We start from the raw sequence: 72,089 nt of genomic DNA, 5'->3' as shown, positions 1-72,089 counted from the left end.
TTTTTGTCGCGACATACAGTGGCCCATTCGGTGGGTCCCCGCTGTCAGGTGGAGGAATAATTATTTTGCACGTAATAAGGAGGCACTTCCTTGCTGCAGCCGTGGACCAGCTGTCAACCTCTCCACGTACAGTCCATGTCCGATGGAGGCCGTTCCTTGACCACGTAGACCACGTCGCGCCAAGAGCACCAGGGCGGTGGACGACGGCGAGGCCTAGGAAGGGGACGACGCGGAGCCGGGGAAGATGCGGCAGTGGATGCCCACGCGTAGAGGAGTATGAGGGTTCACTGGTTCGCTGCGGTGTGAGGCTGTCGTCTGATACGTCTCCAACGTATCTACTTTTACAAACACTTTGGCCATGTTTTGGACTCTAACTTGCATGATTTGAATGGAACTAACCCGGACTGACGCTGTTTTCAGCAGAATTACCATGGTGTTATTTATGTGCAGGAACAAACGTTCTTGGAATGACCTGAAACTTCACGGAGCAACTTTTCAAAAAATATGAAAAATACCTGCAAAAGATGAAGGCTAGGGGGCCCAATACCTATCCACGAGGGTGGGGGGCGCGCCCCCTACCTCGTGGGCCCCCTGTTGCGTCTCCGACTCCAACTCCACCTCCATATATTGAGTTTCGATTAGAAAAAAATCAAAGAGAAGAAATCATCGTGTTTTACGATATGGGGCCGCCGCCAAGCCCTAAAACCTCTCGGGAGGGCTGACCTGGAGTCCGTTCGGGGCTCCAGAGAGGGGAATCCGTCGCCATCGTCATCATCAACCATCCTCCATCACCAATTTCATGATGCTCACCGCCGTGCGTGAGTAATTCCATCGAAGGCTTGCTGGACGGTGATGGGTTGGATGGGATCTATCATGTAATCGAGTTAGTTTCGTTAGGGTTTGATCCCAATTGTCCAATATGTTCTGAGATTGATGTTGCTATGACTTTGCTATGCTTAATGCTTGTCACTAGGGCCCGAGTGCCATGATTTCAGATCTGAACCTATTATGTTTTCATCAATATATGAGTGTTCTTGATCCTATCTTGCAAGTCTATAGTCACCTATTATGTGTTATGATCCGTTAACCCCGAAGTGACAATAATCGGGATACTTACCGGTGATGACCGTAGTTTGAGGAGTTCATGTATTCACTATGTGTTAATGCTTTGTTCCGGTTCTCTATTAAAAGGAGACCTTAATATCCCTTAGTTTCCGCTAGGACCCCGCTACCACGGGAGGGTAGGACAAAATATGTCATGCAAGTTCTTTTCCATAAGCACGTATGACTATGTTCGGAATACATGCCTACATTATATCAATGAACTGGAGCTAGTTCCGTGTCACCCTAGGTTATGACTGTTACATGATGAACCGCATCCGGCATAATTCTCCATCACCGATCCATTGCCTACGATCTTTCCATATATTGTGCTTTGCTTATTTACTTTTCCGTTGATATTGCTATCATCACTACAAAATACCAAAAACATTGCTTTTACTATTGTTACCTTTTGCTACCGTTATCACCACTATCATATTACTTTGCTACTAAACATTTTGCTGCAGATATTAAGTTTCCAGGTGTGGTTGAATTGAGAACTCAGCTGCTAATACTTGAGAATATTCTTTGGCTCCCCTTGTGTCGAATCAATAAATTTGGGTTGAATACTATGCCCTCGAAAACTGTTGCAATCCCCTATACTTGTGGGTTATCAAGACCATTTTCTGGCACCGTTGCCGGGGAGCATAGCTCTATTTTTTGAGTCACTTGGGATATATATCTGCTTATCATTATGAAGAACTTGAGAGATCCAAAAACCAAGATCTATCCCTCAACTACGTGGGGAGGTAAGGAACTGCCATCTAGCTCTGCACTTGATTCACCTTCTGTTTTGAGTAAGCTTGCGACACCTACACCTGCTTCTGCTATTTGTTCTGCTATGTCGCATGTTATTGATGATGCCACTTCTGCTATGCATGATACTTATGATGAAACTACCTCTATGCCTGATACTACTGTGCCACTTAGTGCTTATCTTGATGAACAACTTGCTAGGGCCAGAGAGATTGAAAATATTGAATCTGATGATACTGATGAAAGTGATGATGAAGAACCACTTGCCATTCCTAAGGGTTATGTTTTTGATCAAGATGCTTCTTTAGCTATTTTAGCTTGCAGAAATAGAACTGAACTTAAAAGATTATTAGCTAAATGGAGTAAGCAATCTTTAAATGCTAGAATGAAACCTGACCCTGCTTTTGCTACTTCACCTATCTTTGTTACTGATAAGGATTATGAATTCTCTGTTGATCCTGATATAATTACTTTGGTTGAATCTGATCCTTTTCATGGTTATGAATCTGAAACTGTTGTGGCACATCTTACTAAATTGAATGATATAGCTACCCTATTCACTAAAGATGAGAAAACTCGCTACTTTTACATCCTTAAAATATTTCCGTTCTCATTAAAGGGTGATGCTAAGATATGGTTTAATTCTCTTGATCCTGGTTGTGTGCGTAGTCCCCAGGATATGATTTATTACTTCTCTGCTAAATATTTCCCTGCTCATAAGAAACAAGATGCTTTAAGGGATATATATAATTTTGTGCAAATTGAAGAAGAGAGTCTCCCACAAGCTTGGGGGAGGCTTCTCCAATTACTTAATGCTTTGCCTGATCATCCTCTTAAGAAAAATGAAATACTTGATATCTTTTATAATGGACTAACTGATGCCTCTAGAGATTACCTAGATAGTTGTGCTGGTTCTGTTTTCAGGGAAAGAACACCGGATGAAGCTGAAATTCTATTGAATAATATGTTGACAAATGAAAATAATTGGACACCTCCGGAGCCAATTTCTGAGGCTATTCCTAAACCAACTCTGAAGAAGAGGGGTATTCTATTTCTCATTCCTGAAGATATGCAAGAGGCAAAGAAATCTATGAAAGAAAAATGTATTAAAGCTGAAGATGTTAAGAATTTACCTCCTATTGAAGAAATACATGGTCTTAATTTACCTCTTGTTGAAGAAACATATAATCCAAATCCTTTACCTATTGAAGAAACTCATGGTCTTGATAACCTGACACAGGTAGTAAAGGTAAATTCTCTCTATAGATATGATAAAGCTGTAATCCCATTTACTAAAATTGCTAGCCCATGCTTAGATGAGTTTGATAAATTTATGGCTAAGCAAGAAGACTTTAATGCTTATTTTGGTAGACAACTGAAATATAATTCAAATATGCTTGGACACTTGGGTGATTATATGGCTAATGTCAAAGGTGAACTTAAACTTATTAGTAAACATGCTTCTATGGTTACCACTCAAGTAGAACAAGTACTTAAGGCTCAAAATGATTTGCTCAATGAATTGAACAGTAAGAATAATGATAATGATGTTAGAGTTATGACTAGAGGTGGTAGAATGACTCAGGAACCTTTGTATCCTGAAGGACATCCTAAGAGAATTGAGCAACATTCTCAGAGAAATAATATAGATTCACCTAGTTGTTCTAAAAAGAAGAAAAAGAAAAATGATAGGACTTTGCATGCTTCTAGTGATCCTATTGTTGAAACACCTGAGAATCCAAATGATATTTCTATTTCTGATGCTGAAACACAATCTGGTAATGAACGTGAAAGTAGTGATAATGTTAATGATAATGTTCATGATGATGCTCAACCTAGTAATGATAATGATGTAGAAATTGAACCTGCTGTTGATCTTGATAACCCACAATCAAAGAATCAACGTTATTATAAGAAAGACTTCGTTGCTAGGAAACACGGTAAGCCTTGGGTTCAGAAACCCATGCCCTTTCCTCCCAAACCATCAAAGAAAAAGGATGATGAGGATTTTGAGCGCTTTGCTGAAATGATTAGACCTATCTTTTTGCGTATGTGATTAACTGATATGCTCAAAACCAATCCTTATGCTAAGTATATGAAAGAAATTGTTACAAATAAGAGAAAGATACCGGAAGCTGAAATTTCCACCATGCTTGCTAATTACACTTTTAAGGGTGGAATACCAAAGAAACTTGGAGATCCAAGAGTACCCACTATACCATGCTCTATTAAAAGAAACTATGTTAAAACTGCTTTATGTGATCTTGGAGCCGGTGTTAGTGTTATGCCTCTCTCTTTATATCGTAGACTTGATTTGAATAAGTTGACACCTACTGAAATATCTTTGCAAATGGCTGATAAATCAACTGCTATACCTGTCGGTATTTGTGAGGATGCGCATGTTGTAGTTGCAAATGTTACTATTTTAACGGACTTTTTTATTCTTGATATTCCCGAGGACGATAGTATGTCTATTATTCTTGGAAGACCCTTTTTGAATAGTGCAGGGGTTGTTATTGATTGCACTAAAGGCAATGTCACTTTTCATGTTAATGGTAATGAGCATACGGTACACTTTCCGAGGAAACAACCTCAAGTTTATAGTATCAACTCTATTGGAAAAATTCCATCGATTATATTTGGAGGTTTTGAATTTCCTCTTCCTACTGTCAAGAAGAAATATGATATTCTTATTATTGGGGATGTGCATATCCCCGTTGAGGTAACATAGTGTTATTCCAAATTTCTCCGGTTCCATGTTATTTGGAATGAGTTCGTTAACAAGACTTGATCAACCTTGTTAGTGGATTCCTTTTGATGATCATGAGATGGATGAAACTAGAAGGCACAACCTTCTGTACCCCACTTTTACTTTCTGTTATTTATATTAAATAAAATAAAAATAAATATTTTTCTGTCTATCATCTGATTATCCATGCAATATAAAAATACCTCGAAAATAAAAGTTCTCCAAATGCCCTGAAATTTAAATATGATTTTTTCTAGAATATTTGAGGATTTATGGAACTGAGAACACACCAGGGGGGTCAACCACCTGCCCACGAGGGTGGAGGGCGCGCCCACCACTCTAGGGCGTGCCCCCCTGCCTCGTGGGCCCACGGTGGCCCTCCTCCACTTATTCCTGCACCCACACACTTCATCTTCCTCCCCCAAACACGAATAACTAACTCAAACCCGAGTCCAAGCTCGTTTTGCTGCCATTTTCGATCTCCTTGCTCAAAGCACCTCTCACAAAACTGCTTGGGGAGATTGTTCCTTGGTATGTGACTCCTCCATTGGTCCAATTAGTTTTTGTTCTAGTGCTTTATTCATTGCAAATTTGTGTTGCTTAGGTGACCCTGTTCTTGAGCTTGCATGTCAAATTTATTTGGTCAAAAGTAGTTTTGATGCATGATATAGGCCCTAGGCACTTGTAGGAGTAGTTGCTATAAATATTATTGAGTTTGGTTTACTTTTATTTTGAAGTTACTAAAAAATTTCAGAATTTTTCAGAGGAAGAAAAATGCTTAGGAAAATGTTCCAAGGTGGTTCTTCAAAGAAGCAAGGACCCAGGCTTGCAATGCGTGATGCTGACGAAGAGCCACCAAGAGACGCTCCAGTGCGTCCTTGTGAGTGGCCTTCTGAAAATTTTATATATCGAGCGGGAATAAAAGAAGAATTCAACGCATATTTGCATAACGCTGATCTCGTGAGCTTCGAGGAAGAGAAGTGCAGTCATTATCATAATCTCACTAGTTCCTTTGCGAGGAGGTTTGAATTTTCTACTTCACGTAATTCTCCAACTGCCCTGTTTGATCTTTATATATGATAAATCTTATACCATGGACTTAGAGGATTTTACCACTGCATGCAAACTTCCACAATGGGGTAGTATAAGGGATCCTCACAATTCTGAATTTAGAGATTTTCTTGCTAGCATAACTGTGGGAGAATCTAGAGATATTACACAAGCTACCATAGGGAGCATTCACTTTCCTACTATACATTATTTTGCTCTCTTCATAGGTAGATGCATAAATGGTAAAGATGAGGCATGTCACATGTGTGTCCCTGACCTCGGTATTCTTAGGAGTGCTGTGATAGGAGACAAATCTTATAATTTGGGAGCCATTGTTGCACGTAGGTTGCATCTTAATAGATTTAATGGAGATTTCTTTGGTGGAATTTATGCAAAACGCGTACCTAATTTTCTTGGTATAGATGTACGTGAAGATGATATTGAATTACCTCCTGCCTATCTAGATTTTAATGCTATGGTTCACCACCAGTTTGTCGAGAGGAACGAATCACCTCTCCAGTATCGACTAATCTTTGACAGACATCATGCTGCCCGTATTACTCTCCCTGCTCCTGCTTTCTTTGATTATCAGGCAAGAGGAGGATATACTATTACCAGAGAGGAGGCAGATGAGTACGAGAGGAGAGAGGAGGCCGCTCGTCGCCATGCTGCAGCTCAGCAGGCCATAGCTGCTACATCACAGTACGACCCAGCTACTATTATGGATATCAGCCAGGCCAGCCGTGGCCATAGACCAAGTTAGGCCAAAAGCCTAAGCTTGGGGGAGTACGTATTTCTCACCGACATTACATTTATGCTCACACACTCATTGCTAGATGTCAGTGCTCATACTTTTTCATATTATCATCCATGCTAGTTTATTTTCCTTTTTATGCTCTCTTCTTGTGTGTTTAATAAACCTTAAGAAAAACCAAAAAAATTAGTTGTAGCTTTTAATTAGTTTACTTTCCATGCTTGTAGTAATAATTAAAAAGAAAACCCAAAAAGATTTCTTGTTCTTCTTTTGCTTGTTGGGAGCTTTCCCGTGTAAATAGTTTTATTTCTTTTCTTTTCTTTGGGGGTCGATAGGAGAAGACCATGATTAAATTGTTGAAGAGGCTCTTATATGCATTATTGTTGACCTGACAAAAGAGCCCATATTGCCTTGTCTTCTCCTATTTATTGAATGCCTGCAGATTCCAGCTTAGTCCAATGCACGTGCACTACTATTATTATTCACATCATTCGGTCGTGCAAGTGAAAGGCAATTATGATGATATATGATGGACTGGCTGAGATGAGAAAATCTGGTATGAACTCGACCTATTTTGTTTTTGTAAATATGATTAGTTCGTCATTCCTGATTCAGCCTATTATGAATAAACATGTTTGGAATGACAACTAGAGATCATAGTTTCGTGTGTCATGCTTGATTAGCTATGAGTTATAATGGTTTACCTTGCGTGCCAACATGCTATTGAGATGGTTATGATGTGGTACGATAGGGTGGTATCCTCCTGAGAATGATTTAAGTGACTTAACTTGGCACATGTTCACGCATGTAGTTGAAACAAAATCAACATAGCCTTCACGATATTTATGTTCATGGTGGATTATATCCTACTCATGCTTGAATTCGGTGTTGATTAATTTTAATGCATGTTCATGACTGTTGTCGCTCTCTAGCTGGTCGCTTCCCAGTCTTTTGCTAGCCTTCACCTGTACTCAGCGGGAATACTGCTTGTGCATCCAAACTCCTTAAACCCCAAAGTTATTCCACATGTGTCCACTATACCTACCTATATACGGTATATACCTGCCGCTCCAAGTAAATTTTATGTGCCAAACTCTAAACCTTCAAATAAATATCATGTTTTGTATGCTCGAATAGCTCATGTATCAACTAGGGATGTATGTATCTTCCATGTTAGGCTGGTTATTCTCAAGAGGAGTGGACTCCGCTCCTCACTCACGAGATAAATGGCTCATTACCGGGATGCCCAGTCCCATGGTTTATGCAAACTAAATCAAAATAATTGCAAACAAAACTCCCCCTAGGACTCTTGTTAGTTGGAGGCACTCGTTGTTTCAAGCAAGCCATGGATTGATGCTTGTTGGTGGAAGGGGGAGTATAAACTTTACCATTCTGTTTGGGAACCGCCTATAATGTGTGTAGCATGGAAGATATCGCCATCTCTTGGTTGTTATGTTGACAATGAAAGTATACCACTCAAAATATTATTCACCTGTTTTCAAAACCGAGCTCTGGCACCCCTACAAATTCCCCTTCCCTCTGCGAATGGCCTATCTATTTACTTTTATGCTGAGTCATCATCCTCTTATTAAAAAGCACTAGTTGGAGAGCACCGCTGTCATTTGTATTCATTACTGTTAGTTTACATTGAGTATGACTTGACTGGATCTCTTTTATCATGAATTACAATGTCTAGTCAGTCCTTGGTCTTTAAAGGTGCTCTGCGTTTATGTTTTGCGGTCTCAGAAAGGGATAGCGAGATACCATCTTGTTATATCATATTATGATTGTTTTGAGAAAGTGTTGTCATCCGAGATTTATTATTATGGCTCGCTAGTTGATTATGCTATTGATATGAGTAAACTTGAGACCTATGCATTATTGCAAACGTGGTTAGTTATAATCTTTGCTGAAATTTGAATGCTGGCTTTACATATTTACAACAACAAGAGCAAACAGAGTTTGTAAAAGTTTTTCTTTATCACTTTCAGTTTGTCAACTGAATTGCTTGAGGACAAGCAAAGGTTTAAGCTTGGGGAGTTGATACGTCTCCAACGTATCTACTTTTCCAAACATTTTTGCCCTTGTTTTGGACTCTAACTTGCATGATTTGAATGGAACTAACCCGGACTGACGCTGTTTTCAGCAGAGTTACCATGGTGTTATTTATGTGCTGGAACAAACGTTCTTGGAATGACCTGAAACTTCACGGAGCAACTTTTCAGAAAATATGAAAAATACCTGCAAAAGATGAAGGCCAAGGGGCCCAACACCTCTCCACGAGGGTGGGGGCGCGCCTGCCCCCCTAGGGCGCGCCCCCTACCTCGTGGGCCCCCAGTTGCGTCTCCGACTCCTACTCCACCTCCATATATTGAGTTTCGATGAGAAAAAAATCAAAGAGAAGAAATCATCGTGTTTTACGATACGGAGCCGCCGCCAAGCCCTAAAACCTCACGGGAGGGCTGATCTGGAGTCCGTTCGGGGCTCCGAAGAGGGGAATCTGTCGCCATCGTCATCATCAACCATCCTCCATCAACAATTTCAAGATGCTCACCGCCGTGCGTGAGTAATTCCATCGTAGGCTTGCTGGACGGTGATGGGTTGGATGGGATCTGTCATGTAATCTAGTTAGTTTAGTTAGGGTTTGATCCCTAGTGTCCACTATGTTCTGAGATTGATGTTGCTATGACTTTGCTATGCTTAATGCTTGTCACTAGGGCCCGAGTGCCATGATTTCAGATCTGAACCTATTATGTTTTCATCAATATATGAGTGTTCTTGATCCTATCTTGCAAGTCTATAGTCACCTATTATGTGTTATGATCCGTTAACCTCGAAGTGACAATAATCAGGATACTTACCGGTGATGACCATAGTTTGAGGAGTTCATGTATTCACTATGTGTTAATGATTTGTTCCGGTTCTCTATTAAAAGGAGACCTTAATATCCCTTAGGTTCCGTAAGGACCCCGCTGCCATGGGAGGGTAGGACAAAAGATGTCATGCAAGTTCTTTTCCATAAGCACGTATGACTATGTTCGGAATACATGCCTACATTATATCAATGAACTGGAGCTAGTTCTGTGTCACCCTAGGTTATGACTGTTACATGATGAACCGCATCTGGCGTAATTCTCCATCACCGATCCATTGCCTACGAGCTTTCCATATATTGTGCTTTGCTTATTTACTTTTCCGTTGCTATTGCTATCATCACTACAAAATACCAAAAACATTGCTTTTACTATTGTTACCTTTTGCTACCGTTATCACCACTATCATATTACTTTGCTACTAAACATTTTGCTGCAGATATTAAGTTTCCAGGTGTGGTTGAATTGACAACTCAGCTGCTAATACTTGAGAATATTCTTTGGCTCCCCTTGTGTCGAATCAATAAATTTGGGTTGAATACTCTACCCTCAAAAACTGTTGCGATCCCCTATACTTGTGGGTTATCACCGTCGCCGCAGAATAACAGGGGGTGTGGGTGAGTAGAGGGATGGCCTGACCAGCTATGGGAGTAGTAGGGGGCGGTGTGGCCTCCGCCGCATCGCAGCCGGCCACGGGAGGCAGGAGCACGAGGCACGACCGGCGCTGGTTTGGGCGGCTGGAGCAAGAAGACCAGAGGTTGAAGAAGCACTATAGCCGTTGGATGGACATCGTACGGTCACTGGAGCTAGAATCGTGCATATTGACTAAGTTGACAAAGCCCTCCGCCCCCGTCAACTTAGTAGGCCCACAAGTCAGCCTGCCACTATACTGGGTCCCAGCTAATAGGAGGAGTATTCATTTTTTTGTCCGTAATAAGGAGGCATTCCTTGCGTGCGAAGATATAGCTGGTGGGTCCGAGCTGTCAGCGGCGGTAACGTTTTTTTTCACGAAATACAGAGGCCCTTTCGGTGGGTCCCTGATGTCAGGTGGAGGAATCATTATTTTGCGCGTAATAAGGAGGCATTTCCTTGCGTGCGGCAGTGGAGCCAGCTGTCGGCCTCTCCACGTACAGTCCACTTCAGATGCATGTCGGTCGTTGACCACGTTTACTAGGCCGCGCCGAGAGCATCAGGGCGGTGGACGAAGGCGAGGCCTAGGAAGGGAACGACACGGAGGCAGGGAAGACTTGGCAGTTGTTTCCCACGCGGAGGGGAGTATGACTGTATGAGGGTTTACTGGTTCGTCTGCCGTCTTCGGAGAATAACAGCAGGTGTGGGTGAGTAGAGGGATGGCTAGGCCAGCGATGGGAGTATGGTGGGGCGGTGAGGCCTGCGTGGCAGCAGAGCCGACCGCGGGGAGGAGGGAGTAGGCAGTCCCGCCGGCGCTTGTTTGAGCGGCCGGAGCAGGAAGAGCAGAGATTGAAGAAGCACGACGGCCTTTGGATGGCCATCCAACAGTCACTGCTTGTGCGTCAACCTTTTTTTGGGAAAGCCTCAAATCTGTGGAAAACAGCATACAACCCATCTGCCATTATTTCTAATAATTTACAGCCCATTTGCTAATAATGAAGGTTTTTTTGGAGCCCATATTCTTTTTGTTAGCATTACAGCCCATATTGTGGCCACGATTAAAAAATTATATGAAAATTTGCATATTTCGGTGTGGTCTGAACTGTTTTTAATCCTGAAATTTCGACTCACATTCAAACTGATTTTAAAAATAAATGTATATCAATATAAAATCCAACAAATTCTCCACGCATAAAAATTAATGTAATTTAAAATCTCGAAATGAAAAAAGATATTTGAAACTAATTGCCGGTTTGATGTGTTTTAAAATTGTACAGCCCATTTCTCATTACTGATGGGCCATTTTCTCGGCTAGCCGAATGAAAGCTCTCCTCGTCGTGAAAGATTTGCAGCCCAACAGGCCTGACAAAGTGACTTAATTGGCAAATCACAAAAAAACTGGGATGTGGCCGTGGACCCAGTTGTCAGCCTCTTCACATACAGTACTCTTCCGATGGAATGTTGTTGACCACGTTGACCACGCCGCGCCGAGAGCACCAAGGTGGTGGACGACAGCGAGGCCTAGGAAGGGGACGACGCGGAGCCGGGGAAGACGCGACAATGGATGCCCACGCGGAGAGGAGTACGAGGGTTCACTGGTTCGGCTGCGGTGTGACGCTGCCGTAGCCATAGGGCCAGGCTAGCGGTGGGAGTAGTAGGGGCGATGAGGCCTCAACGGCAGCACAGCCGGCCACTAGAGGCAGGAGCAGGTGGTCTCCCCAGCGCTGGTTTGGGCGGCTGGTGCAAGAAGAGCAGCGATTGAAGAAGCAGCAGGACCGTTCGATTCAAATCCAATGGTTACTGCTGCTAGAATCGTTTGTTGACTAAGTTGACAAGCCCTGCGTACGCGTCAACTTAGTAGGCCCACATGTCAGCCTCCCAACTGGTGCGCCCCCAGATGTCAGTGGGAGGAATCATTTTTCTTCGCGTAATAAGGAGGCAGTTGATTGCGTGCGGCCAGGCCAGCGGAGGGAGTAGGGTGGGCCGGGGAAGCCTGCACGGCATCACAGCAGGCCACAAGAGGAGGGAGCAGGCAGTCCCGCCGGCGCTAGTTTAGGCGGTTGGAGCAGGAAGATCATAGATTGAAGAAGCACCTCGGTCGTTGGATGGACATCCAACAGTCACTGCTGCCAGAATCGTGTGTTCACTGATAAAGCCTTGCGTAAACAAGTCAGCCTCGAAATCTTTGGCGTGTACAACCCATTTGCTATTATTTTTATAATTTTTACTCATTTTCTAATTCATATGGAATTTTCTACAGCCCGTTTTCCATTTTTAGAATTGCTGGCCATTTTCTGGTAAGTACCAAGGTCAAAAAATTAACTAAATATGTGGGAAATTTTGAAAATTCGTAAATTTTTGGTGGGGAACGAAATATTCTTTATCCAAAAATTAATAGCCATACTAAAACAAATTTAAAAATAAATTAGTACTATGTCGTGTTAAATCCAATGAAATACGTATAAGATATCAGTGAAGAACAGAAACAAAAAAAGAAACTTATATCCCATTTGCTATAATTTTTTTGGAATTTTCAACCCCTTTTGATATTACTTTTAACAGACATTGACCATACTCTTAAGCCAGGCCGGAATGCATCCCTCCTCATCTTGAAAGATTTGCAGCTCAGTAATTTGAAGAAAACAAATAGGCCTAGCTTGGGTATTCTTCAAAAAGAAATACTGGGCTACCTATTTTCCCAAAGAACTGGTGCATGAGCATTCAGCTTTATTTATTTATTTACTTATTTATGTTTAGGGGACCATGAGCATGTACCTAGGGCGGATTCATGTGAGAGCCTCCCTTCCAGTTAATTATGGGCTTCTCTATTGGGCCTTCATTAGTGGGTTGCATGTTATCAACAAGTGGAAAATGTGTTCCGTACGAAAAATAGTATGCGCTACGTATGGTACGGGGCACTAAAGGATCGAACCGTGCAAAGACTTCCAAAACATTGTGTTTGTCGTTCTAACAACACATTTATTCAACCAACAGACGAAATATACTACTGATTGTACATTGAAAACAGCAGCAGCAACCAGGGCTGGGGGTGCAACAGAAGCAGTAAGCAGGCCAGAAGAGTGAAGACGCAGCTCTCTCTTCCAAACCAAACATTAGCCATCATTACAAAAGGGCTGCCAAAAAAGAACAAGTGTATGCATCAAACTAAATAAAGATCCTACTACACCAAGTGTACGCATCTAACTAACTGGCTCAGTTAGACGTTACTATTTATTAAGCTGTGGAGATTGGCTGACGGCTTGAACCATATGGGTGCTTGACGGGGGATACTCCAGCGAGCAGGTCGAAGTCTGATACTTGCGACCCTCTCTCCTACTTTAGGCTGTAGAGCGTGGTGGCACATATCAGGGTATGGTGCATGCAGAGACGCATGGTACGCTGTGTACACACAGTTTTGCCCGATGAACGAAACCACGCTGCCATCATGATCCTTTCCATCGGTTATCTCCTGTTTAATCAGATAATTCAGTCCGACAAACAGAGATCGTGTACCAAGGCTACTTACCAGCCTCCAGTCAAAAATTCTTGAAGGCCCAGAGAAGCCGGGATCCTGCTCAAAGACCTTGCAGTGACTGTGATTGTATTTCGCAAAACAACACATCCGGTACGTGTGAACGATCATCAATCTTTCACCGTCGTCTGATCGAGCTAGGAACCACCTGCAACTGCCATGCTGCTTTTCTTTGAAAGGTTCTGGGATTAGGAAGGGTAGGGACACCAGGCGGCCTACAACATCATTTCAAGTTGGAGTCAAATAAAAACGGCCTCTTGATTTAGTCAATCTTAAGAACAACAGGTTATGAGCATGAATGTTTTTTCAGCAAATGTTGACAGTAATATAAGCAAGCCATCATGATATCATAGGAAAGTAACATACTGCTGTAACAACTATTTGTAGCGATGACTGGAGTAGGCCAGCAATACGTCCATCCATAGAAGGAGTCGACAACATAAATGAAGCCCTTGTGTTCAATGGCATCAGAGAACCATGGAGGATGTATGATCCTATGATGGACGTGTAGATTTATCCACTTACCGCAGTGACCTGTCAGATAGGCGAGACCGTGGTTGAAGAACACAATTAGCCTGAAGTCTTTATAATTCGCAGATCTTGTGGGCACTTGGCAGATTACAACCTTGAGCAAATCAAACTTGGTATCATGTTGGCTACTGTAAGATTCCGAGTATTCTGGGCCGCGGTGCCAAAGCAGTGTAGTGTTACTCGAAGGAAGGGGGATCAATCACCGGGTGTAGACCTCCATGAGCATCCAGCTGCCGCAACCGTCGACGAGCACCATCCAAGACGTGTTCATGCCGACCCAGTACATACCATTAATGTAGTTGAGGCTGACGGGGATCGGATGGCAGTCAAGGGGGTTGATGCTCGCCACCCTATGATCGTTATGCTACGTGACACGCCGTTTCTAAAGATCAGGCGGCATCAGCAAGCAAGGAGCTGGCTTAAAAAGCTCCGGCCTGAAGGCTGAGGAAACGGTACGGCCCCGACGAGCACGCGGCGAGCGGCATGGTACTGAGATTGTCCACACGCGAAACAATGAGCTTGATTACCTCTGTGGGGAGTGAATTCCAACCACTCTTTCGGCGGACGCTGCTCGGTTCTGCCATTGTTAGTGCTTGGGTTTCGGACGAGGGGGGAGGCGCCTTAGCTGGGATGGAAGATTGGATGAGATTATGTGCGGACAAAGATGGAGAAGCGAATATGTGCTGCGGGAAGTGGACACGTGATGATGACTACAGCATGCCGCTTGACTTATGAGACACATACCAGCAGCGTAGGGTCATGTCGATGCCAGACAACTTGCTTGAGTGATCACAGTACTGGTACTCCCTATAGTGCTATGCCCTAACTTGCTTGAGTAGAGTAGTAGAGTAGGACTCTGCTCTACTACTAGCACCGGAGGAGTAGTATATTCTAATCTAAAATAGTTACAAACTTCAATGCCAGAGCGTGGAACGACTACGAACCGTGCTCAAAGACCGTGTCTACGTGGTGTTTGGACATGGGCGACAACCTCAACGCCAATTGTGCTACTCCCGTTGCACTATATGTGTTTCTGTCCTTCCTCTTCGAAATCATGGTAGAATTCATGATTTATTTTGAGCTTATTCGGATTAAATCTCGTAGTAACTGTCAGCGTTCTGGGACGGGGGTCCCCAGACTTGCCTGCCTGTGGCCTGCGGCGTGGCTCAAGTGGGGGCCCAGCGCGGCCCATCTTCATCAGCTCAAGCTCAAGACCCTCGCGAGGGGCCAATCCTCACGGGGCGGACGATCGAAAGCTTCCCCAGAGGCAGCCTCATCAGGCAGGCCCGCGAGGAGGCGGAGAGATCAAGGCGTGGGCACCTCGCGAGGAGCCCGTGACGCAAGCCATGACGATCGAGACCAGGCGGGCGCCAGGCGGGCACCGGCCTGCGCAGTGTCCTTGTTTCCACTTTGGTGCAAAGGGGGCAAGCACAGGCCAAGGCACTGGGAATGGTTACCATTCCGGTGCAACGAGACCCAGACCAACAGAGCGGCAGGACAGAGGTCACCGTGGAGCCCAAGACGGCGTCATCACCAGTACTTTTAGTAGCCGAAGACCACCTTTGGTCAGGATAACTTGTACTAGATGTTGCCCTTCAAAATGGCCAATTGTTGGCGCCCTTCCCGCTCATTATTTGGGGAGAGGTCCAGGGCCTCTATAAATAGAGCTAGCCACCATAGAGTAGAGAGACATCTAGAGATCTGATAGAACCCTAGCAGAGGGAGAGAGATCTGATAGAACCCTAGCAGAGAGAGAGAGAGAGAGGCGACTGAACTCACCCTAGCAGTTCATCGCACCAGCTCAAGAACACCTCTTGCGAGGCTGTTCTTCCCTTGTACTATTCTTCATCAGCCCTGAGGCAATCCACCACACCACACACTGGAGTAGGGTATTACACAACAACGGTGGCCCGAACTAGTATAAACCTCATGTCCCTTGTGTTGTTCATTGTTTCCAGCTTAGATCACGCGAGGAGATTGGACGTAGATCGGTAGGGGAGAGATCTTCGCGCGCACCCCAGTGTTCGAACCTCAAGGGTCTGTCGGAACCCGAAATCCGACATTTGGCGCGCCAGGTAGGGGTGCGCCGGAATCTTTCTTCCACTGTTCGCATGTGATATTTCGTCGTGTCCATGGCTGACGCTCATCGGGCTCGCGCCGAGCGCCGGGCTGCTCTCGCCACCCGCGTCGCCTAGATGGCACCCGTCGGTGGACGCCCTCGTCGTTCCCCGTCGCCTGCCGCCAACGCCGCCACTGTCCCGGCGGGGAACGAGCAGCAGGCCTCGTCCCAGCATCCTTCGGTGCGGCAGGAGGGCCGCACCGCCACACCATCGCTAAATCCAGCCGCTTCGTCGTCCCACGCCCGTCGTGCCCCCACGGACACGGATGCCGCGCTGCTCCTGGCAAGAGAGCTCCTGCACTACCGCCCCGTCGATGACCTCTACGAGGATTGGCTCGCCCGCATCACTAAGCTCGTCAGCACCACAGGGGGCTCCCCCTTGCCATCCTTTTCGCTGCTTCGCCCTCCATTCCGCGCAGGAGGCGAGGATCAGGAGGTGCCTCCACCACCTCCTCCCCAAGAAGGCATCCTGGCTCCAAGGCGCACAGCCCCAGGGCGAGACCCTCCGTGTCCGGCGCCTGCGCAGTAAGAAAGGAGCTGCCAAGAGATCCCTCGTCCCCAAGAAGGTGCTTGTGCGCTCCCAGCGCTGGCGCGCCAAGATCGCGTCCCTGCACCTCCACGCCAAGACCCCGCGCTGCTCCAAGCGGCGGCGCGTGGTAATCCCCAGGAACAAGCCCAGCACTAGCAAAAGGCACCGGTGGCGACAGCAGGCTGCTGCGCCCTCACCCCCGAGTTACGCGGTGTCGCATGGCCAGGCAAGTTCAAGCCTGACCTGCCCCCTCGCTATGATGGTACGGCGGACCCCGCGGAGTTCCTACAGCTCTACGAGCTATGCATCGAAGCCGCCAACGGAGACGAAAGGGTCATGGCGAACTGGTTTCCCATGGCGCTCAAGGACGGGGCCCACACCTAGCTCCTTAACCAGGCTCCTGGCACAATCTCCTCCTAGGAAGAGATGCGCACTCACTTCATTGCCAACTTCCAGGGCACTCGCGACCGGCCCCCGGTCGTGAGAGATCTGCGCCGCATCAAGCAGCAGCAAGGGGAAACCCTGCAGAAATACATCCAGCGCTTCAACAACGCTCGCCTCAAGATCCCCAAGGTGACTGAAGAAGCCATCATCTCGGCCTTCTCCGATGGCGTACACGACATCAAATGAAGGAGGATCTAGCAATCCATGAAGACCTGTGCACATCCCTGGAGCTATTCAACTTGGCGACCAAGTGCGCCAGGGCTAAGGAAGGGCGCCTTTCCGTCCTCGAACTCCCAGCTACCGACCGAGAAGAGAAGAAGTCCAAGGACAAGGACGTGAAGCGCAAGGGGGCTGCTGTGTTTGCAGCGGAACCAGACACCAAGCGAGGCGGGGATCGGCCCGAGTCATCCAAGGGCAGTCGATACTGCGTGTACCACGACCTTCACACCCACAACACCAACGAATGTCAAGAGCTCAGGACCATGAGAGCTGGACGTGTCAGTCGATGCCCCGAGCGCAACGACAGGGGCTATGGCCGAGGAGGAGGAAGAGGTGGTGTACGATGGGAAGACCGTGGTCCTCGCCAAGGGTGGCGTGACCGACCTCGCGAGGATCGCTGGCAGGACCAGCCTCGCGAGGGAGGCTGGAGAGATCAGCCTCGTGAGGATCGCCCGCACGGCAATGCATGCCTTCCTCCTCTACCGCCACCGCCAAGGAGGAACGAAGGCCAACAACAAGACGAGGGGCCTGAGGGCTTCTAGGAGCCGTGCGCAATCGCTTGCATCTTGGGTGGAGCGCAGGCCCTAGCCTCACAGCACATCTTCAAGCAGTTTGCTCTCGAGGTGAATGCAGTCCTCCCCAAGCTTGAGGCCGCGCGCCATCTCAGGTGGTCTGCGTGCGCCATCACGTTCAGCTCAGCGGATCAGCTCAAGTGTGCGGCAACGGCCAGAGTCCTCCCGATGCTTTGCTCCCCAGTCATCAGCAACGTGCAGGTCACCAGGACCCTCATTGACGGCGGAGTAGGACTCAACGTCCTGTCCGTCGAGACGTTCGACAATCTCCAAGTGCCGTACGATCAGCTTCAGCCAGCCAAGCCATTCTCAGGAGTCACTGATGGTTCCACCGTTCCAATAGGGTAGGTTCGCCTTCCAGTCACCTTCGGGCAGCACAACAACTACCGCACCGAGCTGATCGACTTCGACATCGCCCACATCCGTCTGCCATACAACGCCATCCTCGGGTACCCAGCCCTGGCCAAGTTCATGGCAGTGACTCACCATGGATACAATGTCCTCAAGATGCCAGGAAGCGGTGGAGTCATCACCGTACCCTATGAAGAAAGGGACGCAGTGTGTTCACTTGAGCGCGCGTTCCAAGCCGCAGCAATCGAAGACCCGGACCACAGGAACGGAAGACTTCCCGAGGCGACCCTTAAGAAGAAGAAGGTTTCGCCTGGCCCAAGCCACAAGGAGGCAGGCGCCTCCGGAGGTGTTGCGTCAGGATCTGCGCCCAATCAGGGAGCGCCACCCTATCTCGCATAGGAAGGCGCGCCCGGCGCCCTCCTCAGGCAGGGCTCGGGGGCTCTTTCTTGGAGAGCCACCGACTTTGCCAAGGTCGCGAGGGAGGCGCTCGGGCACCACTTGGAGGGGTGCTTCCAGGCATGTTTGCCACAGGAAGGTACAAGGCAAGGAAGACCAAACCCACAGGAGTTCATCGCAAGAAACACCCAGGAGCTATAGGAGTCGAGAGTCATGCGCGGAAGCCGCCGCTTGCCCACCGTGGCCCACATCCAGGCGAGGATGGTGGGCAGCGTGTCTGCATCGACGTCCCAGGGCTCAACCGAGCCACGTCTCAGGAGTGCCTCTGGCCTTCGCGCGTGGGGCGTTGCGAGGGTCCGACTCACAGCTACGTTCGCATGCCTTTCGGCCTGCCGAACGCGGTCGCCGCTCATCAACGCCTGCTGAGGAGCATTCTGGAGGCTCAGGAGATCAGGCACTACGCGGTCCTGGCGAAGATGGAGATGGCCCTCGGAGACCCACCTGTGCCCCCGGAGCCTCCCGAGGTTCCTGGGCCTGGGGGCTCGTGAGGGTCAACGTCTTCATCGTGCATCGCCCACTTCTTCAACATCGCTTCATCTTCAACGGCACTAGGTGTCATCTTTCTAAGTTCCATTTTTAGCTGGGAGCGCCCACAGGGCCGCATCATTCCCAGGTCGCGTGGGTCCGTCCCTGCGGCATGTATCCGTTTTGCTTATGCTTTTTACTTACCTTGACGGGGGCGCCCCTCGGGCTGCATCATCCCCGAGCCGCTCGGGCCTAGCCCAGCGGCGTTTGCTTTTCCCGCATCTACTTAAAATGAATTTGCTCTTTCGCGCTTAATCGTCACCTGCTGCTTATCGCGGACTTCTCCGCTTTCATGCAAAGCGCTTGCATGTTAAAAGGGGGGGGTACCTGAGCATCGCGACTCATGGCTCCTACTGGCTCTCTAGCCCTCACCCCTGGCCTTGACCCACGGCATCGCGACCTGTCATACCAGCGGCGGCTGAGCTCGCTCGAGGGACGGGACCTGAGGACGTAGAGCATTTGCATTCTAACCACCCTGTAGGAACACATCATTGATAAAGGCCCAGAGCCAGGCGCAACCTGCCTCGAGGTAGGGCCTCGTGAGTCCCGCGCTGGCTCACGAGTGTCCAGATACACCTCTCCTAGCCCTACCGTGCCGGCCACGTGTCAGGGCGGGGATGTACACGCCCCGGGGGCTCCTCCCGGAGGGGAGCCCCCTCCCACGTACCAGTGGAAGCACCATGCTCCGTGCTGGCTGAAGACACTTCCGAGGAGCGGCTATGCCCGTACACATACGGAAGCGCTATGCTCTGCGCTGGTGATAAACAACTGAGGGCGGCCTACGGCCGTACCAACCTCAGGGAGCCCAGAGCTCAGTGTCCGGCACCATCGCAATGCCTCCCCTCGGGAGCGCCGTGCGCGGGGGCTGGACACGGGGGCTACGCCCGGGCCTTGCCCGAGCGCACGCCACCCAGCCAGGTCCCTCGGACCTGGTCTTCACGCGCCCCTCCCTGAGCGGAGCCAAGCTATGGAAACCCATTTGAAAGTCAAGGGGGACTCCTGAGCATCTTGACTCAAGAGCCTAACATGCCCCGTAGCCCCTCGCTCCTTAGTCTCGTCCTGGTTTCCGGTCGGGGCTAACGCTGGGTGAGGTACGTGCGGGGCCTGGCCCTGCCGACGCAGAATGATCAATCCACTCCTCGTTCCCCCCTTTCCTACTTGTTGCTTGCGCGTCATGGGGGACTCCTGAGCATCGCGACTCAGGAGCCTAACTTGCCACGTAGCCCCTCGCTCCTTAGTCCCATCCTGGTTTCCGGTCGGGGCTAACGCTGGGTGAGGTATGCGCGGGGTTGGGCCCTGCCGACGTAGAGCGCGAGCAAGTAGGGGAGAAAAATGCAAATTCCAGGAAATTCAAAGCAAATATTACAAGCCATAGATTGTTTCACGATGCCAAACACAAGTTTAAACACCTCCGCGAGGCATGGTGCATGTTGCAGGAATAAAAACAGGACAGAAGCCGCGAAGGGATCACTCTCCAGTGGCGCCGCCGCCTGTGGTGGAGTCACGCTGGACGACTCTGCCTCCCGGGGCCGCTGAGCTGGCGGCACCGTGCCCGGGCAAGACGTTGAAGGTGTGGAGCCTCCCCAGCAAAGCTTCGGCTCGGCCTTTCACGGCCTCAGCGACAGCGACGTCAAGGTCGCCGCTCACGGGTTCCAGCAGGCTATTGAAGTCGACGTCGGGGTCGCGCAGGTAGACGCGGCTGAGGACATGCGTCAGTGCCACAGAAGACAGGGCACACGCCTCGGCCTCAGCCATGGGGCCAAGGTCGTCTATGACATCTTCAAGCGCACGGACCAGGAAGGGAAGCAGCTCGGCGGGGCCATCCTCCGCACCGGCCAACGACCCCTCCAAGCCGCTCTCGTAAAGCGTCTTCAGCGCGGCATGAGCCCTCTTCTCCATCTTTGCGAAGGGCACTCGATCCTCCGCCAGGACCTTCGCCTTGGCGTCTAGCTCGGTCCTCTCCGCCTTCAGCGATCGTTCTAGTGTCTCCAACCGGCCGTGGCGGTCATCAAGCTTGATGCCTCGGTCCTTGACGACAGCCTCACGAGCCTTCATCTCTTTCTCTTTCTCCTGGCGGCCGTGGACCTCCTTGGAGAGCTCGTCGCGCAGGCCTTGCAGCTCGGTCTCTCCAGCGCCTCGCAGCGAGCCTTGGCAGCCGCAGCATCGCCCAGGGCAGCATCGCGAGCGGCCTTGGCTTGGTTGGTGGCCTGCTTCTCCCCATCGGAGGCCGACACGGCCTGGCTCAGCGCTGCTCTGATGGAGGCAGCGGAACGGGCCCAGCCAGAAGCTAGCTCCAGGCGCCCGACCGCTAGGCGAAGGTCCACGCTCAGATGATCCTCCCGCAGCTGGCTCATTTCACTGGCGAGCTGGTCCAGGACGGCGGCAGAGGGAACAGAAGAAGCGGGAACCGGTGGAGTGGGCGAAGAAGACAGCAACGTGATCACGGCTTGGCAGGAAGGAACCCCCTGGGCCTTGGTTGCCCCGGCTGCAGCATCGAGCGCAGTCGACTCGAGGGTCAGCGGGGCCACGGGGGCTGACTCCTCGCCAAGGCGTCCCGGTCGGCCTCGCAAACACGACCGGACTGGGGAGACGCGAACCTCGCCGTCTGCCTCCCCAGCGGACGAAGACGCCGCCCCGGCAGTTGGACTCGCCCCAAGCAGGGCCGCAGAAGCCCCTTTCAACCTCTTCGCCGCACGTGCCGGCCTGACAAAAGAATATGGACGTCAAGCCTCGGTGGCAGAAACCAAGCAAATCATGAATCGAGCACTTACTGGTCGTCGCTCATGGACCCAAGCAATCTCCGGCCAAACTTGAATCCCGAGAGCCTGCAGCTAGGGTTAGCCTCAGGAGGCCCAGAAGCAGAGGGCATGTCAGGAGGGCTGGAGCTGGCCTCAGACCGCCCAGGGAACAAAGCAGACCCTAGGGGAACCAGCCCCGACCTGCCCTTCCTTGTGACAAAGGGGGAGTCCTCCCCTCCTCGCCTGGCGCCGGCCTCGTCGTCGTCTGGCATGGAGCGGAGGGCCTGGGACCTGCGCCGAGGGAAAGACTCCCTCGACTCCTCGCCAGTCGCCTCAGAGTCAGACTCTTCCTCCTCCGCCTCTTCTTCCCCCTCGCTCCCGCTGGAGTTGTCGGAGGACACCTTCACCATCGCCAGTTCCACAAGACACTCGAGAGCTTCCGCGGATACCAGCCCCTCACCATTGAAGGTGGGCATGTCGTTCACCACCTTCTCCCAGTCTTCACGAAGGAACAGGGGGACGGGGGCGCCCACCGGCTTTGCCACGTCTCCCCCAACCAAGGAATGGAGGGCCGCGACCAGATTCTTGTTGGTCAGGGCCTCCGAGCTCAGGCGCAAGGCGGCGTCTACTTCCCCAAGCCTCCAGAACGGGAGCGAGTGCTCCTGGAGTGGAGCCACCCGGTGCTCCAAGAACTCCCTCAGGAGCGTGGCCCCGGTCAGCTTTGCCGCCGCCAAGTTGCTTGGCCTCAGGTCCGCGTTCATCCTCTTCAGCACCGCCCTCGCACGGAGGTCGACGAGCTCCGCGCGGGACCATGCGTCAACAGCCTTGGGCTGCCAGTAGGCAACACCAGACGGTGGTGGAGGCGCCCGACGTCCACCATGACCCACTTGCTCCGGAAGCCTTTGATTCTCTTCCCAGGCTTCGAGATAGCATTGGAATTGGAGTATGTGATGAAGCTCGGACATGCGGAGATATGGCCACCAGAAACCCGGAGGGAAAAACAGTGACACAACAAGGCCACCGACGGCTTTACCCCGACATGAGCCTCACAGTAGTAAGCAAAAATCGGCAGGAGAAGAACAGAGTTGGGGTGGAGATGTAGAGCCTGCAAGTTGTACTGGCGGAGAACAGCATGTCGGATTTCGGGTTCCGGCAGACCCTTGAGGTTCGAACACTGGGGTGCACGCGGAGATTTCGTCTTCTACCTACCTACAACCCTCCGCCTCGCTAAGATCTAGCTAAGGAAAGAACAGCACAAGAAACACAGGATTTATACTGGTTCGGGCCACCGTTGTGGTGTAATACCCTACTCCAGTGTGTGGTGTGGTGGATTGCCTCCTGGGCTAATGATGATGAACAATACAGGGAAGAACAGCCTCGCGAGGGTCTGTTCTTGGCTGGGGCGATGAACTACTGGGAGGAGTTCAGTCACCCTTCTCTCTCTCTGATTTTGATCCGATCCCCCTACCCTGTGGGTGGCTGGTCCTATTTATATGCAAAGGCCCTAGGCCTCTTCCCAAATATTGAGCAGGAAGGGCGCCAACAATTGGCCATTTTGAAGGGGAACATCTGGTACACTTATCCTGACTAAAGTTGGTCCTCGCCTGCACAAAGCTCTAGTGGTGACGCCGTCTTGGGCTCCACAATGACCTCCGTCTTGCAGTCCTCCTGGTCTTGGTCTTGTTGCACCGAAATGGCAACCTTTGCCTGATGCCTCGGTACCCCGTGGCTGCGCTTGCCCCCTTTGCACCAAAGGGGAAAGGAGGACACTGCGCGGGCTGGCGCCCGCCTGGTGCCCTTGGTCGTCATGGCTTGCGTCACGGGCACCTCGTGAGGTACCCCGCCTTGGTTTCTCCGCCTCCTCGCGAGCCAGCCTGGTGAGGCCGTGCCTGAGGAAGCTCCGCGTCGTCTGCCCCACGAGGCTTGGCCCCTCGCGAGGGTCTTGGGTCTGTGTTGATGAAGATGGGCCGTGCTGGGCCCCCCTTTGAGCCACGCCACAGGCCGCAGGTAGGCAAGTCTGGGGACCCCCGTTCCTAGAACACCGACACAGCAAAGAAGAACTCACAGAAAGAAGGCACCAGACCGGCGACGATGGCGCTCATAAAGAGCGGATAGAAGGTGCTCCCCCTGCCTTCAGGCTGGTCGGAGCCGGCCTTGAGCATAGTCGCCCCGCTGCTGCCCTGCGCCACCGTCATCAGGCGCGTGAGGGCGAGGTTCTTCTCCGGCAGGTTCGGGGAATCCAGAGCCGGCGGGTACCAAGCCTCGGTCGGGGACTTGCGAGGCGCCATGGCGTGCCGGATGAGAAGGATTGAGACAGATCTGGAGGATTTCGGGAGCAAGATGGAGGAGAGCGAGAAAGGGGATCTGGGCGAGGTGGACGAGAACAAAGCAAGTAAGTCTGGCCCGGGCACCTCTTTTGTCAGATGGACAGTTGCCGAAGCATCATGGGAAGCACAGACGCGCATGACCAATTAATTGCCACGCGGCGCCCAAGGCCGCAGGCTATTGGGGCCCACGGCGCTTCGCGCTTGCCTCTTCGCTTCCCTGCTAGGCCAAGCCCGGGTGCAGCTTGGGCCCGGGGGCTACTGCCGGCATTCTGGGAATGGGGGTCCCCAGACTTGCCTGCCTATTACAATGGTGAGGAATAAACCAGTTAAATATTTGGTCAAAATTTAGCACAAATTACAATGGTGAGGAATAAAGCAGTACGGAGTAGTAGTTTAGAAGCCCAAATAAATGAGAGAGGCACCTTATTATTACTCTCCACTGTGACTAGTCTTGTGGGAAAAGCTGGGGAAGCCGCCAAAAGAACTGGCCCTAGGAGTAGTAGCTAGGGATCGAGTGTGCGAGATGAACTGGAGAAAATAAATGCAGAGAGATGAAATGCAAAAAAGACGGAGAGGATGTGATGGTTGTTTGTCCATTTATTTTACCAGGCCACTTATTACTGGGAGTGGTTGGGTTTTGTGATACGACGGCTTTACTGCCGCGCCACGAGCGGGGTGAGAGGTGAGACTCCCGTGTAGCGCCGCTCTCTACACTTGTACTACATCGGTCATGGTTTATTAGTCCCCCATTGAATTTGACTGAAGATTTAACTGACAAAATGTTAGTGCATGTCAACAAAAACTATATCGTTGGATTCGTATTTGAACATAGTTTTGAATGATATAATTTTAGGTGACATACATCAGCATTTACCGTACTATATATAATGTTAGTTCAATTTTTGGTCATACTAATCTATAGTAGCAAGTTACTGTCGGATTTCGGGTTCCGGCAGACCCTTGAGGTTCGAACACTGGGGTGCGCGCGGAGATCTCTCCCCTACCGATCTATGTCCAATCTCATCGCGTGATCTAAGCTGGAAACAATGAACAACACAAGGGACACGAGGTTTATACTGGTTCGGGCCACCGTTGTGGTGTAATACCCTACTCCAGTGTGTGGTGTATTGGATTGCCTCAGGGGAACAGTACAAGGGGAGAACAGCCTCGCGAGAGGTGTTCTTGAGCTGGTGCGATGAACTTCTAGGGTGAGTTCAGTCTCCTCTCTCTCTGTCTCTGCTAGGGTTCTATCAGATCTCTCTCCCTCTGCTAGGGTTCTATCAGATCTCTAGATGTCTCTCTACTTTGTGGTGGCTAGCTCTATTTATAGAGGCCCTGGGCCTCTCCCCAAATAATGAGCGGGAAGGGCGCCAACGATTGGCCATTTTGAAGGGGAACATCTAGTACAAGTTATCCTGACCAAAGGTGGTCTTCGGTTGCCAAAAGTACTGGTGATGACGCCGTCTTGGGCTCCATGGTGACCTCCGTCCTGCCGCTCTATAGGTCTTGGTCTCGTTGCACCGAAATGGTAACCTTTGCCCTGTACCTTGGCCTGTGCTTGCCCCCTTTGCGCCAAAGGGGAAACAAGGACACTGCGCAGGCCGGCGCCCGCCTGGTCTCGATCGTCATGGCTTGCGTCACGGGTTCCTCGTGAGGTGCCCCCGCCTTGATCTCTCCACCTCCTCGCGAGCCTGCCTGATGAGGCTGCCTCTGGGGAAGCTTCCGGTCATCCGCCCCGTGAGGCTTGGGCCCTTGCGAGGGTCTTGAGCTTGAGCTGATGAAGATGGGCCGCGCTGGGCCCCCACTTGAGCCACACCACAGGCCGTTCCCTCCGTCTAGGTGTAAGTCATCTTACGAAAACCAAATAATCCCAAAACACTTAGGCACGATGCATTAACTTCTACCTCGTTTCTTGTTTCTTGACATATCAACCAATAAGAGATAAAGAGTGTGCATGCTTTTAATGACTTGACATATCAAATATGACATGAAGTGGTTAGTTCATTGCATGCAATACTATTAATTAGCAAATAAACATTAACGTTTCCCGTTTTCTCCTCCTCCTTGGTCACGGTGCACAGCCTAAGATGACTTACTCACCTAGACGGATGGAATAGTGCATGTGACATGCACTAACATTTCATTAGTTAAATTTATGATCAAAATTTGACACAAATTACAATGGGGACCAATAAACCAGGACAGGGGTAGTAGTTACGGGATTACTAATCTAGAAGCCTAAAAGAATTGGCCCTTGGTACTCCTACTAGTAGTAGTACTCAAGATGGAATTCCAATTGCACGACACAACATGTTAGGAAAAAAATTCGATATAGGGTGTAGGAAGCGGTTTGGGAATTTGCATGCCTTTCCAACCAGTGAGATACTCCATACAAAGTACGACAGAGAAATAACCACAGAGAAGGAAGCTAAAAGTAAACAATCAAACGAGCACTTTTGCATTTTTTTTGCATTGAATCGTTTCATAAGCTTGACTAGTGATGTTTTTCTACTTTTACAAAAACCGCATCGTAATGTTAAAACATGCATTTGCACGTACTCCCTCCGTCCGGGTTTATTAGGCCTAAAGACAACTTCTCTTAGACCAAGACACATAGTAATTTGCTCACATTAATTCTTCCATTCCATTCCCAATGCACTCTCTCACATGCATGCAGCCAATGAAAAAGCACACATGAAGTGTATTAACTTTTCAACCATGGCACCAACAACAATGAAATGGTACACCTACGTAATAGTATTAACTTTTCAATACAACTAATGAAATGGTTGCATGCATGCACGTTTCCAACGCGGGGCCTTATAAAAGGGGACATGCGTGTGATGCTGAGAGGCCTAATAAACCCGAACGAAGGGAGTACATAAGTAATAGTAGTACTCCCTCCGTCTAGGTGGATAAGTCTTCCCTCCTTCTGGGTCACGGTGCACAACCAAAGATGACTTATTGACCTGGACGGAGGGAGTAGCACAGTCTGCAAGCATATATCGAGAGAGACGTGTAGTGCGATAGTATATAGTAAAGTTTGTGCTATATGCACGTACTTGCAAAATGCGTAAGAATACACAAGGTTTCCAAACTTTCCCTTTTACATACTTAATTATGGATGCTAAAAATTCCTGAATGTTCAGGATTTATCATTTGCGTCCCAAAACTAATGAGATCGCCTTACGAAACAAAAATTATACTCCTCCTAAAAGCCACGGTGCTCGCAGGAGCGCTTGCGGCGCGCCACGAGTGACCTGGTGCGCGGCCGTTTCCCAGCGCGCCGACACAACGCCTCTTCCTCAGCCTCGCAACTCGCGAGGTGCTGATTGGCGGCTTGCCAGCGGGCGAGCGCGATCTCACCGGTGTGGTGATCCAGCGCCAACAGGTACTCCTCCTCGCTGGAAGCGTGCACCCGGTCCATGTACCGCCCAGCGTAGATGAGGCGCTTGGGCCCGACTGCACTCAGGGCATTGGCACGGGCGTCCTCCGCCACCCTCACGGCCCTCGCACGAGCCTTCTGCCAAAGAGCCAATTGCCTGACTCTGTCGGACGCGACATAGGCCTCCCAGGCAGCTTGTTCCGCGGTGCGCTTCTCTTCCTCAGCCTTCTTCTCTGCCTCTATTTTGGCGCGCTCCGCTGGAGGCAAAGCCTCCCACAAGGTGACATCCATTTCTTTCCAAAGCTCCTCAAGGCTGGGGGGCTCGGCGGGCGGCGCGGAGTTCTCCTCGTAGCGGGGAGCCGACGCGTCCTCCGGCGCGCGTGCTGGCGAGATTGGGAACGCCGACGCGTCCACCTCGACGCGTCGCGGCGAGGAGTGGAACGCCAACGCATCCTCCTTGACTAGTGGCAGCGAGGAACGGAACGGCGACGCGTCGCGTCGCGGCGAGGAGTGGAACGCCGACGCGTCCTCCTCGACTAGTGGCGGCGAGGAACGGAACGGCGACGCGTCGCATAGCGGCGAGGAGCGGAACACCGACGCATCCTCCTCGACTAGTGGCGGCGAGGAACGGAATGGTGACGCGTGACCGTCCATGCGGTGTAGCGAGGGGCTCCTAGGGCTTGGGAGGGGCGATGCCATGGTGGTGGACATGAGAGGGAGGGGATGGAGATACCGATGAACGTGAACGTGAGGGGGAGGAGATAGCGACGTCATGGGAGGCGCAGTATTTATAGCGAGCAACGGCACACCTACGTAAGATATGGACTAAGCTGCACTGACTTAACTTCACGTCCAGTTGTGTCACTGACATGTGGGCCAGACCCCTATTGGGCCCATATGTCAGTGACCCAATGCACCTACAGTTAAGTAACAACTACGTGGGAATATTTGTTGGAGTAAATTAAGGGGTAGCGAAGGGGTGGAAATATTGCTGGCCACAACGGTTTGGACGAGCGTGGGGGGAGGAGAGTCATGCATGCAGATTAAATTAACCCCGCTAAAAAAACGATATTTTAAACGTGACTACTCGATCTGTGGCAACTGGCAAGCCACCGCGCTCCAAGTCGTTCACCTCTGGTCCCGACCATCAACTCCAACGGATCAAATTATCACGCGAGCTGACTATTCCTACAAAGGTGCTCCACCATGTACCCGGTACCCGCGAATGCAGCAATCGTGCACCTAGGGTTTTAGGGGTTATTTGTTAACGTCGCCTTTACGTAACACTCATGTGTGCGAGACAACGACAGGCCGACTACGTGCGTGCGCCTCTTCTCTTCGTATATGTACTCCACCGTTTGTCTGGTGTCCAAAAAATTATAATAACTACTAGGAATGTGCCAATGCGTTGCCACACGATCAAAGTAGATTAATACATATTCACCGATTTGATAGAAAAAAATTTAGTTTTGAAATACGTATATCACTAAGAATATGTTATGTTTCACTCAAAATATATTCCTTTGGCGGTTTTGATGAGATAAGGGAGGAATGTTGTTGGTTTCAAGATTCGAGAAGTGGTATATGTCTAATTTGTACTCTTACTAGCTAGATGCCTATGCGTTGCACAGAACATCAAGATCTTGTGGGAGAAAAGGATGAACGACGGAAGGCCTTATCTGCAAATGTGGTGAAGAGTGCGGGTAAATTGCCATATTTTCCTTCCTATCCGTCAGATATAAATCGGTGGACCTACATTGCAGGATGGCAGGCCCACCATCATCACCAACTCTATTTTTTATCCCTACTCTTATAAAAAGCATTGTCGGTGATGATCGTGTGCCTGCCATCCTGCAATATAGGCCGTCCAATCTATATCTGATGGATAGGAAGGAAACTATGGCAATTTTGCAAAAAGACACCCACACCCCTCTCCACATTTGCAAATAAGGCCTTCCCTCATTCATCCTTTTCCCCCACAAGATAAACTACTCATACAAATGCATCTTGATGTTCCGTGCAACTCATGGGCATCTTGCTAGTTGTTGCAAAAAGCCCATGTGTGTGAGAGAGAGAGGGAGAGTGGAGGAGGACGGAGTGCATGTGTGACAAAGACACAAGGAGTGTGTGTGCGATAGGTATCAGCTTAAAATGAGGCGATAGTGTGTGTGTGTGCATGATTGAGAGGGCGTGTCTCAAGAAGGGAAGAAAGTTCTACATAGATACAAGGAGCGGGAGAGAGACATGTATGCGATGGTGGAAGCACGAGTGTGCGGGTGTATAAACCTATCTAGAGGCTAGCTAGTCGATAAATGTTTGTGAGAGAAATACGAGTCGGGGTGAGAAAGCGAGAGTTTTGTGTGTGTGAGAGAGAGACGGTAGTCGGGAAGGGGAGTGGAAGCAAGAGTTGTGTGTGTGTGTGTCTGTGTGTGAGAGAGAGGAGACGGTAATCGGGGTTGTCTGATCGGTAAACAAATGAATAATGTCTGTCTGGGATGGAGAAGAAAAGGAGACCGCAACAAATGTTGTGTCTACAGGAGAGAGAGAGAGAGTAATTTTAGTGGTATGAGTCATATGTAGAGACATATATGGTGTGTGAGAGAATCCCATAGAGAGAAAGACAAAGTGAAAGACGAGTGGAGACTGTGTGTTTGGTGGTGAAAAAGAAAGCTTAGGTACCGAGTGATACCAGAGAACAGTAGAGATGTGAGAGATAATGAAAACCGTGTAATGTATAATGATAGGGCGAGTGTGACACTTCTCAAGGGAGACGTCGAGAGTCCATGTTTGCGAGGATAGGAGAAACATGAAGTGAGCATGCGGGTGAGCTGGAGAAAAGAGAGTGATAGCTACCTGAAGGAGCATGCATGTGAGAGAGATGGGCGTGAAAGGAGTGAACAAAAAAGGGATTCAAATATTTGAATTCGAGATGATGATACATGTAATCCATACTCGAACAAATATTGATCTATCAAACATGCATACTCATATGAATTCATGCACATCTATGTTATTTCATATGTAGATATTATTGATCCATACATTTTAGTAGAACATAATTTGGTTAATTTTTTTCGAATTCAACCTTAAGATTTCGAGATCGTTGTATTTGTAAATCATATTATACATATAAAGGAGAAGAATTCTTTCTTGTGCTTTTGAAAGTATATATAAAAAATGATGTATATAGAATGTAATTCCAAATGAAAATGGATTCCGCCCGAAAAAAATAGAATACAAACGGGATTCGAATTGAGTTGGCACGGTAAACATGCACTCAGCAAAATTTGAACAAAGCGGGGAAAGTCACAGTAACCGCCCAAAACCAAAATTTGCGAGATGGAAATCACTACTGCCTATCCCTGCCACGCAAAGCCTATCTGCTGGATTTCCATAGGTTTCGATAGGGGTAGGTTTGTAATTTCACCCAAACGTGACGTAACCGCCTCTAACCCGGATTCATACACGGTGGGCGCCAAAACACAGTGTGTCCTCGGCCGAAATCGACTCCCTCCCCGACACGGTGGGCGCCAAAAACAAACTCTCGTCGGCAAATATTCGGTGTATGCGAGATTACCGTCCTATCCCCAACAGACTAATGTTGTTGTGATGTAGTAGAAATTTGAAATGGGGGCTAAGTTTGTAAATTTCATCGCATTTGAGACAAGTGCGCCCTGAATACATGGTTCCCCCCTTCCTCTCTACCTCCCTTTTCCCCGTTCGTACTCCGTGGGCACCAAAACACCCTCTTCGCCCCACCCTCCTCTGTCCGCCGCCGTCCGCCACCACATCCACCGCCGTCCTCCTCCACCATGCCGGAGCTGATACCTCGACGCCGCCGTCCATTACAAGAGATCGACCTCTCTCATCCACGACTTCGGACCGGGATCCTTGCATCCCGTCCTCTCGCTTCATCCCCGCCGTCGTCCACCTTGCCGGTGCCGCTCCTATGACCGTCTTGTCCACCGCGCCCCGCCGCCACCGTCTACCCTCCTAGATCTACTTCCACGCCGCCGACAGCCATCGCTACCGCAGCACCATCAAATTCTCAGTAGATGCGTACACGGCGCCGCACCAGAGGCGGTACTCTTTCGTATCTGCTCAACTTATTTATCGCAGCAAGAAAATAGATCACCGCTGCTTTACTCTGATTTCTTGTCTTGGTTGCGAAGTTGCCTTTGTCCGGTTTGCACCTTCAGATCTGCCATGGCACGCTCAACACTATACTACCAATGCTTATGGTTTTCCCCTTTTATATTCCACACTAGTTAAATCACAGCAGACTAAATTTCAAAATTGGGCCAGTCGATTTTCAGAGCTCGCCGGAGTTCGTCAGTGCGATCGAAGGGGCTCGAGTGGTTGTGGGGCCTCGCCGAACAAAGAAAACTCGACGCGGGTGGGGGTTGGGGCGGGGGTGGGGTGGGGGTGGCGGAGGAACACAGGCGGTGGGGGCCGGCGGCCCGTGCGGTGTTCTGTATGGGAAGAATCAGAGACAAGGAAGAAGGGTTAGGAGACATAGGATCTTCATCCAACCGCCTGAAATGGTCGAGAGACAGCTGGGAGTTCCATTCTTAATGCGCTCTGGTTCATCATGTGTGGGCACTGCGCAACCAACATTTTCTTATCCAAAATCTGCTTGCTCTTCTTTACCATGTTCCTCTTCCGTTCTTCTTTAATATGTACTCTCTCCGTTCCTAAATACAAGTCTTTGTATAGATTCCACCATGGACTACATATGGAGCAAAATGAGTGAATCTACACTCTAAAATGTATCTGGATACATCTGTATGTGATCCATAGTGGAAATATCTACCAAGACTTATATTTTGGAACAGAGGGAGTATGATAGTAGTACAGTATATTCCTTGTACTAAAGATGAGCAGGGACATTTGCAGTGTAGAGGTCTATACGGTTGGTTGTGATGGAGACTTTGAGCCTCTTTGATTCGTAGGATCTTGTAAACATAGGAATAGGATTTGTAGTGGCCTGCCCACTTGAATCCTATAAGAATAGCAAGGAAATGCGGGGAGCTGTGTCGCCTTTGAGAGTTACACTGATATTAACAGTACCGCACCTTCACTTGAAGAGAGCTGGTATCCGAAGCCTTTCAAGCCGTACCGGCAATACTAGCACATATATTCCAGCAAGTTCTAGTTTGCTGATTATACTCTGATGCTTAAGGTTTTCCCATTATATCTACACTATGATCTCTGTAGCTGCTTTGTGTCGCACTAGCAGCAGTCCAGTCTTGAAGCTAAACACTGCAATGACTTACAAAATTGGCACCAAGGCATTGAGTGCCATTCTGGATGCAATGAAACTCATACGCTTCCCACCTGTTGATTCTTGTTCAGAATATGATCCTAATGACTATTCTAACCTCGAGGAGTCAAAGGTAGATGGCCTGTCCTGTTCACCCATCAAGGTGCCTGTTCTAATTTGGCAATGTTTTATTGATTGCGGGTATCTTGCATATGTTGTCTTGCATTTCTTCTACTTTGTTGCACCGCCATCTGCTTAGTTTACTCATCATATATGTCGAGATGCCATGCCCATCCATTATCAATACATATTCCATCTGTCATCATACCATGTTTTTCCACTCAAATGCTATTCTTGTGCATCAGACATCAAAAAGGAAGAGGGTGATTGCCGAACCTGAAGGAGCACTAGCAAAGTCCTTGAAAAACGTGGTGGTGCCAGAGAAATCAGACAACACCCCACTTATATTGGCTCTACAACCTGTGACACAAAATGTAGGACCGACTCCAGCAGACTGTACCCATACTTCACTGGCCACACCACTAGCCCCACCACACAGGACCTACACACCAGCAAAATGTATACCGATTTCATTTGCCATGGCACCACCTGCACCATAGAAAAATCCCACTCCAGGCAAAAGTACAGCAAGTCCACCGGCCGAAGACCTATCCCAACTGCAGAGACGGCCAATTCCTGCAGATTGGAACCCCATTCCATTTATTCCCAGTTTAAAAGACAATGCTTTCAATGTTGTTAGGGACTACGTCCATATATTCCCATCACGGGAAGATTATTGTGAAGACAAACACCATTTTCACATCTTCCTGTCCAACTTACATGTAAGTGCTATTATTCATGGTTATTATTTTCCTGTTTTCTGCTGATTGAACACATCAATGATTTACATTACATTGTTGTAACTAGGCGAGGGTCAATCTGGATAGTCATGACGAGCAAAGCTTGCTTGTGCTTTTCAAGGAAGCATTGAGGAAATCACACTTTGATGGCAAGTCTATAAATGAATTTCCGGTGAAGTCTCCTGTGCTAAATTTAGAAGACATTGAATGGAAAAACCTTGTTATGCACTGGTCTCGTTCCTAGGATGAGGTACTGTCTATGAAATCACATGACAATTTGAACTTCTACTTTTCCGCCTGTGCCTTACGGATCTTTTTTGCAGGAAATCTGCTCGAAGAAGAATTCCGGTTTGACAAGAACGACAGGATATCGCAAATATGCTGCCCGCTGCTTTGCTCTTGTTAGTACCCGTTGTCCTGTATCACTGTACTTGCATACATACCTGGTTCATTATGTGACAGCAGTATGCATGATAGCTTGCTTATCAATTGTTTGCTCCAAATTATCTGATCTGTATGAATGGTTACATTAGTGTATAATATATCCAATGCCAATGTTTTTTAGCTCTGCATTGTTCTTGTAAGTACATGCTGTCCTTTATCAGTGTACTTATAATGACAGGTAGTTGTTCATGTACCATCACTCTGCATCTTATTTTCCTTTGCCCTCCATTTTCTACACATCAGATCTATATTTACTCTTACCATAAGGTTGGTACTGAAGAAGTTTAGCTGTGCATTGCTCTTGGCTGTACCTTTTGCCTATATCGCTGCACTTACATTTATAGCTACTTGGTTATGTAGCATCACTCTTCATCTTATCTTAAATATTCTCCATTTTTTCGTATATTATCACATGTATATTTACTCTTAACAAAATGTAGAATAAAGGCAATACTTTTGAAGAAGATTATGTGGTAAACTTCTTAAATTGCCCCCCATCAGCATGGACAAGGCCTTTATAGAGCCTGTCTTCACCAATAATGTAAGTTTATCCATCTCAAGCCTTTAAACTTTGTTGTATATATTTGGTTAGGCATGACTGCAATAGCTGTTTATTTTTGGTGCTTGCATCAAATTGCTTGTTTAAAGTTTATTATGTAGTTCATAAACAAAAGTTTGTCCTTTCTCAATTTAAGTTTTCAGTTATACAACCAAGTTCCTTCTTCATACCATGTAAATTAAACTATACAGAGCAAGTGATCTTCTTTTGCACTGCATGTATGCTTCTGTTCTTCATCCTTAATCCAGTGGTGTGGTGAACCTACCCACTACAGCACAATGTCATATTCTGCAATGTCTTAACTATGAACAATGTCATATCATTCTACTATTATTTAAACCGTCTCTTTATTTGCCAATCTGAAATGGTATAAATTGACAGCACACTAACCATTGATACTTATGAGTTCTTGATCTGTAATCCAGTGGTGTCGTGAAGCTGCCAACTCCTTCACAATGTCATTTCCTGCCATGTCTTGACCTGAACAATACCATATTATGTGAATGCAATTTTAAACTGTGTCACTTTATTCGTCAGTAAGAAATGTGATGAATTGTCAGCACTGATACGTTTATGTGCAAAACTTGTCATTTGTCTGCTTGTTTATCTTTCAGAGTGAGGAAGATATAAGTGTTGAACAAGCACAGTCTCATCATCTTGCTCAGCTGCTTGCGCTGCAGCTCCCCAGCAGGGCTAACCTTTCTTGAACTCTATTGAAGTGTTGTTGGTTTTGTATATTATTTTGTCGACGTGTTTATGTGCACTGGTGGCGATCTTTGATGCCCAGTGTATGTAATCTGTTGTCTGCTTGTGCTTTATTATCATAGTGGCAAACTTTGATGCCCAGTGGATGTAATATGCCGTAATTTCTTTATTGTATAGTCTAGGTTTTTTCTTATTCACGATGCTGCAGTTATTTTACTGTACATATATTCTGTCTTCGTAGTAAACTGGCCAAACCATAAAATTACGGTACATAATCGGGCCGTCATGCAATCACGATGCAGGTTGGGCCTGAAACGTGTCGAACAGCTCACGGGCCGGCAGCAGCCCGAAATGAACCCCGACCCATGATTGTGCGAATCAAATCACGGGCTTCTAACAGGCCAAAATTGTCTCGGTCCTTGTTTCGCCCAATCAGATATCGGCTGCGAGGAGGCTGGATGCAAACCGGGCCGTAGTTAGGCCCAACTATATGACGGGCTTTTAACATGCCGAAATTAATATATGGCCGAAATGTTAAACGGGCCCTTAACAGGCCAGAACTAATATCAGGCCGAATTACTAAGTGGGCCTTTAGCAAGTGGGCCCAAAAGCATAGTGTCCAGTTGACGGGCCGAATCTGATATGGGCCATAATTGAGCCCAAAGCCTCTTAAAGGGCTGGACCTCATCTTGGCCGTAATTTGGCCCAGAACGTGTTAGGCTTTTAACGGGCCGGATCTCATATGGGCCACTATTAGGCCCGGAGCGTGGCAGGCCAATAATGGACCGGATCAAATATGGGCCGGCATTTGGCCCAAAACATGGCAACCAGTTAATGGGCCGGCCTACTAGGGTCCTCAAAATCTCGTGGGCCTACAGCTGGGCCGGCCCATTAATGTCGGCGAAATCTCGTGGGCCTTTAGCTGGGCCGGTCCATTATGATCCGCAAGAATCTTGTGGGCCTTTACCTGGGCCGGCCCATTATGGAACACAAAAATCTTGTGGGCCTTTACCTGGGATGACCCATTATGGCCCGCAAAATCTTTTGGGCCTTTAGCTGGGCCAGCCCATTATGGTCCACAAAATCTCGTGGGCCTTTAGCTAGGCCGGCCCATTATGGACCGCAAAATCTTGTGGGCCTTCAGTTGGGCCGGCCCATTTAAACTTGATGGGCCGGTCCATGTGTCAACATATCATAGCCGCGTCTCGCCCATTGGATGAGTGACACCTGTGCCAACGCGGACCTGACACGTGTCTCCTCCAGCCAATGATGATTTTACACGTGGAAAATCCCCATTGGTCGGGGCTGTTAACGGGTTATCGGATCAAAAACCCGACCCGATAGCTTAACGGTGTTCCGTTATGGTGGATGCCACGTGTCGGTCACCCTTGACGAAAGCACTTCTGTGACGCGCGATTTATCGTCATGGAAGTGGACACTTCTGTGATGATAATTTTGGTAATGTCATGGAACACTTCTACGACAGCGCATGTATGACTATCTTGATTCTGTCATAAAATCGTCATCGATGTAAATGCATGACAGAAAAAAAGACCTACTGTGACAAACACGTATCATCACGGAAGTGTATTTTTTTGTAGTGATAGCTAATATGGACATTAATGGTGCACCATGTATTTGTTAGCAGTGGCGCACCAAATACAGGTGCGCCATTATTGACATATTACTAATGGCGCACCTGGTGTGTGGTGTGCCATTAGTAGTTTTGAAAAAAAAATAAAAAAATTGTTAGCAGTGGCGCACTAGGGGATAGTACGCCATTACTAGTTCACATAGTAATGGCGCACCACACCCACCGTGCACCATTAGTAGTTTTGAAAAAAAATAAAAAAAATGTTAGTAGTAGCGCACCATGGAACAGTGCGCCACAACTAGTAATGGCGCACTGTCCCATGGTGCGCCACTACTACCATGGGAAAGTTACATACGAATCAATGATTAGGGCTACAGTGAGATGGATGGTGGTGTGGACGGCGGTGAGGAAGAAGATGTGGTGGAGGAGATTGGGGAGGGGGTGTTCCACCAAGCGCAAGAAAAAGTGCGCACGAGATCAAAGAACTACACGCAATTGGAAGATCAAGTCTTCATCAAGGCTTGGGAATCCGTGTCTCTTGATGCGCGCACCAACACTGACTAAACCGGCATGCGGTATTGGGAAAGGATAGAGGACCAGTTCTTCCGAATGATGGCAAAGTATTCCTTGAGGACGCCACACACCTATAGGTCACTCCAAGGTCGTTGGGATGTGATCAAGCAGATTTGTAGCCATTAGAGTGGTTACTTGGAGCAAGTTCGCAATGCACCTCCAAGTGGTACCGTTAAAGCCAATTATGTGAGTTTGTTTTGTAGGACAAAATTGCGTAGTAAAGGTACAAGGACATGAAGCTTCCAATGGCAAGTCATTTACACTAGAGCATTATTGGAAATTGCTTCAAAATAGTGAGAAGTGGAAGTTGATTGACAAAGAATCCCCACCCAAGAGAGGTTCACTCATGAATTAACATGGTAAATTGGATTAGCCTTCAAGCATGCATGAACGTGGTAAATTGGATTCCGCCATTTGGTGCAGCACCCATTGAAGGATTATGTCGATGTCAATGTCAATGTTGAAAACATCGAGGTCACCTCCGTAATGTCAACTGGAAGTTAACTGTGATCATTAATAGATGCTGGCATGTGTCGACTGTCGACTAAACATGGATGCGATTAGCCTACAGCGTCCTTGAGAATTCTAAGTCACCAACAGGCTATTGAGATATCCACGCAGAAAAAGAAGAAGCATGCTAGTAAGATAAAAATCTATCGCATGTAGCTCTATAAATAACCACCACATGGAAGCTTTCACTAGCAACCCACATCATCTCAGTCTCTCATAATGGCAGGCACAAAACTAGTAGCTCTTAGTTTTATTGTTCTCTTGAGCATTGGATTAGGCAATGCTGCAAGGGTGACTAGATATGCTAGTACCTATGGAACGGGCTATGGAGGAGGGGAGGGCGGGGGTGAAGTGAGTGGTGATGGCTCAGGTTCTGGAGCTGGGTCTGGGTCTGGCCAGAGTTCTAGCAGTGGTGTACATGCAAACGGAGCCGATGGAGGCAGAGGGGGTGGTAGTAGCCAATACGGTGGCATTGTTTCTGGGAGGGGATCGGGTCTCGGTGCAGGCTGGTCAGTATAGTGAAGGAAGAAATGGGGATGTTGGTGGATTTTCTAGCACTAGTGGTACCGGCGGCGGCGTTGGTGGAGGACAAGCGACCGAAGGTCAGGGAGCTAGTGGCCATGGATCAGGCAAAGGTATTGCATCTGGCTCTAGCGACGCCACTAATAACTACTACCCTGGAAACAGTAATGCGGAGGCTCATGCTAATGGCGCACCACACACCAGGTGCGCCATTAGTAACCCTAGTGCTAAATGCACCCCCCGGTGGACCGCCTGTTTAGTTTAAAAAAATTAAAAAAATGATGGAAATGTCAAAAAATAAAAGAAAATAAGTTTGCCATGTGATATGTGGTCTAGTTGTCGGGAAAATTTACAAATATTAATTTTGACGTTATTTGCAAAATCTCTCTGGAATTTAGTAAAATGGGCATAACTTTTGCATACGAACTCGGATAGAAAAGTTTTCTATATGAAAAATCATCTACTCGAAAAGTTACATACGTATCAGTGATTAGGGCTACAGTGAGATGGATGGTGGCGTGGACAGTCACGGTGAGGAAGAAGATGAGGTGGAGGAGATTGGGGAGGGGGTGTTTGACCAAGCGCAAGCAAAAGTGCGCACGAGATCAAAGAACTACACGCAATTGGAAGATCAAGTCTTGATCAAGGCTTGGGAATCCGTGTCTCTTGGTGCGCGCACCGGCACTAACTAAACCGGCATGCAGTATTGGGAAAGGATAGAGGACCAGTTCTTCTGAATGATGGAAAAGTATTCCTTGAGGACGCCACACACATATAGGTCACTCCAAGGTCGTTGGGATGTGATCAAGCAGATTTGTAGCCATTAGAGTGGTTACTTGGAGAAAGTTCACAATGCACCTCCAAGTGGTACCATTGAAGCCAATTATGTGAGTTTGTTTTGTAGGACAAAATGGCACAATAAAGGTACAAGGACATTAAGCTTCCAATGGCAAGTCTTTTACACTAGAGCAATGGGAAATTGCTTCAAAATAGTGAGAAGTGGAAGTTGATTGAAAAAGAATCCCCACCCAAGAGAGGTTCACTCAACAATGAACGTGGTAAATTGGATTAGCCTTCAAGCATCCATGAACGTGGTAAATTGGATTCCGCCATTTGGTGCAGCACCCACTAGAGGAATATGCCGATGTCAATGTCAATGTTGAAAACTTCGAGGTCACCTCCGCAATGTCAATTGGAAGTTAATTGTGATCATTAATAGATGCTAGCATGTGTCGACTATCGACTGAACATGGATGCGATTAGCCTGCAGCTTCCTTGAAAATTCTAAGTCACCAACAGGCTATTAAGATATCCGCGCAGAAAAAGAAGAAGAATGCTAGTAAGATAAAAATCTATCGCCTGTAGATCTATAAATAACCACCACATGGAAGCTTTCACAAGCAACCCACATCATCTCGGTCTCTCATAATGGCAGGCACAAAACTAGTAGCTCTTAGTTTTATTGTTCTCTTGAGCATTGGATTAGGCAATGCTGCAAGGGTGACTAGATATGCTAGGACCTACGGAATGTGCTATGCAGGAGGGGAGGGCGGGGTTGAAGTGAGTGGTGCTGGCTCAGGTTCTGGAGCTGGGTCTGGGTCTGGCCAGAGTTCTATCTGTGGTGTACAGGCAAACGGTGCTGGTGGAGGCAGAGGGGTGGGAGTAGCCAATACGGTGGCATTGGTTCGAGGTGGGGATCGGGTCTCGGTACAGGCTAGTCAGTATTGTGAAGGAAGAAATAGGGATGTTGGTGGATTTTCTAGCACTGGTGGTACCGGCGGCGGCGTTGGTGGTGGACAACTGACCGGAGGTCAGGGATCTATTGGCCATGGATCAGGCAAAGGTATTGCATCCGGCTCTAGTGATGCCACTAATAACTACTACAGTAGAAACAGTAATGCGGAGGCACATGCTAATAGTGCACCACACACCAGGTGCGCCATTAGTAACCCTGGTGCTAAATGCACCCCCCCCCCCCCGTGTACCGCCTTTTTAGTTTTAAAAAAATAAAAAATGATAGAAATGTAAAAAAAAGAAAATAAGTTCCCCATGTGATATGTGGTCTAGTTGTTGGGAAAATTTACAAATATTAATTTTGACTTTATTTGCAAAATCTCTCTAGAATTTAGTAAAATGGGCATAACTTTTGCATATGAACTCGGATTAAAAAGTTTTCTATATGAAAAATCATCTACTCAAAAAGTTACATACGAATCAGTGCTTAGGGATACAATGAGATGGATGGTGGTGTGGACGGTCACAGTGAGGAAGAAGATGAGGTGGAGGAGATTGGGGAGGGGGTGTTCGACCAAGCATAAGCAAAAGTGCGCACGAGATCAAAGAACTGCACGCAATTGGAAGATCAAGTCTTGATCAAGGCTTGGGAATCCGTGTCTCTTGATGCATGCACCGGCACTGACTAAACCGACATGCGGTATTGGGAAAGGATAGAGGACCAGTTCTTCCGAATGATGGCAAAGTATTCCTTGAGGACGCCACACACCTATAGGTCACTCCACGGTCGTTGGGATGTGATCAAGCAGGTTTGTAGCCATTAGAGTGGTTACTTCGAGCAAGTTCGCAATGCACCTCCAAGTGGTACCATTGAAGCCAATTATGTGAGTTTGTTTTGTAGGACAAAATTGCGCAATAAAGGTACAAGGAAATGAAGCTTCCAATGGCAAGTCATTTACAGTAGAGCATTGTTGGAAATTGCTTCAAAATAGTGAGAAGTGGAAGTTGATTGATACAGAATCCCCACCCAAGAGAGGTTCACTCATCAATGAACGTGGTAAACTGGATTAGCCTTCAAGCATGCATGAACGTGGTAAACTGGATTCCGCCATTAGGTGCAGCACCCACTAAAGGAATATGCCGATGTCAATGTCAATGTTGAAAACTTTGAGGTCACCTCCGCAATGTCAACTGGAAGTTAACGGTGCTCATTAATAGATGCTGGCATGTGTCGACTGTTGACTGAACATGGATGCGATTAGCCTGCAGCCTCCTTGAAAATTCAAAGTCACCAACAGGCTATTAAGATATCCGCGCAGAAAAAGAAGAAGCATGCTAGAAAGATAAAAATCCATCGCCTGTTGCTCTATAAATAACCACCACATGGAAGCTTTCACTAGCAACCCACATCATCTCGGTCTCTCATAGTGGCTGGCACAAAACTAGTAGCTCTTAGTTTTATTGTTCTCTTGAGCATTGGATTAGGCAATGCTGCAAGGGTGACTAGATATGCTAGTACCTATGGAACGGGCTATGGAGGAGGGGAGGGTGGGGTGAAGTGAGTGGTGCTGGCTCAGGATCTGGAGCTGGGTCTGGGTCTGGCCAGAGTTCTAGCAGTGGTGTACATGCAAACGGTGCCGGTGGAGGCGGAGGGGGTGGTAGTAGCCAATACGGTGGCATTGTTTCTGGGAGGGGATCGGGTCTCGGTGCAGGCTGGTCAGTATAGTGAAGGAAGAAATGGGGATGTTGGTGGATTTTCTAGCACTGGTGGTACCGGCGGCGGCGTTGGTGGAGGACAAGCGACCGGAGGTCAGGGATCTAGTGGCCATGGATCAGGCAAAGGTATTGCATCTGGCTCTAGCGACGCCACTAATAACTACTACACTGGAAACAGTAATGCGGAGGCAAATGCTAATGGCGCACCACACACCAGGTGCGCCATTAGTAACCCTGGTGCTAAATGCACCCCCCGGTGGACCGCCTTTTCAGTTTAAAAAAATAAAAAAATGATGGAAACGTCAAAAAAAAGAAAATAAGTTTCCCATGTGATATGTGGTCTAGTTGTTGGGAAAATTTACAAATATTAATTCGACTTTATTTGCAAAATCTCTCTGGAATTTAGTAAAATGGACATAACTTTTGCATACGAACTCGGAATAAAAAGTTTTCTATATGAAAAATCATCTACTCGAAAATTTACATATGAATCAGTGATTAGGGCTACAGTGAGATGGATGGTGGTGTGGACGGTCACGGTGAGGAAGAAGATGAGGTGGAAGAGATTGGGGAGGGGGTGTTCGACCAAGTGCAAGCAAAAGTGCGCACGGGATCAAAGAACTGCACGCAATTGGAAGATCAAGTCTTGATCAGGGCTTGGGAATCCGTGTCTCTTGATGCGTGCACCGGCACTGACTAAACCGGCATGCGGTATTGAGAAAGGATAGAGGACCAGTTCTTCCGAATGATGGCAAAGTATTCCTTGAGGATGCCACACACCTATAGGTCACTCCACGGTCGTTGGGATGTGATCAAGCAGGTTTGTAGCCATTAGAGTGGTTACTTCGAGCAAGTTCGCAATGCACCTCCAAGTGGTACCATTGAAGCCAATTATGTGAGTTTGTTTTATAGGAAAAAATTGCACAATAAAGGTACAAGGACATGAAGCTTCCAATGGCAAGTCATTTACACTAGAGCATTGTTGGAAATTTCTTCAAAATAGTGAGAAGTGGAAGTTGATTGACAAAGAATCCCCACCCAAGAGAGGTTCACTCATCAATGAACGTGGTAAACTGGATTAGCCTTCAAGCATCCATGAACGTGGTAAACTGGATTCCACGATTAGGTGCAGCACCCACTAAAGGAATATGACGATGTCAATGTCAATGTTGAAAACTTCAAGGTCACCTCCACAATGTCAACTGGAAGTTAACGGTGCTCATTAATAGATGATGGCATGTGTCGACTGTCGACTGAACATGGATGCGATTAGCCTGCAGCCTCCTTGAAAATTCAAAGTCACCAACATGCTATTAAGATATCCGCGCAGAAAAAGAAGAAGCATGCTAGAAAGATAAAAATCTATCGCATGTAGCTCTATAAATAACCACCACATGGAAGCTTTCACTAGCAACCCACATCATCTCGGTCTCTCATAATGGCAGGCACAAAACTAGTAGCTCTTATTTTTATTGTTCTCTTGAGCATTGGATTAGGCAATGCTGCAAGGGTGACTAGATATGCTAGTACCTACGGAACGGGCTATGGAGGAGGGGACGGCGGGGTGAAGTGAGTGGTGCTGGCTCAGGTTCTGGAGCTGGGTCTGGGTCTGGCCAGAGTTCTAGAAGTGTTGTACATGGAAACGGTGCCGGTGGAGGCGGAGGGGGTGATAGTAGCCAATACGGTGGCATTGTTTCTAGGAGGGGATCGGGTCTCGGTGCAGGCTGGTCAGTATAGTGAAGGAAGAAATGGGGATCTTGGTGGATTTTCTAGCACTGGTGGTACCGGCAGCGACGTTGGTGGAGCACAAGCGACCGGAGGTCAGGGATCTAGTGGCCATGGATCAGGCAAAGGTATTGCATCCGGCTCTAGCGACGCCACTAATAACTACTACACTGGAAACAGTAATGCAGAGGCACATGCTAATGGCGCACTGCACACCAGGTGTGCCATTAGTAACCCTGGTGCTAAATGCACCCCCCCGGTGGACCGCCTTTTCAGTTTAAAAAAATAAAAAAATGATGGAAATGTCAAAAAAAGAACAAGTTTCCCATGTGATATGTGGTCTAGTTGTTGGGAAAATTTACAAATATTAATTTCGACTTTATTTGCAAAATCTCTCTGGAATTTAGTAAAATGGACATAACTTTTGCATACGAACTCGGAATAAAAAGTTTTCTATATGAAAAATCATCTACTCGAAAATTTACATATGAATCAGTGATTAGGGCTACAGTGAGATGGATGGTGGTGTGGACGGTCACGGTGAGGAAGAAGATGAGGTGGAAGAGATTGGGGAGGGGGTGTTCGACCAAGCGCAAGCAAAAGTGCGCACGAGATCAAAGAACTGCACGCAATTGGAAGATCATGTCTTGATCAAGGCTTGGGAATCCATGTCTCTTGATGCGCGCACCGGCACTGACTAAACCGGCATGAGGTATTGCGAAAGGATAGAGGACCAGTTGTTCCGAATGATGGCAAAGTATTCCTTGAGGACGCCACACACCTATAGGTCACTCCAAGGTCGTTGGGATGTGATCAAGCAGATTTGTAGACATTAGAGTGGTTACTTGGAGCAAGTTCGCAATGCACCTCCAAGTGGTACCGTTGAAGCCAATTATGTGAGTTTGTTTTGTAGGACAAAATTGCGCAATAAAGGTACAAGGACATGAAGCTTCCAATGGCAAGTCATTTACACTAGAGCATTGTTGGAAATTGCTTCAAAATAGTGACAAGTGGAAGTTGATTGACAAAGAATCCCCACCCAAGATATGTTCACAAATCAATGAACGTGGTAAATTGGATTAGCCTTCAAGCATCCATGAACGTGGTAAACTGGATTCCGCCATTAGGTGCAGCACCCACTAAAGGAATATGCCGATGTCAATGTTGAAAACTTCGAGGTCACCTCCGCAATGTCAACTGGAAGTTAACTATGATCATTAATAGATGCTGGCATGCGTCGACTGTCGATTGAACATGCATGCGATTAGCCTGCAGCCTCCTTGAAAATTCTAAGTCACCAACAGGCTATTAAGATATCCGCGCAGAAAAAGAAGAAGCATGCTAGTAGGATAAAAATCTATCGCCTGTAGCTGTATAAATAACGACCACATGGAAGCTTTCACTAGCAACCCACATCATCTCAGTCTCTCATGATGGCAGGCACAAAACTAGTAGCTCTTAGTTTTATTGTTCTCTTGGGCATTGGATTAGGCAATGCTGGATGGGTGACTAGATATGCTAGTACCTACGGAACGGGCTATGGAGGAGGGGAGGGCGGGGGTGAAGTGAGTGGTGTTGGCTCAGGTTCTGGAGCTGGGTCTGGATCTGGCCAGAGTTGTAGCAGTGGCGTACATGCAAACGGTGTCGGTGCAGGCGGAGGGAGTGGGAGTAGCACTACAAAAAAAGACACATCCATGACATTTTGGGCCGAACGAATTTTTTTTTATCATACATATGACACTTCTATGAGAATAATTGTAACAAAACCCGGTATCATCCTAGATGTGGTGGGCTCCTACTTCTATGACAAAAAATCATGACAGAAAATGGGCTTTTCGTCCTGGGCGGGCCGGAGGCGCAGCTGCATGACATTCTTTGGGCCGTCCATGACGGAAAAAACCGTGGTAGAAGCGAGGGGGGGGATTTCGGGAGTTCCCGGTTACGGTGGGAGGTCAGGGGCCGAGCGATGCACGTTTCTCTCGTACACGTACGCGCGTGTGTGCGAGGCGTTGGCTCTAACTGAACCCGAGCGAGGCGTTGGGCTCTAACTGAACCCGAGCGATTGCACTGCAGGCTACGCGTTACTGAACCCGAGCGATCGATCGATGGCTGTGAACTGAACCCGATCGATTGATTCCTTCGCTACTGCTGCTAACTGAAGCCGATCGATGCTGCCTCTGGGATGAACAGTGAGTGTTGCGAGGGGGGGGGGTTGGATGAAGAGTGAGCGGTGGCGTTGCCTCTGGATGAACAGGATCCCGTGGTGTGGTGGAGGGCTGGATGAACAGTAGACGGTGGAGGGGTGCCCATGAAGGGGTGGTTGAACAGGACCCCATGGTGTGGAGGGCTGGATAAACAGTAGACAGTTGAGTGGTGGTTGAACAGTAGCCGGTGGAGTAGCGCGCGGTGGAGGCTGGATGAACAGGAGCCCGTGGAGGCTGGAGGAGGTCGACGGTAGCCCGTGGAGGCTGGAGGAGGTCGACGGTGGAGATGAACAGTATCCCGTGGAGTCCCGTTTTGCGGTACGCCACACCCCTCCCGATGAACAGGACCCCCGTTTCGTCCGTAGCGCTCCAACACAAATCTGTTTCATCCGTTTTGCGGTACGCCACACCCCTCCCGATCAATAGGACCCCCGTTTCGACCGTAGGAGGTCCGTTTCCTCCGTTTTGCGGTACGGCACACCCCTCCCGATCAACAGGACCCCCGTTTCGCCCGTAGGAGGTCTGTTTCCTTCGTTTTGCGGTACGCCAGACCCCTCCCAATCAACAGGACCCCGTTCCGAATGTAGGAGGTCCGTTTCTTCGGTTGTGCGGTATGCCAGGCCTCATTTCCATTGCCTATTCCGTCCAAGCCCTCCCGATAACACGATCACGCATTCCGTTCCGACCCAGCTGGTTGGCTCCCACGCGTTCCATTGCCTCCCGATGAACACGATGCATTCCATTGCCTCCCCATGAACACGACACATTCCGTTGCCTCCCCATGAACACAACGACGACATTGTTTCTCCGTTCCGACCCAGCCATGTACACGAGCCCTGGCCGTACGTATGCGCGAGTAGGTGTTTGAGAACCCGCCCGTATGTACACATACGTGGCTGTATTTTCTTTCTTGCACCCTGGCCGCTGTACATACATGTACATGCTACGTGTGCGCCTCTACTACGACACGTACGTGCCTCTACTACGACACGTGCGCGCCTCTACATCCACCAGTATATATGTACGTACACGTTCTTCGATCAGGTGGGTCCTGACTGTCAGGCACTTCCTTGACTGCGAAGATGTAGCTGGTGGTTCCCAGCAGTCAGGGGAGCGAATCGTTTTTTTGCCCGGACGCACTTCCTTGCGTGCGTAGATGTAGCTGGTGGGTCTCAGCAATCAGGGGCAAAATGTTTTTTTCGCGAAATACGGTGGCCCATCCGGTGGGTCCCTGCTATCAGGTGGAGGAATAATTATTTTGCACGTAATAAGGAGGCACTTCCTTGCTGCGGCCATGGACCCAGCTGTTAGCCACTCCACGTAGAGTCCACGTTCGATGGAAGCCGTTCCTTGACCACGTTGACCATGCCGCGCCGAGAGCACCAGGGCGGTGAACGATGGCGAGGCCTAGGAAGGGGACGACGCGGAGCCGGGGAAGACGCGACAGTGGATGCCCATGCGTAGAGGAGTACGAGGGTTCACTGGTTCGCTGCGGTGTGAGGTTGCCATCTCTGTAGAATAACAGGGGGTGTAGGTGAGTAGAGGGATGGCCTGGCCAGCGGTGGGAGTAGTAGGGGGTGAGGCCTCCGCCGCATCGCAGCCGGCCACGGGAGGCAGGAGCACGAGGCACGATCGGCGCTGGTTTGGGCGGCTGGAGCAAGAAGACCAGAGGTTGAAGAAGCACTACGGCCGTTGGATGGACATTGTACGGTCACTGGAGTTAGAATCGTGCATATTGACTAAGTTGACAAAGCCCTCTGTCCCCTCAACTTAGTAGCCCACAAGTCTGCCTGCCACTATACTGGGTCCCAGCTAACAGGGGGAGTATTCATTTTTTTTCATAATAAGGAGGCATTCCTTGCGTGCGAAGATATAGCTCACTACGAGAAATTTGTTAATCCGTGACGGATTTCTCATGACGTTCTCCTGAACCATCATGGCAACCGTCATGGATCTGAAAGATGCGAATGGGCCTCGAGACGATAGGTCCATTATGATGGACGTTGAAGGACCGTCACGAAAACCGTCATGGATTAACCAGATGGGCCTAGTCGGGCCTAACTTTTTCTGTTTATACACCATTCAGACCGTCATGGGTGGGCTCCTGCTGTGCGTGCTATTTTGATTGGCCTACATGTCAGTCGAATGCATTAATGAATAGGAGAAAAGTTGTAAAACGAACAGAGCGTGCGTGAAAAGGGCAATTTTAAGTCCCCAGCATGGGGAGTGAAAATTTTCGAGCCAGCCCATTTAAGTACAGAGTCCACACCGGCCTAACCCTAATCTCTTCTCCTCCCATGCCAACCATCAGCCGCCGCCGCCAGTCCACCTTCCCTCCTCGCGTCGCTCCATGTCGCCGCCTGCGGCGCCGGCTTTGAACCACCATGCGCCAGGCCCCTCCCATCGACGAGCCCATCTGTTCGCCCATCCGATGGGGTAAACGACTATGCCCCCCATTCCTCTTCTCGTGGTAGTCGCTGTGTCTCTTGTCCCCCTTTCTATTCTCATGGCTGCCGATCTGCTATCTTTGTAGGGAGAGATGTCATTTTTCATGAAGGTTGGATCCAAGTTCCTTGCACATAGTGGAGTCACCAAGGCCCGTGCCCCTGCCATGCTCGGTCTGACTGTGGGCGTTCCATCTTGGGGCTTCAGCAGCAGCCGACGGCCTCCAACTAATCTTGGGCGCACTGTAAGTTTCCCTTTCCATCTCTTGGTAGATTGGATGTCTTTTGGACTGTTGGTGGACTGGAGGTGTCTTGACCTGTTGATAGGTTGGAGGTGACTTGATTTGTTGGTTGATTTGTGGTTGTTGGGTTGATTTGTGGTCTTGATCTGTTGGTAGAGTGGAGGGGTCTTGATCTGTTGTTGGTAGAGTGGAGAGGTCTTGATCTGTCATTGGTAGAGTGGAGAGGTCTTGATCTGTCGGTATAGGGGATAAGGATCGATTATAGTGGAACTGGAAGGGATCGATTGGACTGTCCTGGTCAGGGGATTGATTGGAGGGACCTGGACAATATACTAGCATTGTTAAGGGCAATTGTTGCTTTACTTCCCAATCACAGCAGCACATGTTTTCAGTTTTTCAAGAGATATGTGGTTAATCAAGAGCTAATCTGTAGTAAAGTAGATGTTGGTAGTGAATTGATTGTTTTGAGGATGCTATCCTATCTATTATCTATGACTTGTTCAATCTAGAGTATGTCTGCAGTAACTATACATAATTTATCAAAGTTCTTTGTCTAGAGTTACTCTATAGTAACAATTCATGGCCTATTTGAGCGTGACAAGTTGAAGTTTTCGTTGAAGCTACTGTAGTACTCTACAGTCACTATGCTGATTGTCTGTTGGTTGAGGCCTCTTGTCCCCATGGGTATCAGTCCCACACCGGACTCCTCCCTGTCTACCTCACTCCATGCCCTTCCCATGCAGATCGTGCCCCCGAGTTGCGGCGGCCCAGTCCTGCCTCTCAAGTTAATGCGGCAGTAGTGGCGGCGGTACCGACAGCTAGGTATTGAACCCCCTGACGTCACCGGCGGCGGGCACAGATCCAGCTCCATCCGGTGGTGAGACACACATGCGCGCTTCTCCTCGGATGGTCAGTGGCAAGTCTGAGGGGAACACGGACGTGTCCTTCATGCACAATGATGGCACCAGCCGCATCGATTTCATCTAGTGAGTGCAGCTCGGCAAATTTCTTGCTTTTACTTGAGTTCCAGATTTATACTTTTGTTTGGATTCCATTGCTGGATGTTGTCTCTGGGATTTGTCCATTGCTGCAACTTCAATCTTCACTGGATGGAAATACCGTTGGTTGTTAGTACGACAGTGCAAGAAATCCAGTAGTGTGAATTAAAACCTGCAAGTTCTTAACCATCTCTTATTGATTTCAAGTCTTGCTGAAGCTATCCATGAGAGCCATTTCCTCTCCTACACAATTGGTGCCATTGGAACTGAATATCTCATGACAAAGTCACGCACAGGGGCAGTACTCTCCCTCACTCGGCTTTGCTTAACCACACTCGACCATTTTTTGCTTAACAATTTCTTCATTTGGCATCATAAAAGCATGCATTTCTCATTAGAGAAGCTGAACATTGCATAAACTTTTGAATTTTTTAGCCGCATCTTGGCATTATTCTGAACTGAATCATGACAAGAACACATGACTTGAATTTCTCAGTACACATCTGCACCATTAATCACAACAACAACAACAAAAATTTCACATAACCCATATATACAACAGAATGTTATTTTACACAACCTGACGACTTCCACTGGTTAGACGGCTTTTGTATGTAAACTTATATAACTTTTATGTATTGTAGGCAGCTCCTTGCAATGTACAGTGCAGTGCCTGATCTAGTACAAATGCCGTCCCAATGGATATGGGCATTTACAGCTGATTTGAGAGCCTTTGGGATATGACTACTATCACTATCACCAAGAGGATAGTTTCTAAAAATGAAGCCATGTAGGTAACTATCATAGTGATGCATCAGATTGCTGTTTTTGGCGTATTTACATGGCCTGAACTGTTCCTGCTGCAATACTTGCAGTTTTGTGATGTGTGTTTTGTTACTGTCACTTATACGTCAACTTGAGGCTTTGTAGGTTCTTTATATTTATAAGCACTTGTACCTCTGCCTACCTCCTCTGCTATGAGCTCGTGCTTGAACCATACACTGTTTCATGTAGACTACTAACTTGCATGAGCCTGAAGAATGGATTAATTTAGCAAGTAGGAATTCAGTTTTTTCTTGCATGAGCTGTTGCACCTCTAGTTTGTTCTATTGTATCCTAGACGGTGAGGGAAATTGAAGGAAGTATTTTGTAGTGCATCAATTTTTGGGTTAATATGCATATCACATATACATATATATTTCACATGTTTAGTTGTGGTAATTTTCTTGATTAATATGCACAACGTAGCCTGTTTCACTTAGTAATTTTTTAGTGTTTGATTTGATAGGTATGGTAGAGAAGTGAATCTATGACGGTGATGTCGATAGTTGGCTGCCAGTGTGACCAACAAATATGCTGAGATAACAGGCAGTTGATGGAACCGTCGAAGTCGAGCCAGGTCAGCAAATCGTGAATCTGAACACCCCTGCTTCATAAGTGCACTCTGAATGATGTTGTTGGCCTGAAACTGAAAGCCATTTAATCTGTATACCATGTGCTTCCGGGCATCCTTGCTGCTAGGAAACTAAATTTGTATAGCACTAGGTGTCTGCACTATAACTTTGTTTATCATGCATGCAGTATGACATTAAAACAGTACACGTCTTAGCATATGTTGTTTTGCCGCTGATGCATATATACATGCTTGCACTAATATACATGAAGAGATGATTAATCATCTCTCACATATTAAGCCTACTGCTATGCTGCCACCTGCTAACTTGATTGATTCGTCCTCAAGTGCCTATTTTGGCTTTTTTTTCTTCATATTGTTGTGTTATGAACAAATTGCAATTCTTTGTACTTGATAGTGAGGTTATTTATATATTTGAACTAGTTATTGCTGGCCAGAATGTGTGAAGCATGCTATTTCTTACAATGCATATATGATGGCATACCTGTATATGAATTACTTCATTTACCAAGCATTCTTTTACAATCAAGTGAAAGTTCAATTAATAAATTTACTTTTATTACATGTTTGTGTGAGTGAGATTATGTATATTTGATTAGTTATTCTTCCTTAGCTTAGATCAATGTTATTTTTCATTCGTAGGCACTGCAAGATTTAATAATTTTGGATAACATATAGTTCATTTTTATTTTTGTTGTAATTCTCTTATTTCTATGGTCTATTCATATGTATAAATATCTAACAAGGTTCTTGTAAATATGCCAGGTAATATTAGGTAGCGAGCTACTTGTTGCTACCATCACAATTAGCCACGACGCCACAATCAAGCTGCCATCATAATCAGCCACGACGCCAAGACATGATAGTTGCCACAGGAGGACCGATGGAAAGAACATGAATAACAACCTCAATGCTTTGTATGTTATGTTGGATGTAAAATGGATTGTACTGGTTCCTAACCTTGCTGTGTGATATATTGTCAATCTATGCTGTAAGTTCTTATTTCATAGAGGATTTTATAAACTGCTATGTTGTATTTACATACCGATGGCTGCAAACTGGATCAACTATGTAATGTCCTGACACTTTGCAAATGCTTCCTCTTGGGCCAAAATTGGTACTTGGATTTGTGAGATGCATTATGCTAAAAACATGCTTGCTCAAAATTAGGCAAAAATAAATGGGCTAATGAGGCAGAAATGAATAGGCTAATGGGCTCGGCCAAATTTAAATTTTGCCCAAATCAATGACGATTTTTGTGACGGAAATGAGTATTCACGTAGGCAGACATGTCATTTGAATTGGTCAATTGAAAATCCACGTGGCGTCAGTCCATGACGGAATGTTCCCGTCACAGAGGTTTGGGCTTGGGCGGGCCTGGGGCAGATCCATGACGGTCAAGAACCGTCAAGGAAGGTACGACGTGAAATTATGACGCGATACACATGACAGATTTCAGATCTGTCATGTACGGGCACCCATGACAGATTTCCGTTGATCCGTGACGGACTAGATCCGTCATGTATTAACAGATTTCTTGTAGTGGCTGGTGGGTCCAAGCTGTCAGCGGCGGTAATGTTTTTTTCACGAAATACAGAGGCCCTTTCGGTGGGTCCCTGATGTCAGGTGGAGGAATCATTATTTTGCACGTAATAAGGAGGCATTTCCTTGCGTGCGGCCGTGGACCCAACTGTCGGCCTCTCCACGTACAGTCCACTTCAGATGCATGTTGGTAGTTGACCATGTTGACCAGGCCGCGCCGAGAGCACCAGGGCGGTGGACGATGGCGAGGCCTAGGAAGGGAATGACACAGAGGCAGGGAAGACTCGGCAGTTGTTTCCCACACGGAGGGGAGTACGACTGTACAAGGGTTTACTGGTTCGTCTACCATCGCCGGAGAATAACAGCAGGTGTGGGTGAGTAGAGGGATGGCTAGGCCAGCGATGGGAGTACGGTGGGGCGGTGAGGCCTGCGCGGCAGCACAGCCGGCCGCGGGGAGGAGGGAGCAGGCATTCCCGTTGGCGCTTGTATGAGCGGCTGGAGCAGGAAGAGTGGAGATTGAAGAAGCACGCCGACCGTTCAATGGACATCCAACAGTCACTGCTTGTGCGTCCACCTTTTTTTAGGAAAGCCTCAAATCTGTGGAAAACAGCATACAACCGATTTGCCATTATTTCTAATAATTTACAGCCCATTTGCTATTTATTAAGGTTTTTTTGGACCCCATATTCTTTTTGTTAGCATTACAGCCCATATTGTGGCCACGGTTAAAAAATTATACGAAATTTTGCATATTTCGGTGCGGTCCGAACTGTTTTTAATCCCGAAATTTCGACTCACATTCAAACTGATTTTAAAAATAAATTTATGTCAATATAAAATCTAACCAATTCTCCATGCATAAAAATTAATGTAATTTAAAATCTCGAAATGAAAAAAATATATTTGAAACTAATTGCCGGTTTGATGTGTTTTAAAAATGTACTGCCCATTTCTCATTACTGATAGGCCATCTTATCGGCCAACCAAATAAAGCTCTCCTCGTCTTGAAAGATTTGCAGCCCAACAGGCCTGACAAAGCGACTTACTTGGCAAATCACAAAAAAACTGGGTTGTGGCCGTGGACCCAGCTGTCAGCCTCTCCACGTACAGTACTCGATGGAAGTCGGTCGTTGACCACATTGACCACGCCGCGCCAAGAGCACCAAGGCGGTGGACGACGGCGAGGCCTAGGAAGGGGACGATGCGGAGCCGGGGAAGACGCGGCAGTGGATGCCCACGCGGAGAGGAGTACGAGGGTTCACTGGTTCGGCTGCGGCGTGAGGCTGTCGTCGCCGCAGAATAACAGGGGGTGTGGGTGAGTAGAGGGATACCCTGGGCCAGCGGTGGGAGTAGTAGGGGGTGGTGAGGCCTCCGCGGCATCACAGCCAGCCACGAGAGGCAGGAGCACGCGGCGCGACCGGCGCTGCTTTGGGCGGCTGGAGCAAGAAGATGAGAGATTGAAGAAGGATGTCGGCCGTTGGATGTAAATCCAACGCCTTCTTAGGCTTCGACCTACTGGCCCACATGTCAGCCAGTCCATTTGTTTTTAGTCCATTTGGTGGGCTGGGTGAAACAATGATGTAGCATCTATGCAGCCCATTTAAATCCCATTTGCATTTTTCTCGAAATCCGCGGACTTGCTGGGCTGGGTGAAAATATCATGTTGGGCTAGACGGAGAAATGTTATATAAACATAAACACATGATTGCATGTCAGTAAAATATTTGCAAGCTTATGTATGCAATCACTAGGAGTTAACTTGCCAAGTTATATATAAACAATTATTATTATTATTTTGTAAGAACTTCCAACTTACGAAATAAAATATCATTTTAATTTGATGAGTTAATAGTACATGGGGTATTATTATTTTTTAGGCTAGACGTGGGACAGTTGAGTTGGTTCTAGGGGAAAGTACTGGGAGAAAACTCAGTTTACATCGAAAAAGAAAGTGGGAGAAAATTCAGAGACCTGCTGGGTCCACCTGAGGAGGGGAATATGTTGGGAGGAAGGAGATTCAAAGCACGACAGCCGAGTGAACTAGTTTTTTTTACGGACAAGTGAACTAGTTTACATACATAAGCAAATAGCCACTAAAAAAAGCAATCAAGTTAATGGGTTCTTAAAAGAAATATTTCGGACAAAACATATAATTATGACACATAGGCTAATGCATGAAACACTCAGATGATAAAGGTGCTTATAAACAGATAAAGTACAACATCTAGACCTTCCTGGCACGCTTGATCATGACGCTGCGTCTGTCCGTGTACTCGTCAATTACGGGAAGTAGACACGCCCTCATGTCCAAGATCTGCATGTACATGTCGTAGCATGTGTATGCGTCCTTGGCCGCGTAGGTTATGTAGGCTAGATTCAGAGGTATCTTCCATGTGTTCAGGTCGTCTTCTTTCATGTTGGCGTATCAGGGGTTGATGATGGTCTCAGCGAGGTCAACCACGGAGTCCTTCTTCAGCCTGTTGCTGATGATCTTGTATTGCTTCTGGATGTCGACAAGCCGGTTGCACCAGATGGCCGAATCGTCGCGTTCTTCCTTCTCTCCACCGTAGCGAAGGTGCAGTCGGCACTGCCGATGAAATGGGCGAATGCTCCAGAACCTGGTGCAGCCATAGGACTGAGGCGAGGCAGAGCTTTACCGAGTCTATATCGTTGGTGTACATCACATTCAACTTGGTGCAGCCATAGGACTGAACGGTGAACTCAAAGGGGAACTCCTTGCTGAAGTCCATATCCAGCAGGCTCACCCCTCGGATCACCATTGGAGTCTCATTGAGTGAACGAGTGTGTAGGCGGGGGTAGCAGTTCATTTTTCAGCTCTTGGGGAACTGAATTGAACATTAAGCTGAGTGTGTATAGGCGACAACAGTTACTACCCCTCCATCATCCGATGCACGCCCTGCAGAAGATGCACCCTCGACAACACGTCGGTTCACGAGCGGGTCTGTATTGGTACTGTAATAACAGGAGTTAGTGGTCACTTTACTTAAATTTAATTAGCTTTAATATAAATTTATACTTAAAACAAGCAATGCATTCGCTCGTTCTATCAGTGCCACATGATCAACATGCACAACAATTAGAATTATTATTCTCAGGACGCACACGATCAGCACATTTGTCGCACTTTCACAAAGATAATACTACCAAGTTTGAATTGTTTCTTATGGTTGTTGTCCTCTGCATCATCATGCCGTGTTTCCCAGCTTGCAAGATTCAGAACCAACAACTAAGATCCAAATAATAAGTACAACAAATATGCCTACACATCTCATTGATTCCCAACTTGCAAGATTCAGAACCAACCAATAAGATCCAAATAATAAGTACAACAAAGATGCCTACACATCTCATTGATTCCCAGCTTGCAAGATTCAGAACCAACAAATAAGATTCAAATAATAAGTACAACAAAGATGCCTACACATCTCACTGATTCCCAGCTTGCAAGATTCAGAACCAACCCATTAGAGCCTTTTGATAAAGTGAATATCGGGATTAAATCCATCTTGTCTAGGCATGTCATACAATCGAAGAACTTGGCGAATGCTCTTGACCGTCACAACATCTATAGTTGAGTATTCATGTTTGCACAGCATGTTTGCACAGCACAAACAAGGAGACAGGAGAGCATGATTTCGCTTTAATAGCGGCCTCCTTGAACTGAACCTCCAGCTCTACTTGGATGAGGTCTGCCTAGAGTTCCATGATTCAATTCATGCGCCTTTTTCTGCAGTTCACCTGAAATGAAGCAAAGATTGCATCATTCAGCTAGCAATAAGTACTTGCTCTTGTGAGCTGGTAGGTTCTTCTTTAGTAGTTGCACTAAAATTGAGGAACATTAAAGTTGGTTGTCCGGCTCATGTAAGGTGCAACTATAATTTTCTTATCCTTTTGTGCAGTTCCACTAAAATAAAGTGCCATTGTGGTGACAGTGACGGCTCCATCTTGCAAAGGCTAATAAAATGTTGCACGAGATTACCAGCAGAACTTGACGGAGACATTGGAAACTCCAATCACCATTTTGTGCAATTCCACCAAAATTGGGAGATGTTGCCCACGTGATATTTTAGTTGAACTGCACAAGACACTCATTCCAAAAAAAGTGTTTTGTGCAGTTCGCCAAAAGGTCACAATAGCAACAAGGTGAAATGGATATCCCTATCTGCACAAAAAGATAGAAAGTAAACATTTGCTAGTCAATAAGAATATACGAAACATATACAAAATGAAAAGAAGCATCTTAATTATGTTCATGGCAATCACACAAGGATAGTAGAAATTTTAAAACGTCAGCAATGCTTCATGTTACCAGACGCATTACGATCAATAATGAGATTCCTAAAATATGGGATTACTTTAATGGTGGCATTGCTTGTTTACTAGACATAGTAAATCAACAGCAGCTAAAGAGTTGGTTTAAGGGCATGGGACCGTGGGGACACTAGGACACTCAGCAGCGTAAAGGAGCAACTTACTTATCATACTGGGGAAAACAGTAGGAGTGCCATTTGTAACACAGTTTAATTGCATCTTATCACTGGAGGCATTAGATTAACAATAACACTGGTTAGACATGTCCCTAAGGTAACAGTGTGATCGCTTCATTTTACATGCGCCCTTACATTAACAACAGCAAAAGGTTGGTATAAGGACATGCGACAGTGGACACATCAGCACAATGTACCTATAAGGAGGCATAAAGTGGTGATGCCGAGTTTGTTCATGCTATGTGAGGGCATCAAACCTAATCCTGGAGACCTTGTACTATGTGAGGGCAGCAAATCTAATCCTAGAGACCTTTTACTATGTGAGGGCAGCAAATCTAATCCTGGAGACCTTTTACTATGTGAGGGCAACAAATCTAATCCTGAGACCTTTTACTATGTGAGGGCAGCAAATCTAATCCTGAGACCTTTTACTATGTGAGGGCAACAAATCTAATCCTGGAGACCTTTTACTATTTGATGGCAGCAAATCTAATCCTAGACATACTCTCTTGACTTGTCCACCAGCCGCCACTTTCTATCCTTTTTTCAACCAATAATAGATATGTTCCTTATCCAGTTTGTACTGTGTTTTCTCATTATTTCCCTTTCAACCAAGAGACCGGTTGGGTATCCGGTCTCTACTACTTTCACCATATTATTTCCTCTTTGAATCAAGTCCTAGATTCATGCTACAACTTTCCCCCCTTTCTTCGTTGTTTAAACAAAGCCCTAGATTCAAATGCATGAAGTAGCTTTACCTCTAATAATACTAAATATTTAGGTGGCTTTGGAAGAGCTGATGGGAGTAGAAAAAGATGCACATGCAGACACATGGGGAGCTGGGGTAGTAGAGCAAGGCCGCTTTCGAAGAACTTATACCTGAGGGTCGCCGGCATGTCGGTGGCGGCAGGTCAGATCTGCGAACAATACAACAGGGAGGAAGAAGGGTCAGAGTACCTCCTGAGCCGGCCCTGTGTCGGAGAGAACGGCACGGGCAGAGGATCGGGCCCCTCCGGCAGCTGTGGGTTTCCTCCCTCGACGGCGATGACCGCGTGAATGATGCCTGTGGTCGCCAGCACAGTGTGGAAACGCTGCGCGGTGCAGGGACGCAGGCTGGCACCTTGGATGATTTGGCACAGCCGACTGCCGCTCGCGTCCATCGCTCCATAGGTGCTTGTGGCTTCTGGTCACTTGGTCTTGGATTGGAGTGAGCAGTGTTGCGCAGAGACTTGGGAGTAGATGGATTGGAGTGGTGGGGCTATACTAGCAAGTAGTTGCACGTACTAGTACAATAGTGGGCTCACATAGCAATTTTGACTGATGCAAGAGCCTGGCTATATGCGTGCTCCAATGTTCGCAACTGCAACGTTCGGTTTGCGCTTGGCTCTTTGCCTCTTCGAGAAGACGAACAATGATGTTACTACTACTACTTCTACAGTGTCGAATCCACTGCTGCATGTCCGTCCACCGCGAGCGGGACGGATAGCTTGCTGTAGAAGTACTACTAAGCAAAAGCCTGTCCTTGTTTGCGAGCAACCGCGCGCATGGGTGAGGGAGAAGGTGTGTAGTAAAATCAAACTTCTCCTTGTTGTACGAGTTGACGCGACACATCATAGCACTGGCCCCACATGCTTGCCTCTAAACTTGGCTGAAAGACCCGCAGTGTACAATATATTTGCTGCAACCTCTAACATTTACCCATCACAAATTAAAATATATGTGGTCGTATGCATCGTTCTGATGCAGAGGCCGGGGAGTCCCCTGTCATGGAATTGTCATGGCAGATGTCCTAGAGCAAGGACTTAGTCGTAGGGCCATCGCACTAGGAAGCTTAAAGGGGTTAATCGGGACAAAGGACACGAGAGGGTTTTATACTAGTTCGGCCCCTTACGATGAAGGTAAAAGCCTACGTCTAGTTGGGATTGGTATTGCTGGGGTTTTCATCACCAAGAGGCTACAACTCGCCGACTTGGTTATCGACTTGTTGTTACTTGCCCTAAGCCGCCGCCGGTTCATCCCCTTATATACATGGGTTGACGCCTAGTGGCCTACAGAGTCCCGGCCGGCTCATAATCGTGTCCGGCTCGGTGGCTTCCTTTACATGCCTTTCTTTACAAGTCTTTCCTTACATACGGCGGTTTACAATATCGGGCCTTAAGCCGCCTCCAGGCCCTTGGGCCTTCTATAAGGTTTAATAAACTATCGTCTTGAATGTTTACTGGGCTTCTTGCGAAACCCTCCATTGGGGTTGACCCGGCCCCTCCTTGGCGGGTCATGACTGATAGTAATATCCCCAACATTAGGCCCCAGGTTGACTTTAAATTTCATTATTTATCAATCTTCAATACTTATACAAAAATCCATCTTCTTATCTTCGTTGAAGTTTTCGTAACCCGTCGTGACGTCATCCCTTGAAAACGCAAAGAACTTTCATGACGTCATCTCCCAATGGATCTTTTATCTTTAATGCTTCCCGAGAATCGAGGCGTCTGTGTAGCTAGATAACCATTATTCGGCTCTCCTCGATTTTCGCGCCCATCTGTTCACATCTTTCCTTATAAATAGGCACGCCTCGGCCTTCTCATTCTCCTCTCTTGCTCCATCTTCTTCCTCTCGCGCACTCCCTGCTGCTCGAGCTTCGCTGCTGCCGCGCTTCACCTCCGTCTCTGTCGACGTTGGCCGCTGCATCAACCTGAACCGATCCAGAGAACAGGGGCGATCTCCGCAGAAGACCTGTGACTGTAAGTTTCTCTTCTTTTCACTTCTCAGATCTGCACTTAGGGTTTCCAGATTCTTTCGTGTTCTTCCGAGTTCATCGCACTCCCTCGTAGTTTTTCCACCGCAGGCCTCTTCTTGATCCATATATATATACATATATATATATATATATATATATATATGCTCATGCGATAGTGTTCTTGTGCCTTTTCTTGATCCACAGATCCCTTTCTCTGTTTTCAAAGGCTGCATTAGAACTTACATACTCTTCTGCGCTGAACTTTTTTAGGTCTAGAATTTTTTCATTTTGAATAGCCATTTGATCTGGAATAATACCAAACAATTTAAGAAACTTGTTTGTCTAAACACTTAGCTGAAATTGCCTTCTTCAAATATCTGTAGTCATGGCGGCTTATCATGCCGGGTTAATTTTCCTTATATGTCATTAGCCCTTAACTAAGCCGCCATTACTTGTTTGTATCTTCATTACTTAACTGTCAATCTCACCATTAAACTGAACCGGCATATTGCTTTTCTTTTCAGTTCTTCTTTACCCATCATGCCATCCAAAGCACCAACCATCTGTAACTGGGTTCCCTCAACCGTAACTGAGGAACGTTTGAAAGAGTTCTTCACCATAGGATTTATGCCAGCGAAAAGTATCATGTCTTACCGTGCCCCTGACTCGGAAGAAGAACGGCCCAACCCAAGAGGCGGCGAAGTGATCGTTTTCATTGACCATATGAACCGCGGCTTCTCACCGCCCGGCTCAAAGTTCTTCAGAGTGGTCCTCCACTTTTTCAAGCTCCATCCTCAAGATATCGGGCCTAATTCCATATCTAACATCTGTAACTTCCAAGTACTCTGTGAAGTATATCTTCAACAAGAGCCGGCCGTGGAGTTGTTTAGAGAATACTTTTATCTGAACCGGCAGAACGAGTGCACCAACGGCCTTAGCTTAGAGCTTGGAGGCATATCAATTCAGCGTCGGAAGGGTGCCGTCTTCTCCCTCATTGTCTTACCAAGTCACCCAAAGGACTAGAACCAGACTTGGTTCTACTGCCAGGACACTTCACCAGCAAACGAGAAGCCACAGCCGGGTTATCGCCCCGATCGTCTTGACTCCAAGTTCACGCTTCCTGATAAGCTTACCGTCGCTGAACGCAAGAGGCTGATACCATCCATCAAAAGGATCAATGCTCTGTTGGGGAACGGGTTAACTAGAGTTGATCTAACCCGCTGCTGGATCTCATGGCCGGTCATCCCTTTGAGCCGCCGGTCAAAGCTGATGTATGAGTATGGTGGTGGCCCGGATGACTCTCTTCGTCACAGCCCCGTTCAATTGACAGAAGAAGATATTGTCTCAATGTCAACTCTTCTGGTGAACGAGAAATACGAAGATTGCAGTGTCGTCGGGTTAAACCCCTTCTGCCAGCTTAACCCGATGCCAGAAGTAAGGATGCCGTTATTTCTCTCCTTTGTATTTTCCCAGCCATATTGTTTTAATACTTGCCTGACTCTTTATCTTGTTTTTACCTGTCTGCAGGCCAACTCTGACTTCTGGAAAGTTAAGTATGACCACGAGGCTACCAAGAAAGTGAAAGCCGCCGCCATAAACGCCAAGAAAACGAGCCGGAGGTCAAAAAAGAAGAAAAAGAGCACTGCTGAAGATTTGATGAAGCTTGATGATACTTCTGATTTAGTGGTAGCCCTTGATTCCCTTGGCCAATTTTTTAACAATATTATTGACGCTGATCATTACCAGGATGACACTGGGGCCAGTCAGGCTGTGGAAGCAGAGGTAACTATCATTTCCTCCGACTCAGAGCCCTTGCCAAGACAAAAAATTCAACGAGTGATCCGTAAAGTAAGTTTTCCTAACCCTTTAGCTCACTTGGATCCCACTTTTCGTTTGAAAAAACAGCAACATGAAAGCCGCCGTCAGGCCCGAACTGAAGATAAACCGACTGTCATTCTTAAACAAACTCCTCAGAAGCGCCCAAATGAGGTTCACTTCTTTCTATCTTTAGCTCTGTTTAATGGATCCTTTCCCCTGCCTTACTTTTAACTTTGTTTTATCTTTTCAGGAGGTGTCTCGCTCTTCTGGCGACTCATCGCAGACGCAATTTCCAGCCTTCAAGACTGCCCCTGGGTAAAAAATCCTCCTTTTTCCGATTTGTTCAAATTGTATCTTTATACTGACAATCCTGCAACATTTCTCTTAGTGGCCAAGCTAAATCCAAGAAGGCAAAGGCAGCTAAACCGGCAAAAGACCCACCGGTGCTTGCGTCTGACCCGGCCAGGCCATCTTCTCCATTAACCGACGCTCCAGAAGACCCGCCTGTTGATACAGAAGCAAATCCTCCCGAGCCGTCGTTTGATGAGACCACTGTAAACCCGTCCGCAACTGGACCGTCAAGCTCAGCCAACCCGCCATCACCGTCTGCCCAAGACGTTCAGATCACCAGGAGCCGTTTTATTGAGCCGGGGAATCCAACCGTGCTGGCTCGGTGTACTGTGAAACAAGAGGCATTAGAGAGGCAAAAAGTGTGCTTTGATGTTGCCAATTACGACCATTTAAATGCCAACGATATTTTATCCGGCTATCTCAGCCACGTGCACTCCAGTCGCGACTCTGAGATCAAAATGGTCAAACAGTTGCAGCTGAAATATGAGGTATGTTCTTCCGGCTTATTTATATTCCTTTAGCCCCAAGTCTTCAGATTATGAGACAGTCGGAATGATCTGTAGACTTTAGCATATAGGCCAAGACCTTAACCTTTGATTTTCATGAGTTCAATAAAATAGAACAAAACTTCACCTGTAGTCCCCAAGGGCCGGCTCTTTTTGATCATAAATGAGCCGGTACCTTAAATTGTTTTGTATCGTATTCAAAGAACTTAATATTCCGGCTTAACCTTGAGAAACTTGCTGAACTGCATACATTAGCCCCCAAGTGCCAAGTGTTGTTACTTTGTAAGGTACCTGGGACTTAAAGTATGTCTTTGGATTCATAAAAAATTGATTTGGCATACATTAGCCCGCAAGTGTCAAGTGGTTTTTTGTAAAGTACTTGAGACTTGATTCTTGATTTTTGAACTTGAATTAAAATCTTGACTTATCTGAATGTTTTGCAGAATGCCATATCTGAATTGAACTCACAATTGACAGATGCGAAGACCCGGCTAGCGAGTCAGGAGGCAGAAATCAAATCTGCTAACTCCAAACTGCAAATAAGTCTCTCTGAGATGGAAAATTTAAAGACCAGCTTCGCTGCCAAGAAGAAAACCTGGGAAGAGGAAAAAATGCTTCTGACCCAACGCGCTGAGAAGGCCGAAACAGCCCTTGAAGAGAATTCAATAGAGCTGAACGGATTAAAGGGTCGGGTGTCTCAAATGGTGGCTGCCATCTTTGGTAAGCCGTCCGACTTTAATTTTGTGTGCTTTTTGTTGATCCGGAGTATAAGCCGCGAGCTGACTGTGTATAAAATATGTGCAGGCCCACGAAGAAAAAATTTGAGCCAAGATCCTTTGATTAAACTGAAGGGAGTGTATACTTTGGTAGAACAACTGTATATTGGCGCACAACGGGAACTTGCCGCCATCTCTCCTGCCAATCAAGGAACCACCTGGCTCAGCGACGTCCTGAAGAAACTGTCAATCCTGCCTGCCAGATTTCAAGAAGTGAAACGCTCCTGTGCGCGAGTTGGGGCTTTGACTGTCCTGAGTCGCTCCAAAGCTTGGGTGCCAGACCTAGACCCGGCGGACGTGGCCAGAGGCTATCCCACCGTGAAGGAAGACGGATCTCCCTTTGAGCAGGATGACTCCATGGCTTGCGTGTGCGGAGTCCGGCCTCAAGCAACTACCCTTGGAGATGATACCAATATTGATAAATATCAGCCAGGTTTTGATGCTGAAAATAAGAAGATGGCGACTCCCTCGTACAAGGTGACGGACTTGATCCCGCCTGTATGAGAAAATACATTTGCCCCAAAAGTTGACCCGGCAGGCCTGATCGATGATGAAGCAGAATTCGTCGCCGTGAATGGTTTTGACTGGTCAAAACCCAACTTCCAGCCAACAGATGGCGGTGACCCGGTGAAGGAGGAATAATAACCATCTTCATTGGCTTATAAAAAGTCGTGTAATAAGTTAGCTGTGAAAACACTGAATGCCTTGCTTATGTCATCGTGCCTAAAACACTATATGTGACTCCGTGTTTCCTGATGGCAATATATGCATTATATTTGATGATTGTTTTTGCAACACTTTAAATCTATTCCCTGTAGAGACAAGAAAAGACTGGCTTGGCGGCTTAGAACCGAACGGGTTAAAACACCCGGCTTATATCCAATATGTTTATCATAATAGAAAATAGAAAGGAGATATGAATAAAGGACAAGGGCTGAAACTAACTCTTTAGTTAATGCAGTAGGCAATTATACATAAATAATAGCCACACTTGTACCTTTGATCCTTAGACCACCGGCTTGAGTAACCTGGGTAATGAAGCCGATAACTCAATCTTTCTAAGAAATCCATACCTTTGAATACTTCAATGATTTTCATACCTTGGTAGCCATGTTGTCAAATAGACAAACCAGCGAAGGAGATCATGCTAATTATTTGCAACAAGAAACTCAAAGGCAAATAAAAGTTAACAAGTATGATTTAACCTTATATTTAAAGGTTGGTGGCTTCTGATTCGAATACGATCAGTAAACCGGACCAAAGGGGTTAAGCTAAGGTTCGAATACGACCATATAGCCCCCAGTGGCTGTGGCGTTGCGCCGATCAAGAGGGTACCGACAGCTATGTTCTCTTTGGTTCGAATACGACCTATGTTTGAACAGGAAGCCCCCAAATGACCTTGACAGGTTTTTAACGACCCTGATTTGAATACGATCCAAGTCGGACCTAAAAGGAGTTAAGCTATGATTCGCATACAATCAAGAAGCCCCCGAGTGAGTTTGGCCTTGAGCCGATCAAGAGGGTTACAACAGCTATGTTCTCTTTGGTTCGAATACGACCTATGTTTGAACAGGAAGCCCCCAAGTGACCATGATAATTGCAGCTAGATTCGAATACGATCATAAGCCGGACCAAAAAAGGTTAGACTTGATTCAAATATGATCAGCTCCTTAATAGTCATTTGAGAATAAGAAATAACAAAGATGCATAATATTTGAAAAGAAAAGAGACCGATGGTCTTACTTTATTACTTATCATGGTATATACAATGTTGAAGTATGTACATGATGAGAGTCGGTAGCTCAGGTGTAGTATGGCCGAAGTTGAGCAATGTTCCATGGCCGGCGGGTCTCCTCCTCCGACTTAAGTGAATCTTTGTGTTCTCGAACGTCAATGAGGTAATACGACCCGTTGTTTAAGTTCTTGCTGACCACAAAGGGTCCTTCCCAAGGTGGGGATAGCTTGTGCGCATCTGACAGATCCTGGATGAGCCAGAGCACCAGGTCGCCTTCTTGAAAAGTCCTGGATTTGACCCGGCGGCTGTGATAACGGCGCAGGTCCTGTTGATAAATTGCTGACCGAGCCGCTGCTAAGTCTCTTTCTTCATCCAACAAGTCAAGTGCATCCTGTCTGGCTTGTTCATTATTAGCTTCAACATAAGCCGCCACACGGGGCGAGTCATGAAGGATGTCACTAGGCAACACTACTTCTGCTCCATAAACCATGAAGAAAGGTATGTAACCTGTAGACCTGTTAGGTGTGGTGTTGATACTCCACAACACCGAGGGTAAATCCTCTACCCAACAACCCGGCGTTCGCTTTAAGGGAACCATAAGCCGGGGTTTGAGACCTTTCAAAATTTCCTGATTGGCTCTCTCAGCTTGACCATTGGATCGAGGATGAGCTACACAAGAAACATCAAGCTGGATGTGCTCACGTTGACAAAACTCCTCCATAGCCCCTTGGGACAGATTAGTGCCATTGTTAGTGATAATGCTGTGTGGAAAACCAAAACGGAAGATCACCTTTTTCATGAACTGAACCGCCGTGGCCGCGTCACACTTACTCACTGGCTCCGCCTCAACCCACTTAGTGAATTTACCAACTGCCACCAAGAGATGTGTCTTTTTATCCTTAGACCTTTTGAAAGGTCCCACCATGTCAAGCCCCCAGACCACAAATGGCAAAGTGATTGGAATCATCCGGAGCTCTTGAGCTGGCACATGCGCTCGTCGTGCAAAATCTTGACATCCATCACATCTGCTGACCAGGTCCTCTGCATCAGCGTGAGCCGTCAACCAGTAAAAACCGTGACGAAAAGCCTTGGCTACTAGAGATTTTGACCCGGCGTGATGACCAGAAACGCCTTCATGGATCTCACGAAGTATTTCTTGACCTTCTTCGGGGGAAACACACTGCTAAAACACTCCGGAGACGCTGCGATGATATAATTCTCCATCCGAAATTGTCATTGACTTAGATCCCAGGGTTATCTGTCGAGCTAGGGTCTCATCCGCTGGCAACTCTCCTCGGGTCATGTAAGCCAAGAACGGCACTGTCCAATCTGGGATGGCATGAAGAGCTGCCACCAACTGCGCCTCCGGTCCGGAACAGCTAAATCTTCTTCTGTGGGAAACTTGACAGACGGGGTATGCAAAACATCCAAAAAGGTGTTAGGTGGTACCGGCTTACGTTGAGACCCCAACCGACTTAAAGCATGAGCCGCTTCGTTCTTTCGACGGTCAATGTGCTCCACCTGATAACCTTTAAAATGCCCTGCAACAGCATCAACCTCCCGGCGATAAGCCGCCATGAGAGGGTCCTTGGAATCCCACTTGCCTGATACCTGTTGAGCCACTATATCTGAGTCGCCAAGACATCTGACCGGGCTCAAACTCATCTCTTTTGCCACTCTAAGACCATGGAGCAACGCTTCATACTCTGCTGCGTTGTTAGTGCAAGGAAACATCAACCGTAACACATAACAAAATTTGTCACCTCGCGGAGAGGTTAACACAACTCTAGCCCCCGAGCCTTCCAACTGTCTGGAACCATCAAAATGAATAGTCCAATATGTGTTGTCTGGTTTTTCTTCTGGCATCTGCATCCCTATCCAATCATTAATGAAGTCAACCAGTGCTTAAGATTTGATCGCAGTACATGGCACATACTTCAACCCATGAGACCCAAGCTCAATCGCCCACTTGGCGACTCGTCCAGTGGCTTCCCTGTTTTGAATGATGTCTCCCAAAGGAGCAGAGCTAACCACGGTAATTGGATGTCCCTGAAAATAATGCGTAAGCTTCCGGCTTGCCATGAACACCCCATATACGAGCTTCTGCCAATGTGGATATTGTTGCTTGGATTCAATTCGCACCTCACTGACGTAGTAAACTGGCCGTTGAACCGGATGCTCCCTGCCAGCCTCCTTGCGCTCCACCACAATAGCCACACTAATAGCTTGTGAGTTGGCGGCCACGTATAACAGCAGCGGCTCTTTCCCAACTGGAGCAGCCAGGACCGGCGGCTCAGCCAGCTGTGTCTTCAGATCTTCAAAAGCAGAGTTCGCAGCATCACTCCAAACAAAATCATATGTTTTCTTCATCATCTGATACAGAGGCATTGCCTTTTCCCCTAGCCCGCTTATGAACCGGCTCAAAGCAGCAACATGGCCCGCCAGTCGTTGAACATCATTGACGGATGTTGGTTTGGCCAGGGATGTAATTGCCTTGATTTTCTCCGGGTTAGCCTCAATACCTCGGTTAAACACCAAAAAACCCAAGAGCTTGACGGCTGGGACTCCAAAAACACACTTGGCCGGGTTAAGCATCATTTTGTAGACTCGGAGATTATCGAAAGTCTCTTTAAGATCTGTGACCAAGGTTTCCTCTTTCCGGGGTTTTACCACTATATCATCCACATAAGCATGAACATTACGCCCAATTTGATCTGAAGACAATTCTGCACACACACCGTTGGTAAGTCGCCTGGGTACTCTTAAGCCCAAAAGGCATAGACACATAGCAGAAAGCTCCAAAAGGAGTGATAAAAGCCGTCTTCTCCTGATCCTTGACTGCCATCTTGATCTGATGATAACCGGAATAAACATCCAATAAACTCAAACGTGCGCAACCCGCCGTAGCATCAATGATCTGATCAATACGGGGGAGAGGAAAAGGATCAGCCGGACAAGCCTTGTTCAGATCGGTGTAATCCACACACATACGCCAGGTGCCATTCTTTTTGAGTACAAGCACCGGGTTGGCTAACCACTCTGGGTGAAAGACTTCTACAATGAACCCAGCTACCAAAAGCCGGGCCACCTCTTCTCCAATGGCCTTGCGCCTTTCTTCATTGAACTGTCAGAGAAATTGTCTGACAGGTTTAAACTTTGGATCAATATTGAGAGTGTGCTCAGTGAGTTCCCTCGGCACACCCGGCATGTCTAAAGGTTTCCATGAGAAGATGTCCCGGTTCTCACGGATGAACTCGATGAGCGTGCTTTCCTGTTTTGGATCCAAGTTAGCACTGATGATGAACTGCTTGGATGAGTCGCCAGGCACAAAGTCAACCATCTTGGTGTCATCAGCTGATTTGAACTTCAACACCGGCTCATGCTCTGTTGTTGTTTTCTTTAATGACGTCATGTCTGCCTGGTCAACATGATCTTTGTAAAATTTTAACTCCTTTGTTGCACAAACAGATTCAGCATAGGCAGCATCACATTCTTCACACTCCAAAGTTATTTTCCAGCTCTCGTGTACTATAATGGTGCCCTTATAACCCGGCATCTTAAGCTACAAATACACATAACATGGCCGAGCCATGAATTTGGCATAAGCCGGCTGTCCAAGCAGAGCATGATACGGGCATTTGATCTTAATCACCTCAAAGGTTAATTTTTCTGCTCTGGAGTCATACTCATCCCCAAAGGCTACTTCCAGTTCGATCTTACCCACTGGGTATGCCGACTTGCCAGGAACCACACCGTGAAAAACAGTGTTGGATTGTTTAAGACTCTTATCAGTCAATCCCATCCTGCGGAATGTCTCGTAGTAGAGGATGTTGATGCTGCTACCTCCATCCATGAGTACCTTAGTGAATTTGTATCCACCAACCTGAGGCGCCACCACCAAAGCCAAGTGACCTGGATTATCGACCCGGGGTGGGTGATCCTCTCTGCTCCACACAATAGGCTGCTCTTACCAACGTAAGTAACGTGGAACTGCCGGCTCAACGGCATTGACGGCCCTCTTGTGAAGTTTCTGGTCTCTCTTACATAAGCTAGTGGTGAATACATGGTACTGCCCATTATTTAGCTGCTTCGGGTTGCTCTGATATCCGGACTGCTGCTGCTGATTACCTTGGCCGGGTTGTGGATTATACCCTCCTTGGTTACCAGGATGGCCCTGACCGTGGAATCCTCCTCCACCTAAGCCGGTGCCCGGGCCTTGGAAACCGCCTCCACCCGAGCCGCCACCTGGGCCGTGACCTCCATCAAATGTGTTTGAATTTTTAAATGCCTTCATGATCGTACAATCTTTCCACAGGTGGGTGGCTGGCTTCTCCCGGGTGCCGTGCTTTGGACAAGGCTCATTCAATAATTGCTCAAGGGTGGGACCTGACTCGCCCAACCGAGGGGGCTATCTGCCCTTGCACCATTGATTTCCGCCCTGTGCATTGGTGTTAGCAACAAACTCATCAGCCTTACATTTATTACCTCCTTGATTCGCCGGGTTATGCTGGTGACCCTTGCCGTTGCCATTCTTCTTTCCCTTCGTTGCCTTTTCTTCGTCAAACACCGGGTCCTTGGTAGTAGCAGAATCAGCATACTTGACAAGAGCCGCCATCAACGTTCCCATGTCATTACAGTCATGCTTGAGCCGCCCCAGCTTCTGATTCAGAGGTTCAAAATGGCAATTTTTCTCCAACATTAAGACTGTTGAGCCGGCATCCATCTTATCAGATGAATGTATTATCTCTTTGACCCGGCGCACCCAATGGGTTGTGGATTCACCATCCTCTTGCTTGCAATTGGTCAGGTCCACAATCGACATAGGCTGCTTACACGTGTCTTTAAAGTTCTGGATGAACCGAGCCTTCAACTCCGCCCATGATCCGATAGAATTGGGTGGCAATCCCCTCAACCAAGTACGAGCTATTCCATCTAACATCATAGTGAAATACTTGGTCATTGCTGCATCGCTAACCTCCAATAACTCCATAGCCATCTCATAACTCTCAATCCAAGCCCCGGGCTATAAGTCAGCTGTGTAATTAGGCACCTTACGAGGCCCTTTAAAGTCCTTTGGCAAACGCTCATTACGTATGGCCGGCACCAAGCAAGGAACGCCTGCGGTTCTTGTGGCCACTCCTGCCTCGACCGAGGTTGCTGGATAAGCCAGAAAAGTTTGATGAGCCGCCTGATCTGCTGCCATTTGAACTGCTCATTCTGCCTCTTGACGAATCCTATCCTGATCCACCAATTTAAGGGCTCCAGCCCGCACCGGCTCATGCATGTATGGCCGGTTGTGGCGTTGAGCATTGCTTGACATATCTGCAGATTCCATATGCCTACTGTAACTTGGGCACCGGCTTGGGCGGGGAGTTGAATGGATCCTGTCTCGACTGTAGGAGTATGCATCCTGCTGCGCCAGAGTTGTTTGAAGAAGTTCTCTTCCCCTCCGTGTTTCAATTGCCGCCGGTGAGTCACCTTCCATCGGAAGAGCCGCCAGACGAGCCGATGCTGCGATGAGGTTTTCCAAAGGGTTGGAGAAGTGACCCGGCGGTGTTGGGGCGTAATGAGGCGGAGCGGTAATTATACGAGGTGGATCCATGGCGCGCGGCTGGACCGGTGCGCCGGGTGTTATAATCCGGGGTGCCTCCGGCGGGTTACTTCCCCCTGCTCCGGGTGTGTGAAAAAGATTCCTAGGATCAAGCGTCAGAGGTAGACGTGATTGGGTTTTCTGATGCCGCCTCCTCATGACCTCGCTCGACGCATTCAGATCCACCGAGAGCAGAAAGGTCTCCGCTTGAAGCTGTTGAGCACGAACGTCCAAAGCTTCTCGCTCTGCTGCCATCCTGACTTCCTCTGCGGCTAGATTTTACTTAGCTTGCACCATCTCTTCACATACACGTGCCACCTCTGCATCATGTTGGGCTTTATCCGCCGGCTCTACCACGGCAATCAATAGAGTCGTTAGTTTATCCATGAGGTCCATCAAGATCTGAGCTGGGGGCGCGCGGGGTCTCCTGACCCGACTGCAGCCGACCTAGTAGCTGTTGCCGCCACTGCTGTAGAGTTCTGCCCGGGCTGTGTCCCTCCCATGAAGACTCTGGCCCAATTCGGCGGCTCAAGAGGGTCTGGAATACTGCTGCCATCGGAACAGCCCCCGAGCATGCCGTCCTGTAGCTGGTATAAAGAGTCTGTCTCGCCCGTTGATGATGTAGTGTCAGAACAGATGGCCGTCTCACCGCCCTCCATCGGTCCTTCAGAGTATTCACCACCGTGGATTCAGCCTACGAAGGCATGCTTCACGGCAGATTGAACACGGGCAGTCCTCGCGTGCCGAGCCGTTTCGATGAGGTTGGTGTGGATGTCCGGCTCAGGACCTGACTCGTCGATCCGGCCGATGAAGACGTGAATTCCGACGAAGGGGACCCGGCATCCATACTCAATCGAGCCGGCCTCGGGGCCCTAGCCTTCATCGTCGATGTAGAGCTTGCCGCGACGAATCTTGGTCATCCGGCCCATAGCGTATCCCTTGAGCCCTTCGAAGTTGCCCTTCAAGAACTCAAATCCACCGTGCGCTGGCCCCACGGTGGGCGCCAACTGTCGTGGAATTGTCACGGAAGATGTCCTAGAGCAAGGACTTAGTCGTAGGGCCATCGCACTAGGAAGCTTAAAGGGGTTAATCGGGACAAAGGACACAAGAGGGTTTTATACTAGTTCGGCCCCTTACGATGAAGGTAAAATCCTACGTCTAGTTGGGATTGGTATTGCTGGGGTTTCGATCACCAAGAGGCTCAACTCGTCGGCTTAGTTATCGACTTGTTGTTACTTGCCCTAAGCCGCCACCGGGTCGTCCCCTTATATACATGGGTTGATGCCTGGTGGCCTACAGAGTCCCGGCCGGCTCATAGTCGTGTCCAGCTCGGTGGCTTCCTTTACATGCCTTTCTTTACAAGTCTTTCCTTACATAC

General features: G+C 47.7%; 1 long non-coding RNA gene and 2 pseudogenes across 2 annotated transcripts; all 3 read left to right on the top strand.

Moving 5' to 3' along the window:
• The first annotated feature begins 38,368 nt into the window (after window positions 1-38,368).
• LOC125554635 (uncharacterized) lies at window positions 38,369-42,821 on the top strand (annotated as a pseudogene).
• Window positions 42,822-43,559: 738 nt separating this feature from the next.
• Window positions 43,560-45,054, top strand: LOC147974987 (uncharacterized; annotated as a pseudogene).
• A 3,235-nt stretch (window positions 45,055-48,289) lies between these two features.
• LOC125550869 (uncharacterized) lies at window positions 48,290-52,281 on the top strand. Of its 2 annotated transcripts, none has more exons than XR_007301984.2 (6): window positions 48,290-48,486; window positions 48,584-48,739; window positions 49,480-49,722; window positions 50,379-50,524; window positions 51,023-51,133; window positions 51,914-52,281. It is a non-coding gene; the product is annotated as an uncharacterized LOC125550869 (long non-coding RNA). The 2 variants fall into 2 exon arrangements; XR_007301983.2 differs by having other exon boundaries at window positions 48,291-48,486; window positions 50,379-50,528.
• The last annotated feature ends 19,808 nt before the right edge of the window (window positions 52,282-72,089 follow it).

Source organism: Triticum urartu, chromosome 4A (assembly GCF_056163025.1).
Source record: "Triticum urartu cultivar PI428250 chromosome 4A, HENAU_Tu73, whole genome shotgun sequence".
Lineage (NCBI taxonomy): Eukaryota > Viridiplantae > Streptophyta > Magnoliopsida > Poales > Poaceae > Triticum > Triticum urartu.
The sequence above is the reverse complement of the archived record's forward strand: the minus strand, read 5'-3'. Positions and strand labels throughout refer to the sequence as shown.